This window comes from Ochotona curzoniae, unplaced genomic scaffold, assembly GCF_017591425.1.
Source record: "Ochotona curzoniae isolate NIBS_2020 unplaced genomic scaffold, NIBS_Ocur_1.0 scaffold_1037, whole genome shotgun sequence".
In the NCBI taxonomy this organism is placed as follows: Eukaryota; Metazoa; Chordata; class Mammalia; order Lagomorpha; family Ochotonidae; genus Ochotona; species Ochotona curzoniae.
Genome location: NW_024467083.1, coordinates 24,756,609 through 24,828,697, shown reverse-complemented (window position 1 = coordinate 24,828,697; position 72,089 = coordinate 24,756,609). Strand labels below are relative to the sequence as shown.

The window sequence follows — 72,089 nt, the reverse complement described above, 5'->3', positions numbered from 1 at the left end:
TATAAGTTGCACAAAATTTTTTTAAAGTACTCAGTTGGTGACAGTAGGCTGGTGGAGAGTGGAGGCAGGGCTCACTGTCCCGCGGGCAGGAGACGCTACCCAAGTAGGTCCTTGAAGGGTGAGGAAAAACATAAAGGCTAGAAGAGAGGCTGAAGTGTTTTCATTTATTCCCTCAAATTTTACTTATGTATTTACTTTTAATTGAAAGCACAAGAGAGATGGAGACAGAGAGAAGAAGACCAAGAGAAATCTTTGGTCCAATCTAGTCATTAATTCACTTCCCAACAGACCACAGCAGTTAGGGCTGGGCCCTGTCAAAGCCAGGAGCTAAGAACCCAGTATGTATGAGTATCATATGTGTGTGACAGGGCTTCAGCTATCCATCCAACACCTCGCTAATTGTGCTATCAATAGGAAGCTGCAAGTGGAAGTGGAACCGGGGCTCAAACACGGGCTCTCTGATGTGGGATGTATGTATCTCCAACATCACACCAACAGTTCTCCTCAGGTTGTTGTATTTCAGATGCTCAGTAGGATGTTTATTAAGAGCAGGCCAAGGTCAAGGGCCTCAGAGCACCTGAATGGAGCAAGATATTCAGGAGAGAAAATATGCAGGTGGCAAAGTGGCATGGGTAAATTGAGAATCAAATGGAAAGGAGTGTTGAAGATAAAAGTAAGTCTGGACTTTGATCCTGAGGAGAGCAGGAAGCTGTTTGAGTTTCTGAGCAGCAGAGTGACACATTGACAGTTACATTTATAGCAAAGTGATCTGACAAGTTTTTTTTTTTTTTGACTAGGCTAAAGGGAGAAAATAATGGAAAAGAAAAATAAATAAAGACCACTGAATTAGTGTTGCTGAGAACACAAAGCTTGAGCAACAGCAACATGAAGAAGGGCGTGGGACGTGTTTCAGGACATAAAGTTGGGCTTTCTATAGCCTTAGACATATGTTCTGAAATGTTGGTTTTTATGTTGGGTTTATTTCTACTTCATATTCTCCAGACATCACCCTGTTGGATATCAGAACCTCAGCTCCATACTCTGCCATCTGACCACTCTCACTTAAGGGTGTTGATTCCTAATCTCAGCTGGGACAGAGCTGGCCTGGCAATCTGAGAGAGCTTCTCTAATGAATTCAAAGAAGTGTGAACTCTGGGAGAGGAGGAGCAGAAACTCCATTGTATTCATTGGTCTACCAAGGAACCCAGAAGAGCACCTGGCAGACAGCATGGGCAGTGAATGTTCTGCTTACCACTCATAATTTTTTTTTCAGACCTCAAACATTTGCACCACAATTCAAATTCTGCTGTTGACCTTGCTACTTAATTCACTGAGTAAATAGAATTAATCTAAAGGGAACACTCATATACTCCCACAACCAAGTCAGCTGACCCACGAGTAACCCCACTCGTACTGGCTGCTTCCCTCTGATCACAAAGGCCGGTTTTTTCCAGCTCCCACGTCACAAGAACCCTTCCAATTGTTCAGGGCCATGTCCCCTCCTGCCTTGACACCTAGCTCTCTGGCATCCTCCAATTTCTCCCTCTTAGCTGGGTAATTCTTGTCAGCTGTAGCTCTTGGAGGAATCCCTGGTGAAGGAAGCCAATGAGATGTTCTGTCATGTGTCTGAGGTGAGGTACTGGACCTGGCACAAAGCCATTCCTGGTTCTGCCACTGTGGAAGGCTATAGGAACCCAAGGCATCCTCTGCAAAAGTTTACCCAGCTGTCTGAGGGCAGAGTTTTGTGCCTGAAAATTAGGATGCACTCAGTAAACATTCACCAATCCATTGCTAATCATCCCCAAATTCCACAAAATCTCCAATGGCCATCATATTTCTCTGACAGTGCATTATTTCTACTTTCAATGTCTTTGTCACCTCTTAGTCTCTCAGGCTCTCTCTCACTTTAATAAAAACATTTCCTCCCCCAGCTGCAGGCAACAGCCTAGGTTGCACTGTACCTAGGCAAATGCTATAATTCTCGGAGAAAAGCAGCTGATAGCCGACAGGCATCCTGGGCCTGGTTAAAGTCAAATTTGTGTTAACTAGACCAGTGTGATAGCATAGTCGCCTATCATATATATTTTTTAGAGATGTGTGGGGTTCAGATGATGGCATGCCAACAGACAGGGTCTGGGGACCTGCATGCAAGTGTTCATGGGCCCTGAGTAGGCAGGCAGGGCCCCAGGATGGCATGGTACACCACCAGAGGACTGGCACCAGTGGGAGCAAGGGAGAGCTGTGGACTGCTGAGGGAAGTGAGTCTGGAGAAGTGTGGGAGGAAGGACTGCTGAGGGAGAATGTGACAGGTGAGGAATGACTTCTGGGGGACTTCCACCAGCCTGTTTACTGCACTTGCAGGTGAATGAGGGGGCTGAGACTGGATGGGTAAGAGGAGGAAAAGTGGAGGACCTTTGGGGGCAAGTACACCTGTGCATGTGGGAGACCAGAGCTGGGATTGTTGGTGTTGACCACCATCCACTAGTGCGCACAAAAGGCTGGTAGGCTTATCTGACAGTGCTCGATCAAGCAGTACCTGCCATTGAGAGTTGGGGCAGGGAGTGGACCATGTAAGGACGGGCCATGACACTACTCAGTTCCCAAAAACACTGGGTCTGGGAGCAGATTCTGTGGGGGATTATGGGCTCACCCCCATGAGACTGCCATAGTAGCAGGATTGTTTGAGGGCTGGAGTGGTGATGGGCTGAGCTAGGAATGACCATGGAACTCAATAGCACTCATGGAATTGGGAACAGGCCAGGACGGTCCAGGTTGTAGCACCCATAGGTACAACCCAAGAACAGGGTATGGGGTGGGCTGGGCCACAACATCCACCAATACACACAAAGGCCTATACTAGGGGGCAGACAGCCAGTAAGGGCCTAGTGTTGCTGGAATGCATGAGATATGATTTTGGGATGGCCTGGTGTGGGAATTTGGGGAACTTCCTAGGGGGCCATAGCTTTCATTGTTGAGCACGTGAGTCAGTGCTAGATGTGAGCAGGTGGCTAGGTTGTTGGCTCTGTACAGGATTGACTGGGCTGCAGAATCCCTTGGCATGAGTATGCTCTGGGTGTAAGATATGCCAGACTGCAACAGGCTCCAGCACCCACTGCTGCTCCCAAGAACCAAGATAGGTGTTCAACAGGCTGGGCTGGGTCTCTGAACTCATGGAACAACATAAGAGCTGGTTCTGGGAGTGGACTAGGTAGGGTTGGGCTGTAGCATCAACAGACAGAACTAGAATGGGTGTGGGACACTGCCAAGGCCGCTCTTCCTGACAGAACAAAAGGTTGACCAAGTCAGAATGGGCTAAGAACCCACCAGTGTCCATGAGCTCTCCCACTGGGAGGTGACCTGATAGAGGAGCTTGAGGAACAGTTCTGTGAGGACACAGTACCTGCAGGTGAGTGCAAGAAGCAAAGCTGGGAGCAGTCCAACAAGGCCAGGTTACAGTACCGGCTGGCACACATGTGGGTCAAGTGTCAGGAAAGGCCAGGCCAGGGTGGGTCAATTCACAACACCCAAAGGCAGATGGAAGAACCAGGATGGGGAACAGGACAGGCTGATTTGGGGCACATACCAGCCAGTTCACTTTAGGGTCAGGACTGGTGGCAGGCTGGGCTGGGCTAGGCTGTAGCACCTAGAGCACGAGCTGGAAACAAGATCAGACCAGGCCAAGTCAGGTGGATACTGAGGAGAGACTAGCCAAGCCAGTGTGGACCACAGCTCCCACCAGCACACGTACAATACGGAATTGAGGGTGCACCTAGCAGGGCTGCTGTGGGGACTCCATTGCTGGGCCTCTGCTCCTGCTGGTGAGCATGAGAGCTGGGACTGAGAGTAAACCAGGCTGGGCAGGGCTACCACACCTGTTGGTCTTCTTGTGAGCTGGCTTAGCGAGAGAGCCTGGCTGGGCTAAGTCACCATATCCATTGGTGCATGCATGAATCAGAGTAAATTAAGGCTGCTTGGGCTTTATCAGAGCATCAGATAGCAAGTAGTAGGACTGAGAGCAAATCCTGTCAGGCTAGAGCATAGAAGTACCTGGAAAGTACAAGATATGGGACTGTAAGTGGACCTAATAGGAAACTGTGGCACTTCTCTGATGGGCTGCAACTCCCACGCGTGAGCATGAGAAATGAAAAAGAAAATCAAGAACCTTTTTGAAGAAAATGATGCTGCTGTATGATCTGTGAGTCACTGAATAATTTAATCACAAGAAACTGTTGTGAAGAGATAGAACTAACAAAAACAAGAACAAAAAACATTAAAATTCATGAGATATAGCTTCTGCTGATTTTTGTTGGTGAAATATGTCTCTTCTAGACAACAAATAGATGTATTTTGTTTTATAAGCCAGTCTACTAATCTATGTCATTTGATTGAGCTTCAGCCAATTACTCTCAGCTTAGAAACCTGCCCCAAGGAGATTTGATAAGTAAATGTACAATGACCAAATTCAAAAGAAGACACAAAGGCACAATGAATATTACTAAAGACTCTCTTGCAAAGAAGCAAAACCCTATACCAACCTCAGAGTTAACTGAGGAAGACATTGAGAAAATGGGGAACACAGAATTTAGAAAATCATTATAAAGCTTCTGAACAACAATGAGAAGCACATACAAGAGTTCAAAGAATTTAAGGAGTATGTTACATAAAAATAGCAGCAATAAAGCAAATTAAGGCTGATATATCAGAAATTAAGAACACAGTAGAGCAAATTAAAAGTACAGTCTCCAAAATAGAATGAAGCAAGCAGAAAAAAGAATCTTAGAACTATAAGATATTTCTTGTGACCAGGGAGAAGCAAACTAAAAGCTGGAAGCAGAGCTGGATCAGGCCAAAAAAGCATTCAAGAATTGAAAGACACTATTAAAAGGCCAAATATAAGAACTATGGAAGTCCCAGAAGGTGCAGAAAGAAAAACTGGTTTTACAAATATATTTAATGAAATAATAAAGGGAAATTTCCCTAATCTAGAGAAAGAATTGGGAAACAACATCCAGGAGGGGCACAGAACTCCCAACGGGCCTGATCAAAAGTGATCTTCACGATACATGATCATCAATTTCTCTTCAATCGAACATAAGGAAAAGATCCTTAAATGTGCATGTGAAAAAAAATCAACTGACATATAAAGGAATGCCAATTAAACTCACAGGAGACCTCCCGCAGGAGAAACTCTACAGGTCAAAAGAGAATGGAGTGACATACTCTAGATTCTAAAAGAAAAAAAAATTGTCAGCCTAAGATAACATATCCAGCAAAGCTTTCTTTTGTCTTTGAAAATGAAATAAAATTCTTCCACAGTCAAGAAAAGTGAAAAGAATTTGCCTCTTCCAAACCTGCCCTACAAATGATACTTCAAGATGTTCTCTTGACAAATAGGAATAGCACCCAACAAAACCAAAGGCAAATGTGAAGAACATCCAATAAAATGACAACAGAAGACTAAATCAATGAACAACCCATTACTAAAATGACAAGACCAAATTACCACCCATACATATTAACCCTGAAAATGATTTTTCTTATAAAGAAATGTAACAAGTACCTGTTAACTCACTTCCCAATACAGAAAACAGAACATTGACTGTACGCCTTCTGCTGTCTGACTCTCTGGATATCATGATGCCATGCCTGATATCATTCTCTTTGCTGCTGCTTTGGCCTATGTTATTCCAACTCCTTGGAACATTCTTTCACAAGACACATGTATGCCTCCTGAATTCTATTGTTACTCACTGGTGAAGTCTCCTAAGCCTCTTCATTAGAAATAGCATTCCTCCCACTTCCATGAGTCACTTTCCAACTCTCTCATTCCTTCTATTGCCCTCTTTAACTTACCATATGTGTGTGTGTTGATTGTCTGTCCTTTCTCAATAGAATAAATGTCCCACAAAGATGGTACCTGGTCTCATCCACTACTCCAACTCTACAACCAAGAACAGTGCCTGGTACGCAGCAGGCACTTGTTGAAGGCTACATCTCCTGGGAAACAGATTCTGCAATGGGATTTGGTGTGGATGCCTTCTGTTGGAGAGTGCTCCTGAGACCACAGCCACAAACCAAAAAGAAGGAAACAGGATCAGGCAGAAGAAAAAAAAAACTAGGCTGGGATATAGTCTTGAAGGCTTCAGTCAATCTTACAGGAAGCTCAGTAGTTATGATAGCCCTTCAAGTTGGACAAAATCACCATTAGGGACTAGACCCTTAAAGACTTGTGTTCATTAATTACTAATGCAGGTTGTCCTAGGAACACAGCATGGTCATGGCATACAAGAGAAGGAAGAGAGCAGAATGAGATCAATGACTCCTCATGCTCAATGTCTTCTCACCCACTTCCCTCATGCTGGCTGCACTAAAGGGAAAATGGTAAAGACAGTGAGCCCTGACTCAGGAAAGAGAGCCAAGTGAGGTACGGACATCCACAGTACAAAGCAGTGTGCTAGAACTCACAGTGAGTGCACAAATGAGTGCATGCCGAGGGAAAAGAGGAGCAAGAACTCCTCCAAATAGGGGAAAGAAAGAAAAGGAGTGAGGAAGGCAACATGAAGGAGACTTTGGAAACCTTGAAAGAGGGCTAAGATTTTGCTACGGCAAAGGAGTCAAAGCAGCAGGCAGGTCGCTAGGTATCGGATCAAGGCTCAAATATAGGATAGTCCTGGATGTGGGATAAATAATCCTCTCGTTTCTCTGTGCTCTGATACTTAAAATACTGAAGTTCAGGGGCTGGCATGATGAATTCAGCTCTGCCTGCAATACCAGCAAATCATATGGGCACTGATTCATGTCTCAGATGTCCTACTTCTGATCTAATTCCTGTTAATGTGCCTGGGAAAGCAGCAGAGGGTAGGCTAAGTGCTTTGGTCCCTGTATCCATGTGTAACATACAGATGAAGCTCCTGACTTTGGCTTACTTCAGCCCTGGCTGTTGCAGCCATCTAGTGAATGAACCAGCATCTGAAAGATATCTCTCTCTCCCTTTCTCTCTCCCTCACTCTCTTTCCTTCTCCCTTTATCTTTGCTTTTTTAACTCTAACCTTCAAAACAGGTAACTAAATCTTACAAAATAAAAAATATCTATATCAGGATCCTGATTTTACATGAATCCTCCAGTTGCCACACAACCTGCGTGTGCAAGTCAAATCTTGAAAGGAGCATGCAGCTTCTTTGCCTGTCAACCCTGTCTGCCTCAGGGAATAATTTGTAGGAATTTTGTGTGACCTGCTCTATATTTAAAACTGCAATGAGCCAGCAAATCCAATTATCCAAAACAAAACAGCCCATTGTACTGGGTAAATGATGTGTATATATAGAAAAGACCACACCTTTCTAAAGAGAAATCAATGCGGGGGCAGCTGAGTTCTGGTTCAAAATGTGTAGTATCAAGTAAGGAGGTAAAGAGCGTATCACTAGCATAACCTTCCAGATGATGGAACTGAGGCATAGAAAGGCGAAAGGACCTCTTCAAGGTCATACAACAGATCAGTGCCAGAGGAGAAACTCAAAAAGCCTGTGGGAACACATGCTCTCTATAAGTGACCTCTAAAATCTTCGACCAGGGCTATTCATATGATGCCTGCTTTCTTCCTTCTTCAGTTAACAGAACAGGAGCCACTGGGAAACCCCATTACTGAGTCAAGTAGCACCTCTCATTTAATCACAACCACTGTGAAGAGGAACACTGGCTGAGTTAACTTGAAGTCCATTTTCTTGGAGCCCATGAATAGTAAACTGAGAAATGAGCCCCGGACTTTATTGTTGGGGTAAAAGCATGATTCATGGGGCCTTGGCAGAGGTCAACTGCTTTGGGCCTGGTGGGAAAAAGAAATTCTAAGTCGATAATTTCAGAGAGTGACAAATCGTCATTTGAAACCATGGTTTCAGCTTGAGGTTCCAAGTTGGCTTCGTGTTTTACTGCCAGCTAACTAATTGCTGTTTGCCTAACGCAATCAAGCTGAATAGTGGTTTCCTGATAATGCTTCTAAAACAGTCTCTTCCCTCACCACTCTGTTAGAAATGGAGTGTGTGGTAAGGAATTAGATCTCTTTGATTATTCAGTAGTAACCTCAGATTCTAATTAGGAATGTGTGAAGTATCTTGTTACCAGAAGGGACCAAGATGAGGGCTGGATACCAGTCAAGATCATTGCAGTGTTTGGCCAGCCTGGAATCAGAACCATGACAGGGGGAAGTCGGACCAGAAAGATACAAGTGCATGTTTGAACTTACACAATATCTGGTCTCAACTCTTGGGCAACTTAAGTAGGTTGATGTTCATTCTTTATTCTAAATAAACTTATCTTTTCATTCCATTTTAGTTGCATTTTTTTTCAATTTCTTTCAATTCTATTTTTCAGTTAAATTTTCTACGGACTTTGGCAGTGTCCTTGTATGTCATCTAGCTTCATTCTAAAAGCGGCTGAGTTCATCCCCATTCTACAGATGAGGAAATAGAGATTGCAGTGAGTAGCTGAGCAGGCAGGGGGTGGACAGATTCAGACCTCTTAAACTGTAGAAATCTAGTGGCAAGGGAAAACTGTTGGAGGGCTGTTAGCAGGGATCTGAAGGGATGCGTGTTGTGCTTTCATTCATCGTGGCTGCTGCTGAGAGAAGCACAGGCTTTGGGGCAAGCCTGACATTAGGAGAGTCTTTGCTGCGCTATTACCAGGTGCTAATCCATGATCCTCACTCCTCCTGCAGCCGGAGAGCTTGTGGAGGATGCTTGGGTGCTGCCTGGCACAGCAAGATGCCCATTCTTCGCCCACAGTCCCTCCGCTCTTTTCTGCTCAAGCAGCCTCCTCTGAAGCATGTGGAGACTGCAGGCAGACTGAACTGCACTCTCTGCAGGACATCCTGAGCCCAGAACACTGAGCCCTGAAGGCTGAGATGCTGAATGGTCTGCTTTGATTTGGCTTTTAACAGGGGGTAGCTGTGAAGCAAAAAAAAAAAGGTGTGAGAAGAGAGCCACAGTGGAAAACAAAGACTCAGCTGTGTGGATCTGTGGAATAGAGAGGAAAGGAAAGCAGAGGGAGTGCCAGAGTGCCCAAGTTTATCATTGACTCTGAGGATGCCGCGAGCCTAGGGACTATAGCACCAACCAAAGGGGGCTTTAAGCTTTTGAATTTCTTAATTAACTATTAGGATGGTAGATTCTGCTTCACCACAGAGGATTTCCAAGCAACCGTCCCAACTCCTCTTCCTCCTTCTCTGTTCTCTTCATTTTCTTCCTCCCTAAGCAGACAGCTTTTGATCTACAGTAACTAATTCCAGGATAGTTATTTTACTTTTGCACATTAAATCACTTCCCAGCTATCTCGAGAACAGCAGTTTGCTCAATTTTGCTCCTGGAAGTACTTGTGTGAACTGCTGCGGAGGGCTGCCTCATTGATGCCTATGGCTCTCATCTGTAAGATGGGGTGCTCATTCTGAAGAGAAAGGATGTTGGAAAGATTGAATTAGACAATACATGTGACTCAAACATACACTACAGCCCCTTCCATAAGTGTGTGATTCAGAATTCATGGGCATCGTTCAGCAGCCACTGGGTCACACCTGCTGTTAGTTATTTGGGTTGGGTAGGTGTGGCCTCAGTCATGAGTGTCTCAGACTGGCCATTTATAGGGGAGTATGTTGTTTGTTATGAGATTGCAGAAGAGAGCACTGTAACAGGGCTGTGAGCCCTGGGGTTACACTGCACCAACCCCTGTGACTCCATCTAACTGCCAACATCTTACCTGGATATTTGTCCTGCTATAGAAAGCTTTTTTTTTTCCCCTCTGTTTTTAATTCAAGGGCCCTCAGAACATCTGTGCTTTCCATCAAGAAATCTTTTGCTGAGAAAGAAACCTTGATTGAAACTAGGCATTAGGTGCTGGACTAAGGGAGACTCTATCAGTTGTCACTTGTTGAATATTCTATAGTTATCAAGCTCTGAGTTAGGCCTTTTACATACGCTGTTTCATTTATACAGAGTAATAAAACAGCTTCAGACAAAAGGTGCTACATACCACTGAAGGAGATAAAAAATGAATATTATTCCAAGTATATGTCAATAACAACAACAACAACAACAGGCATTAAGAGCAATTTAGAGAAAGAAGAGGTAACTGGTAAGAGTGTGTTCATGAAAGCCTTCACAGGGAAAGTTGGATTTTGAGGTCATAGTTCCTTGACCTCAAAGGATGGCTAACATTTGGACAAAGAGAGAAGCATCACGTGAATAGATCTAAGAATGGAGATGAAGTCCAGCTCTTCCTGCAGCCGTGCCCATTCCTGAGGACAGGGTAGCATGATCCCCTCCGATTATTGAGAGGCCACCTCAGTGTCAGATGCACCTGGACTCAAGTATATATGTGTCACACATTAGCTGAATTAACAAAGCTCTCAATTTTCTTAGGTCTGAAATAGAAACCAGATACTTCATTCCCCAAGTTTCCAAATGAGATCAAATTTATAGGCATGTGAAGTACCTAGCCCTTTGCGCTGGCAACAGTAAGATATGAAAATCCTTCTGTTGATTATTTAAACTTGTTCACAGATAACACAAGCTTCAAAAATTAAAAGGTACAAGAGCAGAATAATGAGAAATCTCTCATAGCACCTGCTACTGGCTCTGTGCTTTAAGCACATGGAAACAAATTCATCTGTATACATGTATGCTCTGCAACCTGTTTCATTTTGGATAGTCTCTGACCTGTAGTTACACATGTTAAGCCAAATTAGCTCCACATCCAGCCTTTCTCCCCTAGATCTCTCATCCTGATCAGGGCAGGGGCAGTTGTATGATCTGGAACAAAATATTTGGGAGAACATATCTCTTCTAGAACACTAGAACAGGTTGAATAGTGTATTATTTTATCTGATGTACCTCAGGTGGCCATCATGGCATTCCATAGTCTGGGTGCCTTACACAGCATTTGTTTCTCATTGTTCTGGAGGCAGGAGGTCCAAGATGAGGGTATTAATCAATAATGTCAGGTTCTAGTGAGAACCCATTGCTGGGATTCAGACTGCTGGCCTGTGGTTTTATTTGAAAGCTAGTTATAGGAAGAGAGAGAGAGAGCAATCTCATCCATCTGCTGACTTACTCTCCCAAATGATCACAATGGACAGACTGGGCCATGTCAAAATGAACAAAGAGCTTCACCTAGGTCTCTGGCACATACCTGCTGTTTTCCCAGGTACATTAACATGGAGCTGAATCAGAAAAGGAGCAACCTACACTTGAAGCAGAACACTGTATGGGATGGAAGTGTCACAGACAGTGGCGTAACCTTCTGCACCACACCACCAGCCCTGAGCTGCTGACTTGCTTTTTCTCCCACAGCAGAGAGAAGGTGAAAGAACTCTCAGAGCTCGCTTTTAGAAGAACAGTCATCTCATCCATGGGGCTACATGATCATAGTTACACACCAAAGGCCCCACCCCATCCTACCATGACACTGAGGGTCAGGATTTCAACATGAGCATTTGGGGCAGGCACAAACATTCAATTCACAGCATCCTCAAGAAGATATGCTGGCATCCTAATGCTGCTCACAATTCCACAGAATGTGGTCTTACTCAGACTAAGAGGTTTATAGAGGAAATCAAATTATACTGACTTTATTTGGTTGCATCCTAACCCAACATGGCCAGCATCCTTGTGAAGAGGTGGGCTAAACTCAGAGACAGACACACATAGAAGGAAGCTGACTGACCAGACAAGGAGAAGACAGCATCTGTTAGCTTTGGAGAGAAGCTTGAAACATGTTCTTCCCGCAAAGTCAGTGGAGAGAATTAAACTCTGCCAGCATCTTGACTTTGGACTTACAGTCTCCAGAATGTGTGCCAATCAACTTCTGCTGTTGAAGCCACCATTTGTGTTACTTTGTTCTGTCTTGCCAGCGACTAATGATATAGGGACTAACTCCAACTGCTTGGGGCTGTCTGGATGAAACGATTTCTAGAACCACATCCACACTCACAGGAAAAGGACCCTTGATGAATCAGCAACATCTTGCATGAATATGGGGTGGGGGAGCAGAACTGAACTTGCAGTCAGCTGCTCAGGGTTTGACGAAGGCTCCAGTGCATTCTGACTTGGTGATGACAGGAAGGTTCTGGCCAGTGTGTGAACTGCTGAGGAGGGCTGCCAGGAATCCACGCTTGTGGCTAAAGAATGAGGGTGGAGGAAGAATGGAGGGGAGACGTGACCAGAGAGGAAGCAGCCAGGCCATCCCCAATAAACACTCATGAGTAACAGGTCAAACTGTCAGGCAAAACGATGGCTAGTTCGAGTCTGCTAGATGTCAACATCCTTCCTAGCTGCTTGTTTAAAAGTTTGCTCCTTCCAGCTCTGCTGAGATTCGTAAGATCTCTTTTCCTCTAGCAGTACCGCACAAGATCCCAGTCCTTACTAATCGCATGGCATCTCTTAGAACAGGTTGTGTGGTAGAAAGTTTGCTTGTGTGTAGAATGTGTCTGAAATATTGATTAAGAGATGCAGATGTGAGTGTGGCATTTGCTTCTGGCAGGTGAGAGTCCCCCTTACATTTGTTTTGTTTTTACCTGTAGGCAGATTCAACAATAAAATGGGGTGATTTTTGTTTATTTGCTGTGCTTTGTCTTTTTTTCTTTTTTTGACTCTGAGGCAATGGTATATGTGCATGTGCCATGTGACTTACTCCATAGGGTGTTCCATGGAATACATGGATTACCATTTGGAAACAATCTAGCACTCTTGCTAGAGTAAGGTTGCCTTTGTAGGCTTCAGCAGCCCATGGGAAAATGCCACCTAAGGAACTTCAGGGTTGGTGAGCACCAAAGAGAAATAAGAAGCAGAATCAGGGAAAGGATTGTACATCTGTGTGACAAGCCACTCCAATGCACCATAACTTAAAACAACTCTATGCTATTTGATTTGCTCATGATTATATGGGTCAGTGACTTGGCCTGGGCTCAACAATCCAGCGTTTCTCCTTTTCTGGAGTCATTCCCACAGCTGCCATCAGCTGACCTGTCAGCAGGCAGCTGGCTGATGCAGGGAGTCCCACTGCTATTGCTCATCTCTGTCCCACCAGCTTTTCCCCGACAGAGGGAAAAAGTTCTCTACAATCAGAGAGGGCAAAGTCAAATGCACAAGGCTTTCCGAAGCTGCATGCATCTAGTTTGCTAATGTCCCAGGAGCCAAGGATGTCAGTGGAAGATTCCTTCACTGTTTGCTCTTTTGAGGCCCCAAAAGTAAAGTAGGCAGGCAGGCTAGATGATCCTAGGCTCATGTCCTAGGAGGTGGATTCAAGAACTAGTGAAATCTTTTAATTTTTTATTAATATGAGCCCATATGTGCCTGCAGACAAGTTGAGGCTTGGGAGAAAATCAAGTTAGTTGATCTTGAACAAATTCCTTAATCTCTAAGACTGCGTACCACTTATAAAACTCATTTCAGGGGATTATATGAGTTCAAGGCCTTTGGGAAGACGCAGAAAGCTTCCCCATCCACACACATGTGCATGGCAGCATATGCTGCAATTCTGATCTCAATCCTGGTGCACAGTAGAAGGAACAGATACACAAGGAGCAAAGAACCTCCAGGGGCTTGAGCTCCTTAATTTTTTTTTAAATTTATGAGATGTTTTGATTCTAGATACATGGCTAGTCTGTCTCTAGCTTCCCCCCAAGATCAAAAGGGAGAAAACAGTTTTACGTGTTTATTCCATGCATCTGCTTTATCATTTGTCCCAATCCTACACTCCAATCTCCTACACTCCTTCTTCTCCAGCGGAACTTGTTCTTCCCTGCCTCTAATAGCATCAATCCAGCCCTCAAGCCTTCTCCTCCAGAAAGCGTTTGATGGATCACACCCAAGCAGATCTTTGCTCACCCATCCATCAAATGTTACCGAGCCCTTTTTATATCTGGCTTGGTGCTAGGGGTTGGTGATGAAAAAGATGAATGAGGCATAGTTTTTATTCTCCGGGAGCTCACAGACTAGCAATGAGCTAGATGCATAAACAGGAAATAGTACTATTATCGTGTGCTGTGAAAGAAAAAATGTGCATTTATTCCACAGATATTTTTATGGTTGTTTCCTCTGTGCATGCCTTATGCTGGTGTAAAATACACAGGTACCTTTTCTATTTTTAAGCTGTGTCTAGTGAAGGAGACAAACAAGTCAACAGCCACAAGTTAGGAACACAAAAGTTGGCACCTGGTGCACCTGAGAGCCCAGAGCACAGCATCTACCAGACGGAGTGGTTGGAAGTTTCTCATAGATTTTCTATAAAGCAAGAAAGGGCCTGGCATGGTTGCCTAGTGGCTGAAGTCCTCACTTTGAATGCACTGGGATCCCATGAGGGCACTGGTTCTAATCCCGACAGCCCCACTTCCCATCCAGCTTCCTGCTTGTGGCCTGGGAAAGCAGTCAAGAACGGCCCAAGGCCTTGGGATCCTGCACCCGTGTGGGAGACCTGGAGGAAGTTCCTGGTTCCTGGCTTCAGATTGGCTCAGCTCTGGCCGTTGTGGTTACTTAGGGAGTGAACCAGCAGACAGAATATCTTCCTCTCTGTCTCTCCTTCTTTCTGAAAATCTGACTTTCCAATAAAAATAAAATAAATCTTTAAAAAAAAAAGCAAGAAAAAGACAGGGATGGACCCCAGACAAAGAAAGCAACAATGACAAGAAGCAGAGTGGCTTGGGAGAGCATGGGGGACTTTGGAGAACCTCCACACCACTCAACTGAGTGCTCATGAAGCAGATGGATGGGGGAAATCGGAGAAGGTAGACAGAAGCCAGAACAAAGATCTTGGAGATCCACCAATCATTTTAAGCAGGGACATGGCCTTATCAGAACTGTGTGTTCAAAAGACCACTGTAGGGGCCCGGCACAGTGGCACAAGTGGTTAAGGTCCTCACCTTGCACGCCCAGGATCCCATATGGGTGCCGGCTCTATCCCGGCAGCCCCACTTCCCATCCAGCTCCCTGCCTGTGGCCCTGGAAGGCAGTTGAGGATGGCCCAAGGCTTTGGGACCCTGCACCAGAGTGGGAGACCCGGAAGAGGCTCCTGGCTTTGGATCGGCATAGCATTGGCCGTTGCATTCACTTGGGGAGTGAATCATCAGACAGAGGATCTTCCTCTCTGTCTCTCCTCTCTGTATATCCGACTTTCCAATAAAAAAATAAAAAATAAATAAATCTTTAAAAAAAAAAAAGAGACCACTGTAGCAGAAGCAAGTGTACTCAGAGAGGCAGACCAGGGGCAAAATAATGAAATAGAAGATTCAAATAGCTCAGTGCCAGGGGGAGACAATGAGGGACTGAAGTTGGTCAGTAAGAGGATGGATTTGGCCTGAATTGTGTCTCTCTCCAGAATTAATGTTTGAAATCCTAGCTCAGGACTTGGATCTAGCTCTGGCAGACTTTGAAAGTTTTCCCTCTCCCCATCCCTTCACTCTCTTTTGGCTCCACGCTTACTCCACACGCCCCTATGGAGTAATTGCAATCATCCCCGGGCCGGGAGTGCCTTTGCTTTCAACAGAGGCAGAGAGTGGCAGTAAGCAAGCCTGACACCCAGCCAGAAATGCCTCACACCCATGTGTTGTTCATCAGGGGCACAGAAGCAGCACTATGATAATAAGCTTTGTACTTTATGCATCCAGCTGGGGGCAGGTAGCAAGGCACAGTGGATTAAGCTCTTGTGTGGGATGCCTGCACCCTGTATCAGGAGTGGTGGTTTTTGCTTTCAATCCCACTTCCAGCTAATACACACTCTGGGGGACAACAGGTGATGGCTCAAATATCTGGGTCCTTGCCATCCATGTGGGGAACCATGCTGGAATTCTAGGATCCCAATTTTGGGCTGATCCAGCCCCAGCTACTGCGAGCATTTGGGAAGGGAAGTGATCCAGGAGATGGCAGCTCTCTCGCTCTTACTCTGCCTTTTAAATAAATAAATCTTTTAAAACATCCATTCTCTTGCAACAGCAATGGATTTTATGTAAAGCTAATACTGTGTATTCTGGGGAATCTTTGAAGAAAACTAGTGAGGTGAGAAGGACAGGTCTTCTCACTAGGAGACATCTGCCCACCCAGCCAGGCAGTCACAAAGAACTCCCACCCCTCAGAGAATTCAGTTTCAGTCTCAGTGCTCTTGTCATAGTTAATGATGACCTTTTGAGGTCCACCGGCGTGAGTCACCACCAGGAGGGACCCCGGCAGGGCTGAGCTAGCTCTACCTGGGTGTTGGTTGCCAGCAGGGGTGGGGACTTCCAGCCCCCAGATTCCATAGCCGAGGCACAGCCATTCCAGTTTTTTCTGAGACTTAATCTCCCTGCTTCAGGCTCCTTCTCCTGTCAGGAGAAAGAGACTTGTGTTGAACACAAACCTCAGGGGGGGAGGCCTGGGAAGTCTCCTTCTCAGCCTCCCCACCAGGCCAGGTGTTGGGGGGTGGAGGGGCAGCCCTGAGCCTGGGCTTCCCAGTGGGCAGCGGGAGGCCACAGTGCCTGCGGGCACAGCAGAGCTGCTTCCTCATACCTGAGCCTTCCCCAGCTTGAGCGCCCCTCCCGGCCTGTGTGCACTATTTAAGGCCAGCACACACACATACAACACACACACACACACAGGTGTCGCCCATGAGTCATAGCATCCAAAAGGTTGGCAGCAGCTCCACGTACCCCAGCACCAGCAGCGATGGCTTCCCTGGGACAGATCATCTTCTGGAGGTAATGTGTCTGCCTCTTTCCTAACAGGTGGAAGGCATGGAGCCTGAGGTTTTCTGGGGGTGCTGGGCTGGCTGACAGGGCCCCCACTTCTGGTTCACATCTACTAGTTCACTTCCAACCTAACCAGGCTAGACTGAGCACCACACTCCAACCACTCAGAGCACCTGATCAGGGCCAGGAAGGTTTTGGGTTGGTGACCTGCCCTGGAGGAGAATATGTGCCAGGCTAGGGTGTCTACCGAGAGGGCAAGGTTCTGAGCAGTGAGCAAGCACTGAGCAGGAAGCATGAGGACACCTAATGGGCTGGCAGGAAATGGATGGCTGTGACGGGGGATGCAGGAGCCTCCGTGTACAGCCCCCAGCATGGAGGAGGTGAGTGTATTTGGGCTCTTCTCTGTGGGTGCAATTTCTCTGCACCACCCAGCATTTCATGTTGACAGCTCTGCTGGAGGGTGGTTCCTTTGCTTTCCTGGGTGCTCCCTTGGAGAGGAGACCGTTACTGCTGCCACAGCAGCTGCTGCTGCCGCCACTTAGTCCTTCAGAAATGGGAAAACAGGCAGCGTGCCCTGGTCCCGTTCAGCATCATTCTCCAGTTCTCCCTGCCTCTATGTTCCCCCAACTCCCCACTCCATCCTGCATCACCGTTGATCTTTGTGGAGGGAGTGAGATGGAAAATGAAGGGTTTTCTGGAAGTGGTGATTTAATGTCAGCTGCAGCAGCAGGCTGGTACTTGCAGGCTCCAGGGGTTGCTGGAGAGAATCCTGTCCAACTTGCAAGGTCATCTTTTTCTGATTAAAGGGGAAAAAAACCGGGAAGGAGGGAGGAGAGGAAACCTCAGGCTAACAGAGAAAAGTTGTGATGAGCCTGAGAGAGCTCTGCTTCCCAGAGGCAGCCTAGAAAATTCTCTTCATGGAAGCAGAATGTCAAAAGGACAGTAACAAAAGCAGTAACAAAGTGACTCAGCATGTTCACCTGAACAGTGAGGGGAATGGTGGGGCCTTCCTTGGGGAGGCAGCAGTTGAGGGGGAGGACTTGCGTTCAGGCTCTTCTGCCCGGACACTGTCCTCACATCAGACAATGTAGCATTTTGTGAGCGCCTCTCCCCACCCTGCCCTGCTCTCCTTGTGAGTTCATTAGCTCCTCAGAGGATTTAATCTCTAGCTCAAGGTCACTCTACCTCTCACTGAAGCTCCAAGCTCTCCCCACTGAGCCTATGCTTACAGTTAGTGTTGCCCTTCCCTTTGTCTCCCCAATCCTTTAACTTTGGTCCCATTGGTGTGAAACATGCAGCAAGTGGCTGTGTTGTCCCAAGAATGGGCAGGCGGGCAAGCGGGCAAGTGTGTGGGCTTTCCAATGACACATTACAACCAGCCCAACTGGTTTCACTGGAGGATTAGCAGAAGGCGGATGTTCACACTGCAGATCCCCGACTCTTGAGAGACCCACTGGAGTCAACAGAAGCTCCTCTTGTTGGCCCCAACGTGTCTCATTAGCTATGCATGCCCTGAGGTTGCACAAGCAGTGACAAGCACAAGGCTGGCAGGGCCTTGATGTAATGGGGTCCCCAGGAAGAGGGCCAACAAACAGCATTCAGGGGATGGACGGGAATTGGAAAGCTGGACCCATGGGATAGTGGTCATTCAGAGAACCAAACAGATTACAGCGCTGGGTACTAGGGCAGAGGTGACTAGGATACTGCCCAGATTGTAGCCAGGCCAGGGTAGAGAATTGTCACAGAATCCCAACTGGCCATTCATAAATAGGGAGGCAATAGGCACAGGGGAGCACCTCTCACAGAGAGGCTCCTGAGCATGACTGAAGAATGAGCTGGCATGACCCATGTGAAGACAAGTGGAAAAGGCACTCCAGGTGGTGGGAGTAGAACAAAATAAAACTTAGCAGCCAGCATGATGTGTTGGAAAAACAGCAAGGTACCAAATGTTATCCTCACTGCTGAAGCGTAAGTCTGGGAAGTGAGACTGGTAGATCCTACTAGGACAGGCAGGGCCTTAGTTACAGAATCAGGACTCAGCATCTGCTATGGCTGATTAGCGACCCTTGAAGACTCTCAAGCAGACCTTCCATCCACTGCTTTGCTTCCCAAATGCCTGCAATAGCTAAGGCTGGGCCAGCCTGAAGCTAGGGACCTAGAGCTCCATCCAGGACTCCCACTTAGTTTGTGGGTGCCCAAGTGCTGGAGCCATCATTGGCTGTCCCTCAGGCACATTAGTAGGAAGCTGAATGGAAAGCACAAGTACCCAGAACCCAAACTAGGCCTCCAGTACAGGATGAAGGCGTCTCTAGCAGTAGGTTAATCCTCTGTACCACAATACCACTCCTGAGTTCTCAATATTCTTATTTTGGAAGATGAACTTGAGTCTACCTCCTAAGCTATGATTCTTTTCTGTACCTTAAATGCAAGTGATGAGCATTACAGGGTGATAGAAAGAGCCTCAGGGTGGATGAGGTAAGCCTGGGAGGGGAGGCCCTTGCTTGTGCAAACTCAGCATCTAGGTCTCCCTAGGGAAAAATGGCTGACACGAGGAGCAGTAACCCTCACAGGACAGTTGGAGCTACAACCAAGGACTTGCTCATGGGTGAATAACCAAACTACCTCACACTCCTAATTATCTCCGTTTTACAGTTGCAAATGTTGGGGCAGGACAACTTTCTCAACGTCTCCTGGTCAGCCAATGGCAAAAATAAAGAAGTGCCTGCCCAGTCCTCTTTACTTGCTTGTATTAGAAAGAAAGCTTCTGCCTCATACCCTGCAACTTAAACTGGAGCCCAGCTCATCACCAGTATAAGCTCACTTCCTCAGTGACAGCGACTGCCACAGTCACAGAGTTCTTAGCTGACCAAGGGAGGTGCTGCCTGTCCCTGGAATAGGCTGATGCTTACTGTGAGCTGTTGGGCTGTGTTGTCTCCTGCACTGCTCTAGAGGAACAAGAATAGAAATAACAAATGATGAAAACTCAGCAAGAATCACGGACTCTCAGAGCTGGAAAATACAAAAAGTCTCTACATCATTTCATTTTCTTTTAAACATTTATTTACCTAGAAAGTCAGATTTACAAAGAGAGAGAGAGAGTTCTTTCATCTACTGATTCACTCCCCAAATAGTTTCTTCCTGGTCTCCCACAAGGGTGCAGGAGTCCAAGGACCTGAGCCATCTTCTGCTGATTTTCCACACCATGAGCAAGGAACTGATCAGAAGTGGAGCAGCCAGAATTCGAATTGGCAACTATAAGGGATGCTAATGTCACAGGAGACAGATTAGCCTGGTCTAACACTGCACAAGCCCCTCCCCATCACCTCATTTGAACCATGAGATAATCAAGAACCCATGCGCAACTTTCCCAAGGCTCACATTGTTAAAGAATGGAAGAGGGTGCCCAGTATTGTGGCAGGTGGGAAAGCCACTGCCTGCAAAGCCAGCATCCCATGCCGGAGCACCTGTTCGATTCCTGCTGTCCTGTTCCTGACCCAGCTCCCTGCTAATGCACATGGGAAGGCAGCATATGATGGCCCAAGTACTTGGGTTCCTGCCAGCTGTGTCAGAGATCTGGATGGTGTTTTTGATTTCTGGCTTCTACCTGGCCAAGCTGTGGCCATTATAACCATCTGAGAAGTGAACCAACAGATGGAAGCACAGGCACGCTCTGTCACCCTGCTATAAAAATAAATTTTTTTTCTAATTGTTAGGAAAGAGCTTTTTCAATGATCCAAAATTCCTAGTCACCCTAGTTAAAAATAGTTCTGCATCCCAAAAGACCATTTTTAACTCAAATACCAAAGATGGCAAAACCTTGAGATTGAAATTTCATTCATGTTTACCCTTGACATATGAAGAAGTAGAATGCTGTGAATCCTGGAGTCAGTCTGCTCTCTGCTTCTCAGCAGGGTGATCTCAAGAGAGTTACTTAACCTCTCTGTGCCTTCATCTGCAACCCATCAGCTGGATGTTGACATCAGCACCTAGCTCTTAGGGTAGTTGTGAAGACTGAGTTAGTACACACAGAGTCCAGAGCAGTGTCTTACACACAGCAAACACTTCGTGTGTGAATTACACTCAGTTTATTCCCTCCCAATGTTTCCAGGTAACAAAGTGGCTTGGAAGAAGGAGTGGGTGGGGGAAGAAATATCAAGTCCAGTCAGTGCCTCTGGGTTTAAAGGAGCCTGTGTGCACAAATATTCTAGAATTTCAGTCCTTACTCTGTGAAGGATGGAAGGCTGCCCTGCCGCCTGAGGTGGAGACACCTCTAAATCCACAGTGTGCTGTTCACACCAGCAGCACCACACGCAAATGCAGAGGGTGGCCCAGTATTCCAGGCAAACCAAGCCCAGGGGGGTGGCCCAGTATTCCAGGCAAACCAAGCCCAGGGGGGTGGCCCAGTGCTCCAGGCTGACCAAGCCCAGCACGCCAGGTGATTTGGTACACTGCAAAGACAGCCCTCGCTGGGGCTCCTCTGTTCCTGAGACAGTGTGAAGACTGACCCCAGGGAGATAAAATTCTGCCACTGGGACCATTTGTCCCTCCACATTCCTCCTTAAAAGACCAGCAGATGGGTCTGCATGAAAATGAAGGGGAGAAGCAAAAGCTGTCATGAGTAAGAAGTCCAGGTTATATTTCTCTTTTTACTACTTCTCCCCAATCCCAAACTATGTGTCAAGAATATCTCAGATTTACTATCCCATCACTTTTAAATTCTCTCTCTCATTCCCTACACAGCAGTAAGCAGAGAAGAGGAAATTTTCCTTCTTTATTTCTCTGCAGATTTAGAACGGGAAACCACATGGAATCAACACTGTGCAAGATTTCAAAGAGAGCAGCCAGAAAGTGAGGGAACTGGGTTTCTTCCTTTCCCCACCCTCCCTGCTCTTCATACACTTTCTTCACACCATGCTCCCAGCATAACCAGTTTGCACCTGTTTCTTTTTTCCTCTTCTTGAGACCTCTCATTCCTTTTCCCCACCCCAGTCTCAGAGCAGTATCTTGCCTTGTTCCTGCAGAAGTCAGCAGACAGGTACTTCTCCATTTTTCACCTCCAGAACTGTTACAGGATGCCTCTTGGCTAGGCATGGTGCAAGTCCTTGTCTGCAAGGTAGGCAAAGGTGAGCCAAGAAGCAAGGCTTATTCAAAGCAAAAGCACACACTCAAAGGATGAGCACGTGCAAGCTCCAGGGAGAATAAGCTAGGGTGTCCTTAACAAAGTATGAAAGCCTGTTCTTTTACACTATTGGGAGGCACAGGGATGGTGTCTGGGATGGGATTTAATTGAATATGTAAAAGAGATGGAATTTGGGGTGGGGCTTGAGTACTACTCATTTTCACACCCATTTATGGAAATCTCAGAAGTGTCAAGGCATCAGATGTATAATGGGAGTGTCAGTATCAATCTTGGTAATTATATTATAACTATCTCAACGTTATAGGGACATGGTAGGGGGCAGCCTGCAAGCATACTAGATATTTCCAGTTCACATCGGTTCTAAGTTTGTTGCATAGTGAAATTTGCAGTTTCTACTACACAGTAAGAGAGACTTGGAATGATGCAGGGAAAAGAGGGCTGGAGGGTTTGGGTGGTGCAGACCAGGTTGTCATGCAAGGCCAATCACAGCTGTTGATCTAGCTGATCAGAACTTCCACAAGAAACAGCCAAGGCAGTCACCCTGCAGGCTGTCATGTGGCCTGAACTCCTGGTCAGCTGCTCTGTGATGCTGCTGTGTTGGGAGCCTCTCTTGCTGATCAGACTCTGCTTAAGGGCCTGGCAGAGAAAGTCCCTTGGACAATGATAACAATCCCCTTCACCAAGGCATGCTCCCCTGAGGCTGTAAAGTAAGCAAGGCTATGTGGATGTTTCCCTACGGACACAGCTTTAGATTCCCCAAGTCAGCCCACAGAAGTCTATGCACTCTGCATTGCGTCTGTAACAGGTGCTTTCATTTTGGCTATGTTTGCTACAATTTCCTTTTCCAAGTATCATATGGGAAATGCCCAATGCCAATCAAAACATTTGGATTCGACCAGTTTGGAGGCCCTTGCTGAGAAAGCTATCCATCATTTATAGATACTGTTGCTACAGGATCTGGTTCAAGGCTTCAAATCAACCTAAGAGCCAGCTTCAGGAAGGAGCCATTGGATGCTGGTAATGCCTGGAGGTGAGGACTCCATGTCAGTGGCTTCATCTGTGCCAACAGAGACAGGGCTACCCAATAGGGATGCTTTACCCCTGCCCCTTAGGCCTTTGCTCCCTCCAGCAAAGTGAGGATGCCAAAAAGCCATCATTTACCAAAGTTCAGGGGGTTGGTGGAGGTCTCTTCTCCACGGCTCCCCTCTTACCTGTAAGTGTGGGAAGAAGGGCACTGAGCTTTTTCCAGAGGAAATTTTGGTATGAACCCAAACCCTCAGGAATAACTTACACATTTATATATACTTTTATTGTTAAATAGTAAAAACTAAGAACACTTAAGAATATTTTAAAAACAGGAAACAAAAAATCACCCATGGATCTATCATTGCAAATGACTATTTCCTTTTTCTTCCTGTTTCATACCCAGTAGAAGACATGCTGACCTAGTTATTAATGCAGTATGTGTTCTTTTTATTTGAGTTTTCCATGGAAACTGTATGTGGTTCTGACAAAAGCTAAGTTGTAAAGCAATTTCATAGCTTAAAAAGCCCTGCTTTTTTGATCCTGCAAGAATCTCAATCCTGAACTCTTATCAGACCGGGAAGTGCCATCTTGGGCTTTCCCTTACTGGAAAATCAGCCCCAAGACCTGATAGGACTTTCCCCAGCAGCTTTTGGAGGCTTCTCATTCTGCTCAACTCATTATCTGGAAGAATCCAAATGCCTGGGGAACCCAAGCAATGTGCACACCTCATGTGCTTGACAGCATCCCTATTTAAACCTACCAAAGACAGTGCATCTCAGAGTGATCTCTGAGGACAGCAATGCTGCATCTGCGTTTTCCCCAGGAGAGTTTAGTCAAGTACGCTTGGGAGAGCTGCACCATATGAAATGGCTAACATTGAACTGGTTTTGACCTATAAAAGTAGTATTTTCAAATGGCTTGGTCTAATACGCACACACACACACACACACACACACACACACACACACACACATATTCCTGTGGAACATTTACTGTGCAAATTAACATATTAAAGACTTTGAAGAGTCTTATATGCTTAAAGAAATCTGACTGTGACAGGCAAATGTAATTCTCTTTAAGGAAAGACTTATTGAGCTACATTAGGACACCTTTGAGAAACGTGCTGGGGTAATTACATAAAATAGAAGCTGTGAGTAGGAAAAGGTGTGTGACTATGGGAACTGGGGATAATGTGAGAGCCTGATTCACCCCCAGATGACAGGTTCGGGGTGGGGGTGCTGGCAGTTCACCTCCCAGGAGCGTTCACTCTTTTCTCATATCCACACTCATTTTACCTTCCAGGTCTTCTTGTCCCATAGCAATTCTTCCTGAATTAGCCTTTCCCCACGCTGGCTTCCTGTAACTCAGTTAGGCCCTTTCTTCTCTCATACAAGTGTAGAGACAATTCACAAGGTGACAATAGCTCACCTCATGTTCTCCAGATGACAGATACAAAATAAACATGGATATCATGTCGAATGCCTTCTCATTAGTATAATTATTAATTAGTACATCTTTTCCAGGTGGTATTATCATCCCAGTTTCTAGGTGTTTATCTAATTTGCTTTCAACCATGAGGCAAGTTAAGTTGATCTGGGTGCAGGGAAGAGACTTGCCCTGGCTGCCTGTGTCTCCATAATAAAGAACATAGATGCTGAACACACACACAGCCAAAATGAGAGTTGGCTTTTTTCTGCAGCTACCAGAGCCAAAGGCCCTAAATAGAGAATGGAAATGTTGGATGGGGGTAGATCCAAGTACAAGCAGGAAGTGGCCTGGCCAGGACATACCCAGGACTTTCATTTTTTACTAAGATGACCCACTCTCTGGAATTCTTCACATGAAAGAAGCTTTAAGAGGGCTGCTTATCATTCACACCATACTTCAAGGTCATCAGGGTGACCAACTTGTGGTGCATTTTGACATCACTGCAGATCTGGTCATCTAGCAGTTGTAAGGGACCTGTGGGAATTATTGCAACATACCCCTGAGAACATGGAAGGTGAGAATTTGAAAGTAGTGTGTTGTTTCCCTCTGAGAGTAGAGTTCATTATAGGGGATAATTGTAGTTATATGAAATGTGAGTGACTTAAAAAGATTTATTTTCAGAAGGCAGAGTTACAGAGATGGAACACACACAGACACACACAGTGAAGTGAAGGGAGATCTTTCATTTGCTGGCTCCCTCTCCAAATGGCTACAATGGCCAGGAGCCAGAAACTCCATCCAGATCTCCACGTGGAGGCTTGCCACCTGTGAGTGGCAGGTGCCCAAGTTCTTGAGCCATTTTTCAACTGCCTTCCCAGGTACATTAGCAAGATGGGATGTGGATCAGCCAGAAGTCAAACAGGTGTTCATATACGATGCCAATGGTAGTGACTTATCGCATGGCATCACGATGCTGGTCCTGTAAGTGACACTGAGTGAGGTCAGTTCCCTGGTCCCCTGCAAGTGTAAGACAAAGGCTAGAGTGACTCTGCCTACAAAAGAAAGTGTCTGAATTCTCAGGGTCATTGCTATGAGCATGCAATTCTTAGAAAAAAAATGACAAAAAACATTTTGGATTCTCACAAAGCAAGCAGAAATAAGGCCCTTGCTTTGGGCTTCCTGAAAGAGCAAACCCTGGTAAGCCCTGCACAGGTGACTTCATCTTTTGGACCCTCATGTCATATTTTTCCTCTCTCTGTAAAGTCAAAATCAACTGCTCTTAATTGACTGATTGCTCTGATAGCAATGGAAGTGGGGGTTGAGAAGGTGATGATGAGACCTGGCCTGAAATCCTTCCCAAATTATTGCATGTGAATCTGATGCTATTCAAATTTCTTTGAACCTCATGGATTTCTTTTTTCATTAGTAAGTAAAGACAGTAAATGAAACTACCCTGAGACTCACACGTGATTGGATGCAAATGATTTGATCACAACCATGACAATGGCAGCATACAACATTACCAGGCACAACTGGTCTATCACGGAAGGCCTAACTGGCCCACTAGAGTAACACAGGTTTTCAAAGCTTGCAAAATCCATATACCCTGGACTTTAGGCAAAAGTCTTGAAAATGTTGGTTAAACATATCCCATGGTTCACTTCCCATGTTCACTTTGAGGACAGCTTCCAGAGAATTCTTGTGCATCAGGAAGCTGGCCAGACCTGGGTTTCTGGGCCTGTAACATATGTCACTGCTAGAAGTGACCCTCCCACAGGCCCACTTCACAGTCCCACCACACTATCATCAGCCTCCATGGAGCACCCTCAGTATGCCAGCACCCCTCCGGGAGCTCTGCATGCAGTTGATTTACGTAGGGAATATTTATTGAGTATCTTCTAGGAATTTCATTTATACTGTTCATTTAACCAACATTCACTGAGCATATACTGTGTTCCTGGCATCATAGATGCTAAGGTGAGAATCCACCATCATTTAAGTACAGGTTAGGAGAGACATCAAAACCCAATTGCAATGCGGTATGCCAACAACCACCAAGGACAGTATCAGAACACTTTGGAGTCAGGTTCTTATTACCATTGTTATTTATTTTGGAGGCAGCTAGAGAGACAAAGAAGCAGTTAGAGAGCTCCCTTCTTCTGGTTTATCTCCAAATGCCAATAACATTTGGGATGGGTCAAGCTAAAGTCTGGAGCCAAGAACTCCATCTAGGTCTCTCATGTGGGTGTCAGGGACCCAAGCACTTGATCTATCATTTTTGTCTCCCAGCATGCATATTTAGCTGGAAATGGAGTCGGGATAGAATCTGAATTCAGACATTTCAGTGTGGTACATGGGCATGTTAACTGCCAGGCTTAACCTCTGCCCCTGGTATCACTTCTACTTTAGTCGTGGTATTGGCCCTGGTGGTTAGATGGTAGAGGAACTTTCTGGAAGAGGTAGCTTCTAATCTGAGTGGGATTAGCTGAGTGGCAAGATATGAGAAGAGCATCCTGACATGGAAAAGGCCTATGAAGTGGGGTGGGAATGGGAAGAGGAAGGCAATGTAGCAACCGGAAGTGGCAGCTAGAGAGATGAGCACCAGCCAAACTTAGTATTTCCAGCAGCACAGTTAAGCAGCACTTGGCCTCCCCATTGAGCAGCTGAGCAAATGAGGCCTTCAATGGACATGAGAACGACAACAAGAAAGGGTGTTTGGGCAGATGATTAGGAGATACACAAATCCACCAACTCAAACTGAAACAGCTGTGAGACTGACTCTCAAATGACCAAGGAGAGAGGCTGAGGTCAGCAGACCACTGGTTCAAGGCAGGATTCCACCTGGGCCATGGGGCCACTTTCTGCACTTTTTGGCATCAGCAACTATATCACTAGCTATCATCACAGCTGTTTAAGCCAACATGTGCAAAAGGAACTGAAAAAAACATGCTTTACTGCCTTCAAAATCTATGTTCTTTTCTAGTTGCGGAAAAATTTTTGTTTTCAATAATAAAACTTTTTGAAGTAGCTAGGAAAGTTGGGGTGCTAGGACTGATGGTGAAGGGGTTCTTAGAGAATGTCTTACCTTGGTCTGAGGACTTAGTAGCTATGCTTTATCGTGAGCTCAGGCAACTGGCATCCCAGGAGTCCCCGTACCAAAACCCAAAATATCATGTTCCCCTGCCTTTCTTTAAAAGCTTGAGAAGTCAAACTCTACATTCTTTGCAGAGAAGAATACCAATGAGGAAAAATGTGCTGTGGTATGACACAACAGTCAGAATCTTGACTCTTTTGAAAAGCTAAAAGAACCATTTTCTTCAAGAGCTCCTCCTTCCATAATTTCTGTGCTAAAGCTATTAGATGAAACTAATGCCTTAAAAGCTTTTTTATATTTCTCAAACCATAAGATAAATCTGACTGCTATTTTATATTTCTAGGTTGATATTTTCTAATAAGTCACTAACACAATGAAATACTCAACCTTCATGTGTTTAGCAAATAAATAATATTACTAATACTGACCCCAACAAATTCTACTTATCTTAATGCATGTGTTGCCTGCATGTAAATACTAACTTTCTGAGGCAGGGCAGACGGGGTCTAAAAGAGAATCTATTTACTATGAGTAGAAGATCCTGTGAATTATACAGTTTTCTACCCTTAAGGCAAATACAACTGTAAAGAGATGAGTTGCAAGTCGGGGCATCTCATTAGCATTTCCCAAAGGAGTCAGGCTGTAAAGGAAATACAGTTTACCCCAAAATTCTTTGAGCTCCCAATGCTGTTCCTCAGGCCCCTGGAACAGAGGCTGCCTCTGTAATCATTCTCCAGGGCAGCTTGAGAACAGTGCAGGAAGGCGAAGAACATGCTCTCCCACCTCAAGGAAGACAATCACGTTGTGTGCAATGTCCAGAATGCATTCACCTGGGTGCTGCATCTGACTGTGAGAGCTGTGCAGAGTAGAGCAGAGCTGAAACTGTTTTAAGGTACCACCTTTCAGGGGAATGCATCAGAAAGGAGCTTTGCTGTTTTTTTCTAAGGGCTGTGCCAGTTAACATTCCCACCAATAGCATCCAAACTTTATTGTTTCTTTGCATCTTCACCAACACTTGTTATCCTTGTGTTTTTTGGTAAAGCCATCCTGGAGAGTAAGAGGTAAATTCTTATTGTGGGTTTCGTCTATACTTTCTTGATGATTAGTAAATTAAGAACCTTTTCACAGATGTATTGGGCATTTATAGATCTCCTTTGCAAAATGTAAAGTCAGGTCTTTGTCCATTAAAAAAAATATTTTCTTTTTTCCTATGGAGCTATAAGAATCCTTTATATGTTTTGGCTATTAACCCATCATCAAATATATGACTTTCAAATGTTTTCTCCCAGTTTTGTGTTGCCTGTCAATATTGCTGACTATTTCCTTTGCAGAAGCTTTCTGGCTTGAGGTAGTCCCACTTGTCTAAGGTTGCTTTTATTTACGCTATCGGTGGCACACCAAAAATTGTTGCCAAGACTAATGTTACACAACTTTCCCCCATGTTTCCTTTTGGGAGTGGTATTTCTGATCTTACAATAAGTCTTAAATTCACTTTGAATTAATTTTGAGTATAACACAGGGGTCCAGTTCCATTTTTGCTTCCAAGTGTTTGTTTTCTCAGCACTGCTGATTGCACACTCTTTTTATTGGATATTCATGGTGTCTCTGTTTTTGAGCCTTTGTTTAGTTAGATTAGTCAACTGGAATGAGCAGGCTCAATTCTGTGCTCTCTGTTTTATTTCATTGTTCCATGTGTCTGTTCTTCAGGCAGCACCATAATTTTTTTTTATTGAAATAAATTTGTAATATAGTTTGAAGTCAGAAAATATGATGTATCTAGTGTTCTTCTTGTTCAACTGCCTTGATTATTAAGAATCTCTTCTGAGATTCTAGATGAATTCTAGATGGATTCTTTCTACATTTCTGTAAAAATACCACTGAAATTTTAAAAGATGTTGCATTGAACCTGTAGATCACTTTGAGTAGTATGAAATTTTTTTTTTTTTTTATTGGAAAGGCGGATATACAGAGAGGAGAGACAGAGAGGAAGATCTTCCATCCGATGATTCACTCCCCAAGTGAGCACAACGGCCGATCCTATGCCGATCCAAAGCCAGGAGCCTCTTCCGGGTCTCCCACGCGGGTGCAGGGTCCCAAAGCTTTGGGCCGTCCTCTGTTGCTTTCCCGGGCCACAGGCAGGGAGCTGGAAGGGAAGCAGGGATGCCGGGATAGAACCGGCACCCATATGGGATCCCGGGAGTGCAAGGCGAGGACCTTAACCACTGCGCCACCGCTCTGGGCCCGAGTAGTATGAAAATTTTAATGTTAAATATTCTAATCTATTATCCTAGGACACCTTGCCATTTATTGAATCTATCTCAATTTCTTAAATAGAACTATACCAAAAAATGCATATTTTTGTTACACAGTTCTTTCACCTCCTTGGCTAAACTCATTCCTAAGTAGTTTATTCAGTCTGATGCTCTTGTCAATGAGATTATTTTCTTAATTTATTTTTCATGAAATTTGCTTTCAGTGTATAGAAGCATAACTGACTTTTGTGTTTTGATTTTGTATACTGCGACTCACTGAATTAGTTTATTGGCTGTGCTAGTTTTTTTTTTATGGACTCCCAAGACTTTATACAAAGTCAGCCATGTCATTTTCAAAGAATTTAAATTCTTTCTTTCTAAAAAGCCTATTGTTTTTCTTTATTCTGTAACTGCCCTGTCTTGAACTTCCAGTACTTTAAAAAAAAATAGTCATAACAAGAGTGAGCACCTTTGTCTAATTTCTGATCCTAGAATGCAAAGTTACCCTTTGTTGAGTATCATTCACGGGCTCATTATAAGTGATGTGATTTTGTTCACACAAATTCCTTCAATTTTCTATACCTAAATTTTTTAGAATTTTTAAAATTAGAAAGTATCTGTAAATGTTGTCAAATGCTTCTTCTGTATCTATTGAGATGATCATGTAATCTTTTCAATGATTCTTAAATTTGTATTAGAAAGGCAAATTTACAAAGAAAGCTGAGGGCCCGGCACAATGGCACAGTGGTTAAGGTCCTTGCCTTGCACGCCCGGGATCCCATATGGGTGCCGGTTCTATCCCGGAAGCCCCACTTCCCTTCCAGCTCCCTGCCTGTGGCCCGGGAAAGCAGTCGAGGACGGCCCAAGGGTTTGGGACCCTGCACCCACGTGGGAGACCCAGAAGAGGCTCCTGGCTTCGGATTGGCGTAGCATCGGCCGTTGCGCTCATTTGGGGAGTGAATCATTGGATGGAAGATCTTCCTTTCTGTCTCTCCTCTCTGTATATCCGCCTTTCCAATAAAAATAAAATAAATCTTAAAAAAAAAAAAAAAAAAACAAAGAAAGCTGAGCTGATCCAAAGTCGGAAGCCAGGAACTTCTCCTGAATCTCCCACATGGATGCAGAGTCCTAAGGACTAGGGCCATCCTCCACTGATTTCCCAGGCCACAAGCAGGGAGCTGGCTGGGAAGTGGAGGTGAAATAGCCAGGTCACAAGCCAGCACCCATGTGGGATGTCAGCACTTGCTGGTGGAGGATTAGCCAATGTGTCATCACGCCAACCCCAATATTATAATTTTTATCATTTGTTCTAATGTGATATATCAACTGCATTTTTTAAAAAAAAAGATTAATTTTATTGGAAAGGCAGATTTGCAGAGAGAAGGAGAGACAGAGAAAGATCTTCCACTGCTGGTTCACTCTCCAAATGGCCATAAAAGCTGGAGCAGAGCCAATTCAAAGACAGGAGCCAGGAGCTTCTTCCAGGTCTCCAAGTAAGTGCAGGGTCCCTAGATGATGGGCCATTCCCCACTATTTTCCTAGAAAACATGCAGAGTTCATGTCCCAGCTGTTCCACTTCCCATCCAGCTCTCTGCCTTGTGGCCTGGGAAAGCAATAGAGGATAGCCCAAAGCCTTACAACCTTTTACTTGCCTGAGAGATCAGAAGAAGCTCCTGGCTTGGATTGGCTGAGATCTGGCCATTGCAGCCATTTGAGAAGTGAACCAGGAATGGAAGACCTTTCTGTCTCTCCTTCTCTCTGTAATTCTGCCTTTCCAATAAAAATAAATAAATCTTTTTTAAAAAAAAGAGTTTGAAGTGCTCTTTCATATTCAGTTTTCCAGAAAATTCTGCGTAAAGGTAGCACTAATTCTTCTTTAAGTACTTGGTAAAATTTACCCATGAAGCCAGCTGGTCCTGGGCTTTTGTCTGTTGGCAGATTTTTTTTGTTGTTACTTCTTCAATCTCCTTGAGAATTGTTGTTCATATTTTCTATGTCATCATTATTCAGTCTTGGCAGAGCATATGTTTCTAGTTATTTATCTATTTCATCTGGGTTATACAATTTGTTGCTGTATAATTATCCAGAATCTCTTATAATCATTTGTATTCCATTCTGTCATTTATAATGTCTCAACTTTTGGTTATAATTTACTTATTTTGATTCTCTGTTTTTCTGTTTTCTCTACTTCACAGTAACAGTATCTTTAAAAATTACTTTAAGTTCAGCTGATCATTTTCATTTTCTTCCTAGTGCCTAGTTCCTTTACTTTTGCTGTAATCTTTATTAGTTCCCTCCTTATTCAAATTTTGGATTTAGTTTTTTTTTTTCTATTTGCTTGAGACACACAGTAAGGTTGTTTATTTGATTTCTTCGGTTCTTACTCATATAGACATTTATTGCCATACCCTTTCCTTTTAAGACTGATTTTGTGGCATCCTGTAAGTTTTGGCACGCTGTGTTTCTATTTCCATTTGTCTCAAGAGATCTTTTGATTTTCTTTTTTTCCTCAACTCACTGGTTGTTCGAGGAGTATGTTGTTTAATTTCCTCATATTTGTCAACTTTCCAATTTTCTTTGTTTCTTAAAGTTTCATACTGTTACGGTAAGAAATTATCCTTTTATTCATTAAGATTCCTTCTGTTGCCCAATATTTGGTCTATCCTGGAGAATGTTTTATGTACCCTAGGAAAGAACATGCTTTCTGATGTTACTGGCTGGACTGTTTGTAAGTCTCTGAGGCACTAAATGAGTCTCTTATCTATTGGATATTGTTGGACCTTATTTTTTAATTCACCAAACCACTCTGCCTTAAAAAAAAAAAGATTTATTTGAAAGCCAGAATTACAGAAATAGGGGGATAGAAAGAGACAGACAAACAGATAGAGATATTCCATCTACTAGTTCACTACCAAAATGGTCAGGAATTGGATTGGAACAGAACCTCCCAGGTCTGCCATATGGATGACAAGGGACCAAAGACCCAAATACTTGGGCCATTTTCTGCTGCTTTTCCCAGACAATTTACAGGGATCCGGGTTTGAAGAGGAATAGCTGGCATCTGCACCAAGGCCCAGGTGGATTGCAGACATTGCAGGCAACAGCTTTCTCCACTATACCACAACAACGGTCCCACTATGTGTCTTTTGATTAGAGAATAAAATCCATTTACATCTAATGAAATCATTAATAGACACCTATTGTTTTATTTTTTTAATTTATTCTTACATTTATTTTTTTAAATCTGTTTTCTGACTGGTCAAAAAATTTGATACATTTGTTCTACTTTATTTTTCTTTGTGATTTCATTGTTTTCTTTCAGTAATAGTAGCAGAAGCATATAAACTCCTTTTTGTCTTTTTTTGTATCTATTACAGATTTTTTGGGGGGGTGTTACTGTAAAGCGTATAGAAAATATCTTATAGTTATAACATTCTACTATAACCTAATCTTAGTAACATACTTTTTATTTTTCTCTCACATTTTATGATATTGATGTCACACTTTATATCTTTTTATATTGTGTATCCACTAAGATATTATTGTAGCTATAATTAACTTCAATACTGTCGCCTTTTAACTTTTATACTAGAACTAAAAGTGATTTATGCAGCCCCATTATAGTATTGGAATATTCCCAATTTGACTATATATGTATTGGTGATTTTTATACTTCCATGTGCTTTCATATTCTTAGCATCACTTTTTAAAGTCTTGAGATCTTTTCCATCATATTTACTATGCTATGAATTCATAGGCAATTCATGTGGGTTCCAGCAGCCCAGGCTCCTTTCCATGGCTTCTGATGAAGTGGGCTTCTCTGGGTGGAGCAGCCTGGGCTTCAGCTGAATCTAGATGTCTTCCTCTTTGGTTCATTCTTGTTACAGGAAACTGGGCTGCTACAGTGCTTAATACACTGGACTGGATGTACACATGAACTCTCTGGGCAAGAATGTTGATTTATCTTGTTTGCTTACAACAGTGCCAACAGTGTAACACTGATAACACTGTAGACTTCCAGTTTTGCCATGGCAACATTTACAGGCATTCCTTGTTGAACTACACCCACTCCCTTGATGTCTACAATGCTACCTTCTTTGTAGATGCACATATATATGGCCTAAGGAGCAGCACTGTGTTTTCTAAAAGGCCTGGGGAACATGTATAGGATTTTTCTCTTCTCCCCCTTTGCACTCATCATCTTTTGGAGTTACTGGAACATGGCAGTTTTGATCAAAACACAGCATCTGTTCATTTTAACTTGAATTCTCTTTAGCATTTCCTGTAAGGCAGGTTTTGTGGTGACAAATTCCTTCAGTTTTTGTTTTACTTGGATTGTCTCCCTATCTTCATTTCTGAAGGAAGGCTAGTTTCCCTGAGTACAGTAGTCTTTGTTGTGTTTTTTTGTTGTTGCTGCATGCTTGTTTGAAATGCTAAGAAACAGAAGCATAAATGCATTGTTGGGGAGAAAGAGAGAGAGAGAGTAAGAGAGAGAGAGAGAGAACCTATCCACCGGTTCACCCTCAAGATGCCAGGAACATCTGGGACTGAGTCAGGCTCAACCTGGGTCTCCTACATAGGTGAGACAGATACAACTACTTGATGCATCACCTGCTGCTGCCCATTAGCAGAAACCTGGAATCAGAAGAGGAGCTGTGACCCAAACCTGCTTATGCTCACACAGGACGTGGGCATCCCGAGTAGTACCCCTACTGCTAACTCAATACTCTATTGGATGTTTTAATTCATCATATCAACTCCAGATTCTTTTTTATGGATTTCATCCCTTTATTAAATTCATTTTGTTCATACATATTTTTTTTTTACCAAAGTTGTCTGTGTTCCTTTATATATCATTAGATTTCTTTGGAGTGATTATTTTAAAAAATTTAAATTCTTGGGCCCGGCGCGATAACCTAGTGGTTAAAGTCCTCGCCTTGCATGCCTGGGATCCCACATGGGTGCCAGTTCTAATCCCGGCAGCCCCGCTTCCCATCCAGCTCCCTGCTTGTGGCCTGGGAAAGCAGTTGAGGACAGCCCAAAGCCTTGAGAGCCTGCACCTGTGTGGGAAACCTGGAAGAAGCTCAGGCTCCTGGCTTCAGATTGGCTCAGCTCCAGCCATTGCGGCCACTTGGGGAGTGAACCATCAGACAGAAGATCTTCCTCTCTGTCTCTCCTCCTCTCTGTATATCTGACTTTCCAATAAAAAAATAAATAAATCTTTAAAAAAAATTTTAAATTCTTGAGGTAATTCATAGATTTGCATTTCTTTGGGATTCGTTGCTGGAGTTTAATTAATTTCCTTGGTGGTACTGTGTTTGCCTGAATTTTCATCATCTGTATAGCCTTTCCTAGCTATCTATGCATTTGAAGGAAGAAATATCCCTTCCAGTCCTTAAACAAAGAAGGTAATGATTTTTTTTCTTTTGGGCCTTTAAGTTGATGGGATTGCCTTCAGGACTGCAGTTAAGTAGGACTGGAGACAGTTCACACAGCTATTTGGAGAACTGCCAGTAGGTTGGATAAACTGAATGTTTTTTAGACCAACAGGGCTGATGCTGGGTGAAAGATGCTGGCTGATGCTGGGTCTGTTACTGAGTGCACGAATGGCTATGGCCCCAGCTGGGTTACTAATGACTCCTACCAAGTCATTAGGCAGGTAGGATTGGCCTCCTCTGTAGCTCAAAGGGCCTGGAGTAGTGTCACAGGACTTCCTGGCATCCACGTTAAGACTGAAATCTGCAGACTCTACTGGGAGCATGAGGGAGGCAGGGTGTCCTCCCAAGCTGAGTGGGCGGGACTGCCTTCAGTTGGGCAGTACTGGCCCCAACTTGTTAGTTCAGCCTCCAAGAGCATAATCAAGTGTTTCTCCCATAAGGCTATTCCTTGACCAGGGATGGGCTGACTAGAACTGGAGTAATGTCAAAGGCTGCTTTAGCATCCACGGCTGGGACCAAGTTCAGTGAGTTGTTCCCTAAGATACTACTACTGTGCACACTCCCTGGCCCTATTGGCAGATGGTGCTGGTGGTAAGATTTCACAGGGGATGGTGCCGTTGTCTGTTTCTGATGTCCAGAACCACAGTCAGTGAACCCGCCTGCTCCAAATAGCATGTTCTGGGCTGTGCTTCATCAGGGTCCTGCAGCTGCCTCTGTGGACCCCAGATTTCCTATGAATGCATTTTTGTTCATGGATGGTTGACAAAATATTGTTGATGTAGAAAAATAGGAGTAGAGGGACCTCTTAGCCCACCATCTTGCTGATGTCTTTCTTCTTAACCCCATTCCTTTTAGTTTATCCTCTGACTTCATTCTCAATATAGCAAATAATAGAGGAATCTCCCCAAATTCCAATGAGTGAAATATTATGCTAAACACTTAAGTCAGAAACAAAAGCTCATTTAGTAGATTTATTTCTATGGAGTTTCACTTCATCACTCAGAGTTGCTGTAGGGTGAAGTAAGGCTACCCCTGCAGTCTCTTAGAGCTACTAAAATAGCTGTTCCTCTTCCTCCTAACACTGCCCATTTTTAAAGGCTCCCTGTTTGTACAGTAACAAGGAAAAACAGATATTGAAAGGTTCTTCTTTCTATATGCAACTTCTTAAGAAAACCCTGGCATTTTCTGTTAAGTCCCTTTATTCTCCAACTCATACTTCCAAGTTCTGTGAAGTACACTATGCAGGGAAAACAAAAAGGGTGTGAACAGAAGGACAAAAATGGTAAAGCTGGAGCCTGCATGGGGCCAAAGTGGTTTAAGCTATTGTCTGTCGTGCTGATATCCCAGAAGTACACCAGTTCAAGTCCCGAGTCTCAGATATTTTACTTCCAATTCAGTTCCCTGCTAATGTGCCTGGGAAATCAGTGGAAGATGGCCCAAGTGTTTGGGTCCCTGTACCGACGTGGGAGACCTGGAAGAAGCTCCTAGCCCTACTGCATGGATCCCTGCACCCACAACGGAGACCTGGAAGAATCTCCTGGCTCCTGGCTTTAAACATTCCCAACTCTACAACTTTTTCTGTCCTTGGCTTGAGTAAAATATGCCCAAAATCTAAGAAACACTGTAAATACATATGGAATAGTTTCTTGGCTTGATTTCTTAAAGCTAAGTCAAGATTCAATTTAGCTGAGGAGGCTTTAAGGGCCACCAGTGTGTTTCCTTTTCTCGTCTTTGGGTGGGGGGTAGAAAGTAAGCTAGTCCTTTTCCAGATCGTGGAAAAATTAGGGAGACTGAGAAATTTCCCCATTCCTTAAAGGATCTGCCACTAGTGTTCCCAGATGGGTCCTTCTTCCTTAAACTCTGTAGTCCACCATTCGTATTCACTGTTACCCTGGTTTTTGTCATGGGTCTCAGCTTCTGGATCTTAGGAACAGGGAGTAACATTTTTAATGTATTTGCAACATGCCAGATACTACCCTTTAGATGTTACATATAAGAAAAGAAGGTAACTTCCCCTTCGGATCTTAAATATTTCCCAGAAATAAGGCCCTCAGCTTCAAAAAAGCAGTAGTGGTGCCAAGCAATGCCCTCTGCAGCCTTCAATTCAAACTAGAAAGAATATTAAACTGTGAAACAAGTAATGTACACCTAAGCCAAAATAATTCCATTTCGTTTCCCTTACTGAAGATTATCTAGATAACCTTATTGACTCTTTACTGTGGCCCCTTTCTGGCCTCTTTCTGTGAGTGTGTTGGCCAAGGTGACTTTTCTGCTGTGTTAATACCAGAAGGTCAAGTTGTCCCCATGGATGGACGTGTGCTAAGCCTCAGACTGCCCTAGACTAACTCAAGAAATGCTTTCCATAGTCCATCTCTCTGGAAATTCTGGATAGCTTGGACTCTTGCACAGCAAAGAGTTGCTTCTCCAACTTACTCATTATGCTTAAAACAGATCAAGTCTTTGGGAGACCACTGAGGTTGATTTTATCTTTGAGTAAGATTATTCTTAAGTTTTATAGCACCATTTGGCAGTCTATCAGAAATGAGGATGTAATTAATGGTGAGCACCATATTCTCCCTCTATCATATAACTGTCTATTATATGAATTATTAAAAATACACCATAGCTAAAACTTCCTTTTCTCTTAGCACTCTGAGTAAGTAATTTCATCATTTTTCTGGTTTTCTATATTATTTTGAAAAGTAAGTTATTTGTTCCTTTTGGTAGTCTTTCTGTTCTCTTTATGAGTTTAATATGCTTTGGTTTGTTCTTCTTTAGTTTCGCTATCAAGTATCCTGCAGTCCTCTTTCTATATATCCCACCTGAGATTCACTAACTCTCTCCTCCCCCAGTCTAAAGATTGGGGTCTTTCATACATAATGAAATATACACAATCTTTTTCTCTTTGAAAAAATTACTTTACCCTCACTTGCTACTGTTCCATCTTGGAATCTTGACTAGATAGAAATTAAAATTCCTCATTTGGGTCCTCATGTGTCGTATTCCACCCACCCCCATTCTCTTTGTGATATTTTTCAGCTTTTTCTTCTGTTTAACTAATTTTCATGCCTAGTTTTATCCAATCTACTGTAATTTAACCTGTCCAGTGCATTTTACATTTTAGCTATTTATTTTTTAAGTCTAGATTTTTTGTTTTGATTTTTTTTAAATCCATTTGGTATTTTTAGCTTCTGTTTCCTTATTCCCTTATTCATTGATTTTAACATATTAAAAAGCCTGTTATATATTCTGTATCTAATGATTTCATATCTGAAGCCTAGTCATTTTCAAATCTATCCCTTGCTTTTATCAAACATCCCATGGGTTTCCCAGGCTCTTGCCCAGGTGCGTTGTGATTTTTTTAATTTGAGCTCATCCTTTTTGAGAATTTTATTCACTGAAAGTTGCTGAGGTCTGGGTTAAAAATGAGCTTCTTCAGAGAAGACTTGCTTTTGCTTCAACTGAACACTGGAGTTTTGCCAACCTGGTGCTCTTTAAAATGAAGTCTTGGTGTAGCTTTCTTAGAGACTGGAGGCTTTGTGAACTCAGGCCCAAAGCCTGCAGGATGACTGGCAGCTGTGTTTCAGAAAGCATAGTGTGGCTTCACTGTCAGTTCCAAGTATTGGGGGGGGGGGGGGTGGGTGTGTGTGTGTGTGTGTGTGTGTGTGTGTTTCCTTAAAAAAAAATCAGCATTTCAAGTAGTTTCATTTTTATTATTAAGGCTGTATTTTCAAAGGACATTTAATGGGTAATATGACTGGAAATTAAACTCTGATCCCTACAATATTCCTTTGGCTTTTAGTGGGATATTGGTTGTGTCATAGCTCATTTGTGAAAAGAAATGAATGAGAGGATTCAAATTTGACCCCTAATCAAGCACAACTGTTGCCAATTAATTTCTTCTACAGGTTGCCTCTTGACCACAGCCAACAAGATCTGACTTGTTCCCAGTCTCCAAGATATCTTGTGTTCATTCTTGGCATCAGCAAGATTTCATACACTAAAATTTCTTTAAAAGGATATTTTCTTTTAGAGTGGAAGATTAATGATGATTTCTCCCATAAACAGCTTCTCAAAAGTTAAGGATGTGCTAATCTCCTTTCATATCACGATATAGATGTTTATTTACTAATTCAATGTACTTTACATGTAGGAGTAGTCTGTAGGATGGATCATTTAAATTTCTACCATGTTCCAAGAACTTGAAAAAATAGCATGATAATGGCATAGAGGTAAGAAATAGCCTGGCAGAATTAAGGATTCAAATACATGAAGGTAGCAAATCCTAAGTGGGAAGATAAATGGAATCTTTATACATGTAAGTGGGCTCTTCTTCAGCTTATATTTGTACACCAGCATTTTAACCACTGGGGATTGGTGTGCAGTTGGCAGTGGATGGCAGTGGGTCAGAGTGGCAACAGGATACCGCAGACTAGCCCACATAGGCATCTGGTAGGCTCACTATGAGGAATATAAGGAGCTGTAGGACAAAGCTGTGACCAGTGTCCTAAAGCTAGGATGGACTCGAGGGAGAGACTAAAGAGCAGGTTCTGCATCACAGAGCCACTCCAGGGTTTGCAGCTGCAGAATTTGGCTCAAGCAAGCTGAACTCTCAGGGGAAAGGTCTGGTAGCCTGATTGTGATGCTTCAATTCTCAGCAGCCTGGAAGAACCAAGCCCAAGTCCAAACAAGGAGGGTGTGGCAAGCATTTGGCAGCAGAATCCCTGGTTGGACCTTGGAGTACTGAGTGATGTATCCATTATTGATTTGCAGTATGCACTAGTCTGCTTCTCTCTGGGAAGATTTTCCAGTCTTACTTAAACAGAAAAATGGCCTTTAACCTTGGAGCATCCAAATATGACATTGTTCCCCATCTTAGATTATAAGGGAACCAGGTTGCCTGGGAGAGGTGTGCGTGCTTGGGCAGATCAAAACTGTGAGGGCCACATTCTTACTTTCAACTTGATTCATACATGAACAATGAGCTGACTGATGCCAGGGCTGGGCATTCTGAGTGGTGGTCCCCAACCCCAACACTTCCCTGAACCTCCTAAGTGACAGCCCCTAGCTTTCCAAAGGCAAGAAAGGAACAAGAAGTCAGTCTGTGCAGCATTAGGGAGCTGCAGAACTCATCTCAAGGCTGTAGCTTCCTGGCTCTGTGGGGCCAGCTCTGTGCCTGAGGCCTGGTCACTGTGGACTCATGACAACTGTGACTGATGAGGAGGTTGCTAACAGGAAGTGTGCTCTCCCTGGAGGCCTGCCCTATCCTCCTCCCTCCCACCTTCCCTGGTCTGACTCCTGCCATTCTGAGCTCCAGTGCACACACTCACTCCCCTCCTATTCAGGGTCCAGCACCTGAAGCTGACCTTCCATTCCAAACCCTTAAATCTATCAAGAAAAAAGCAATGTTGTGCTAGCCCCTGTGGAAGATGAATGAGGTCAGGAAGAGCTGGACTGAGCTTTGTCACCTGAGAGGAAGTGGAAGGATGCTCTAGGCAGAGTTGAAGGCACAGTGCCCAGATGAGCCTGATGAGAATTCAGGGCTCCAAAAAGGATAAGGGCTAGCGAAATCACCAGGGGGGAAGTAAAGATGATTTTGAACCCTGGCCTCTGTTGGAACTGCAATCTGCAATCATCTGATAAGGAGAGAGGGGACACAGCACCAACCCTTTGCTTTCTCCACTGTGGGGATGGTCAGGCTGTCATGGAGCCAGGCTCTTGTCCTTCTCTGTGGCTGGGCTGAAGGAGGAAAGGTGAGGAGAGCCAGAAGATGCAGAATCAGGAGAAGGCTGTGAATGAAGGGAAGCACAGCAGATCACAAAAAGGAAGAGTTCAATGACGGTCAAACCTCACTACAGGGGCTGTGAGTGATCTTGCCCACCTACACTCTGGTTTGGAAGACACACAATCAGGCTGTTTCAGCGTGGACCAGACAGAGCGCAGGTGGGATCCCAGGCTTTCTCTAACATTACAGACACTTGACATGGGAGGCTCATAAACGCTGTGAGGAGTGTTTGTTATTCAACACAATGGGAACAGTTACAATGCTGAGAGAATCTCCTGGCAATGTTTTGTTTTGTTTTGTTGTTTCCCCCTCTGTACTGAGAATAAAGAGGAACAGGAACTACAGGTCTGGCTGGGAAACCCACTCACATTCAATCTTGTGTTGGTGCTTGCCCTCTTCGCTCCTCCATGGAAAAGGGTATGCACACTTGCTGAAATGCCTAGTGAACCTTCATGGTAGTCAGGACAACAGGTATAAATAGGGCAACACTAATAAAACCACATTTCAGCTGCTACCAACTCAAACCTTGCTTAGGGAAATGTATGTATTAACATTCTTGGTTTTAACACCTGATAGTCCCCACCCAGAGTTTCAGGCTGAAGATACTTCCTAGGGGAGTTGAATATTTTTTCAATCTATATAAAACCTTATGTGGTGTCCTTTCATGGGTTATAATTCTGTAAAATGCAAGTCTGGAAAATAATCTGAGCTCCAGGTTTTATTAAATTTTGGATTTATATAGGCTACAGTATAATAACTAAGACCAATGTGATAGTATATCTGAACCTAGTCCACTTTTGTTATCATTTTCCAGGGGTGAGTCCTTGGGGAGTTTTATAACATAAAGTTTCATCTCTCTCATCTGTGAAACAAAAATAATAATCTGTACTTCAAAGAGTTGTTGTATGAGTTGAATGAGACCCAGGAAGCCATGCACTAGGCAAACCATTGTTACATCATTATCCGAGGCTTTGGGGGGGAAGGGGTAGACCTGGATGTTACAATGATGGCAAAAGAAGAGCAAGCCCCCAAGTATAGTCAATGACACAGTTACACAATACCTGTCTAAAAGGGGCTTCCAAAGTTATTCCACTTTTTCTCTGGTGCTGGAAACTCTTACCTACTCACTTCTTTTCCTAAGTGATCCCCCCTCTTTATGCACATCCTGTGTCAAAGGACTCAGCAGCCTGAGGTCAGTGAATTGATGGATCCATTGGAAAGCCTGTCTGCAATCTCACTCAAATTCCCTAGTGGATTTACCTGCTGGTTTTGTTTCAGAGTGATGGAACATAGGCCCACCTGTCAGATATTGAAATGGCATTGCTCTATTATAGCCTTCTTAAATTAAGTCACTCTACCTCCCTTCAATCATTTCTTCAAAAAACAGGCCTTCTAGTCATGTCTCTTCTCTGGTCTCCCTTCTTCTAGGTAGTGTTTGTCAAGCCAGGTGACACATCTCTGAAAACCTTTTTGGCTTTCCCCACCAGGGTAAAAGTGATGTTTCACCCAGAAAGTAGAGACCAGGGATGCTGCTGAATGACTTCCAGTGCACAAGAGCATCTCCAGCAGCGAAGAACTGTCCAGTCCAATATTGAACAGAGGCTGAGAGGCCCTGCCTTACGGATGTATGTTAGTCAAGGTTCTCAGTTGTGCACAGAGGAGTTTCTGCTTCCACTGCTTTCATATTGTCACAGCAATATGGTTCTGTTAAACCTGACTGAGATTCTGCCAGTTTTGTGGTTAGTGGTCAGTTAAGGCCTCTTTCAGATGTGCTGCTGCTCACTCAGCACTGGTGTATCAGATCCACACTGCTCACTGAAAGAAGACTGGGGACACTCCTCCATGTGAGTGTTGAGGCTGCCTCACAATCTTTCCCCACACAGTGGAAATGCTCTAGGCCACCACTACCCACACTACAAATTATTGTTGGCAAGCTAGATGAAACCTTTTTGCTGATTTTGCAGCGTTGGGACCCAAGTCATGATATGATCATGGTTCCTATGCTTTTGGGAACTATGCAATACCTCTTAGAGGCAGACAGAAGGAGCAGAGGATACACCAGACTCTCCACAGTAGCCAAGACTCTTGTATACTCTGCCCCTACATCCTTTCCCAAGCACAAAGCCTGGACATCCATTTCCATGAATGCAGTGGGGTCTGAGCCAGAGCCAGGGCTGCCCAGGTCTTCTTTCTCCACATTCATTCCTTAAGCCTACAAAGGAGTATCTCCTCTACCTTCCACCTACCAAACTGCTGCTCTTGCTTTCATCTCTCTAGATTGAAGCTGATCTACACTTCATCAGTATAAAGACATACAGGAGAGGGAGGTAGAGATGGGGAGCTATACTCTGCACCACTGAGTGTTCAGGAAAACAAGCAATAAGTTTGTAATTTGAGTAGAATCTAAGCTGCTCAGAAACCTGAAGCCATGCTCATCAATTTCTAGGAAATGGGGTAATTTTACGTTGAAACAGAAGGCTTTGTTCCACAGGCTGTTTAAAACGCAATCACCCCTGAGCATCCTCAGTGAACTGGTTCGAGGGCCCCTGTGGATACTGAAACCCAGAGACTGAGTCCCTAAAATGGCACAGTATTCGCATGTAACCTGCACACAGCTTCCCACTTAACTCTAAACCATCTCCAGATAACTTATGCTGCCCAATACAGTGTGAAAGCTGCATGTAGATTGTTTTTATGCTCTGCTGTTTGAGGAATAAGAACAAAAAAAAATCACATTTGCTCAGTAAAGATGTAATTTTTTCTGTACATGTTTGGTCCATGGTTGGTTGAATCCACAGATGAATAAGGCACAGATAAAGAGGGCTGACTATAGTTGCTGTTGCCTTTTCACAGGAGACTTTAAAAAGGACAAAGACTGTTCAGATATGCTTCCATCAGCATCTTCAATGTCAACATTCATTAATCTCATTGCCTGGTCAGTTGACAAAATAATATGGTGGCACAACCTGATTAATTCAGATATTCTACTTGGCACACTTATGTTAAAAGCAGACTGTGTTCTGATTAATGCCATGCTTGCTAACCTAATCCAGTGTTCAGCATTCTACACATTCACCCACCATACAAGTGGAGTTCACTGATGACTTATAAGGAATGTGGTATCTCTCAGTTCTATCAGTGTTTGAGGAAACAGAAACCTGACCATAGACATCACTGATCCTTGAATGAAAACAAAGAGCACTTTGTGTTTTCTTGAGTGTGGACTCCAGATATCACATAGTAGATTCACAACACTCCTGTTCTCAGAAAAGGAGCTGGAGTCATCACACAGGGGCAAGATGAGAGCAGCCTTCCCAACTTGTGGCCTTGGTCTTCAGGCTCATCAGTACAGCAGCGAGCTAATGTGGCTCCCAGCTTGCCCACCTCCTGGCTCTCCAAGCATCATCTGTAGCTTCAACTTTTATGATTTAATCCTTGCTCCAGCTTCCATCTGTAACAGGTGCTGCGTATCTTACAGGGCCATTGAGAAACCTGGACAAGATCCTGTAGGCAGAGTCCTGTCTTATAGAACAGGCCGGTAGACAGAAGGTAGCTACTGACTGACCATCATAGATCTCTGACGCAGCGGAAGTGGGTCGTTAAGAGCTTGGCATCTCTGTTGCAATGAATAATTTGTATTTGCATTGCACCAGCTTTTTTACACATTTGTGGATGAAAAACAGTGTAGGGTTGACTATGACATGCAAGTTGTATGGGGTCACATGTGTGTTCTCCAAGATGAGGTGAGCTGAAAGAGTAGCACACAAGGCCAGCTGCAGTGGGAAGGGCTGAGCACAGATTTTGGTTCTATATTTTAGTTCTTTGTTGTTTCTCTTTCATTTTTAGTGAATACAGGGCTTAAGGTTTTCTCCTTAAGAAGAGCACTCCAGCCTTATATGTCCCTAAGTGGGGTGACTTCCCTTGTGTCCAGCTCCCAGCAACCCCAGGAGCTCCCAGCACTCACAAGCTAGAGTGTGCATCTCAATCATTTCATGTATTTGTAATATCACCTGCCGCAGCCATTGGCCCTCCAGAGCTCTGCCTTAGCCCCTGATGGACCAAGGATTGCTTCTATTAATAGACCAAGTGCAAGGTCACACAGGTTTGGAGTGGTCTGCCCTCAACTCCTTTTTCCTCCTGGAAGCCCCATGACCTTCAGTGTGTGACATTTTACAGAATGGGAGACTATGCAGGAAAGTACATTTTATCTGACTCTCAATTTCTTTCTTTCAAGTGCTGCAGAAGGCAGCAGAAGCTGCAGCAAAGACATGGAAAGGAAGTGAATATAACCATACGAGGAAGGATGTGGGCACACTCGACCCACGGCCAGGCTGCCAGGCCAGGCTGCCAAGCCAGGCCCTCACTCTGCAAAGCCAGCTCTGAGGCCCTGAGCACTCCAGGGTGGGCTTAGGATCCATTCCTTGCCAGGACAGCAGAAATAACAACCTTTCTTTGTTTTTCTGTCTTGAGCAAAGTCAGAAGCAGCAAGGATTTGCTAAATACATGCATTTCAGAATAAAATAATTCCTTTTGCTTTCTTTAAAATTTATTCATAAAAATATACTCTGATCCTCCTGATCCTCCTGGGTATCCCCAGGTTTAAGTACTCCCTACCTCCCTACAATTCCTGTGAGAATTTTTGTTCTTCTCTTTACTGAAGCCCTAATCACATTGTGCCCTTTATAATTACAAAGCAGTGTGTGTGTGTCTCTCTGTGTGTGCATGCGCACCACAATTCTAAACTATATAAGTTCCTTAAGGGCAAGGACTTTGTTAATTTCACCACCATGTTTCCATCAAATAGTAAGAGTATATACGAAATGCACCACTCTTCCAGAATTGTTGATTTTTATTTGGGTCCTTTTTGTAAGGAATGTCAGACAAAAACATACTGTGAATTCTAATGCGGTGGTTAGAATGCATGGTTTAGCATGAAAACTTCTCCTGTAGCATAGCTAATGGAAATTATTTGGGGAAAGTCAAGACTGGAAGGCAGGGGAAGAATACCTTATGTGAAATATTTTATTCATCTTTTAAAAAATTAATAAGCAAGCAGACAGGAATTATTTAATTTGGCTGCTCTGATGGTTCCTGCCTCTCTTCCCAAGGCTGCAGAGTTGAGCTGTTTTCCCAGGGGAACGCCAGTACTGAGGAAGCCTCAAGGTGAATCCTGCCTACAGAACTTGCTGGCAGATGGCAGGGCTCTGTGTTGACAGCCGGGGAACTGTGGGCCCAGAGGGAGGTAGGGGGCTTGGCTGCTGTGACCCAGGCACTCAGCTCTCAGGGCCCCCTTCTCTTGGTGAGTGTCCAACGTCCCCCATCACTCCCTAAAAGTTTGATCACGAATATGAGAAATTTTTAAGAATAAATTTAAGGTAGATTTCTACAGTGAAACTTAAAGTTAGTAGTGACACATGAAGAATCCTTTTTGGATAACGCAACACTCAGGGCTGAATTTGGGGCCCAGGGCAACTCTTCAGCTTTAGCTCGCTAAGGCTGCTATGACAAAGTACCTCCTAGAAATGTGTTGTCTCTCAGTGGTAGAGGCTGGAAGTCTTCCATCAGTAGCCTGCAGGGTCTATTTCTTCCCGGAGCCAGATGAGCCAGTCAGTCCCATTCCTTCCTGCAGCTTCTGGCGTTTGCAGGTGTATGGATCACTGCTGTTGCCTTCACATCGTGTCGTCCCCTGTGTGCACCGTCTGAGATTCCTCCTTTTAGAAAAGGACATCTGTACTGGTGGGTTATGGGCCTGCCGTAGTCCAGGATGACCTCATCCTAGCAAATCCCATCTGCAGTAAGTCTATCTCCAAATAAAGTCACAGTCTGAGGCACTGGAACTTAGGCATTCATATAAGAATTGGGGCTGGCGCGGGGAACTTTACATCCATCGCATTTTTTTTAAAGATTTATTTAATTTTATTGGAAAGGCAGATTTACAGAGAGGAGGAGAGACAGAGAGGAAGTTCTTCCATCTGATGGTTCACTCCCCAAGCAGCCTCAACGGCCGGAGCTGAGCCAATCCGAAGCCAGGAGCCAGGCGCTTCTTCCGGGTCTCCCACGTGGGTGCAGGCTCCCAAGGCTCCAGGCTGTCCTCAACTGCTTTCCCAGGCCACAAGCAGGAAGCGGGGTTGCTGGGATGAGAACCGGTGCCCATATGGGATCCTGGCACTTTAAAGGCAAGGACTTTAAACACTATGCTATCATGCCAGGCCCCATCCATCGCATTTTTATAGCAGGCAAAATGGAAATTACTTTTGTTCCCATTTTATTGATAAAGAAACTGAGTCTTAAGGAAATGAGGTAACTTATCTAAACTGAGTACAAATCTGTTGCCTGGCTCAGGAGTCCAGATGAGCCAAGTGGTGCCTCCTGCTGCAAGTGAGGGGAGCCGCTGACATGCACTAGGACCAGGAGGAACCAAATCAGCTTATCGGATTCCCTATTATTAAAGCTTCATTTGTTTCTGTGGCTGCATCTCATGAAGCCTTGACCTCCAGGGGAACTGCTTACTCAAGCTGTTTCTTTTAAGTCTGTTGTTTCTCTCTAGTGGGCCCATGCCTGGGCCTGGGGAGCTGGCTACAATGAGCCTGCTATTCAGGGCAGAAAGTAAAATGCTCTGTGCTTCCTTTTGCTCTCTGAGACATCATTCTTTGCTCTCTGTGACATCATTCTTTGCCTCCTCTTCCTTTTGTCCTGTCCATTGAGTCACCACAGTAGGGTGTGGGGAGTGTGTGAATTGCCAGTTGTGTAAGAGTACGGTCCACTGGTGCACACTGGGGCAAGCAACAGTTCACATCCCTCCCAGGAATGACTGACGCTGGTGTCACCCTGCAGGGTCTGGGCTTCCCCAGGCAGAGCAGAGGGACACCCCAAGAGTGAGTCCCCAACCCCTGAGAAAGCACTGTAGAAAGTAACTAGTGCAGATTTTAAGACAGATCCTAATTTCTTTTTAAAAGATTTATTTATCTGTCTGTTTGAAAGGCAGAGTCACAGAGAGAGAGGTCTTCCATCCACTGGTTCATTCTCCAGTTGGCCACAATAGCTACAACTGGACCAGTTCCAAGGCAGGAGACAGAATTTCTTTTGGGTCTTCCAGGTGGATGGAGGGACCCAAGCACTCGGTCCATTTTTGCTGCTGACCCGGAAATACTATCAGGGAGCTGTATATGAAGTGAAGCACCTGGGACTTGAAACAGCAGCCATATGGGATGCTGAAGCTGCAGGTGGCAAATTTACCTGCTACATCATGGTGTCAGCCCCAACAGATTCTAATCTCATCTCTGCTGCTTGTCAACAACATGATTTCAAGAAAGAAGCTTGAACTTTGTTGCTTCTTCCTCAGTGAGATGGAGATGAGAAGTTTCTTTACCTGATCAGGGTACTGAATGGATAAATAATCCAGTAATGGTGCTGAAAACAACACACCTGTTATCCAGTTCTTTCATTCAGTACACATAACACTTCTGTATTGGCTTACTTATTGTATTTTCCAGTGTCACTTGTTAATCTGTTAGTTTAAAACCAGTAGGCTACATATGAAAAATGTTAGTAGTGGTTGTGTCTGGATGAAGCAATTACAAGTGATTTTGTTGTCTTGTTTCTGCTTATTTGTGTTTTCTAAATTTTCTGTAATTAAACATGCTTACTGTTTTAATGAGAGAAAGCAAATTCCCACCGAGGATCTCTGGTGTGTGTGAGCTAGAAGATGGGGGATGGATTGCTGAGATTCCTTTCTAGGGGACACATGTTCAGGAAGGAGCTCTTGTGGAAGAAAAACCTCGATGCCCTATGTGACATAGCGTCCGCATGACAGATGTGTACTCAGGTCACAGTGTGTCCAGTGGAATGAAAAAGTAATTTCCTGTTTTCCTCTCTTTTCCCATAGCATTATTAGTATCATCATTATTCTGGCTGGAGCAATTGCACTCATCATTGGCTTTGGTATTTCAGGTATGTGATTTTTCACATTAAACGATCCATTCATCTCTCACCATTGAACCTGTTAAAAACTCAAGGTGGAATATTGGAAAGTGCACAGGACTTGATCCCAAAAACTTCAAAGTTGAGCACTGATTTCTTCTACTTAGTGTACTCCCTTTACCTTAGTCATTTAATTCCCTGGGCCTTAGTCCCTTTCTTTTATTTTATTGAAGATTTATTCGTTTTATTTGAAAGGTAGAGAGAGAGAGAGAAAGATAGAGATAGAGAGAGAGATAGAAAACATCTTCTATTTGCTGGGTCATTCCTCAAATAGCTGCAACAGCTGGGGGTGGGCCAGGCTGAAGGCAGGATTCTGGAATTCCATCCAGTCTCTCACATTGGTGCAAGGCCCCAAGTACTTGGGCCATCCTCCACTGCGTTGCCAGGCACATTAGCAGAAACCCACATTAGAAGTGGAGTGGCCAGGACTCAAACTAGCATCAGTTCTGGATGCCAGCACTGCCACACTGCTGGAGCAGATTTCCTCATTTCAAATGTTGATCAGTAGTCAACTAATCAATCAAGACTTAAAAGTGACATCTGAGCTGACAGGGAAAGTGCTGCCTCTGAGCCATTCTCTCCGTGGTTGACATGGGTGGATACTTTGCAGTAGAACTTCAACTGGCATGTTGAAGAATAGCTAAGTCTTTGCACGCAAGTGTTTTACGTAAAGAGCCCACTGTACCATGTAGGGAACAGCTGCCATCCTGGCATGGATGGTTAGTTTCTCAGTGTAGCTCACTGATGTCAGTAGCATTCCCCTTCCTCTTGTAGGCAGGCCATTTCTCTGAAGTGTCCCATCTATTATAGATGCCACCTTAGCAAAGATTTAGTCAGGCCAGCAGCTGTCTTCCCAGAGGCAGATTGTTTGCTCTATTTCCCATCAGTCACCTGAAACATTTATTTCAGTTAGTGACCAAAGTTGTCACTTCACAACTTTAGTTTTGATAGTCTTGGGTTTCTTTTTTTTGTCCCTCTCTCCCTAGCATGGATGTCCTATCATTAAATAGTGATCAAAAGGCCAAAACCAACAAAACTTGGTACATACGTGTTGGCCTAGAGAAAAGACACTGTGCACTCTTCTCTGCTTTCTTTATCATCATGTGTATATTTTGGTTTTTGTCCATTTTCCTCGTGAGTTCCAGTTATATCTTAGAGCTATTGTAAGTTTGGTTCCAGACCACAATAAAGTCCATCGTGCAATAAAATGAATCACTTGGATTTTTACTGTCCATTGCACATAAAAAATGGTGTGTTTGGGGCAGTGATATAGCTGGTGAATTTTCTACCTATTGCTCCAGCATCTTATATAGGCACCAGTTTATGTACTGGCTGCTCCACTTAAGATGTGACACCCTGCTAATAGCCTGGGGCAGCAGTGAAGGATGGCCCAAGGCCTTGGGCCCCTGCACCCATGGGAGAGACTGGGAAGAAGCTCCTGGCTCCCAGCTTCAGACTATCCAGCTTAAGCCATGGTAACCATCTGGGGAGTGAACCATGGATGGAAGCTGTCTCTATCAATGTATTTCTGGCTTTCAAGTAAAAATAAATAAATATTTTTTTACCTGTTGCATTTATATTATCCCATAATATATTAAATGTGCAATAACATCATGGCTGAAAAGCGTAATGTACATACCTTAAATTTGAAGTATTTTTATTTTTAAAGACTGCTAATTATCATCTGAGCCTTCAGCAGCCATAATCATTTAGCTGATGGTACTGCCTTGCTGTTGGTGACTTGACTGGGGGATGGTTACTGCAGGTTTTGATGACAATGACAGGTTCTTAAAAAAAATTATTTATTCATTTGAAAGTCAGAGTTACAGAAAGTGGGAGAGACAGATAAAGAGACAGTTTTCTATCAGCTGGTTCATTTTGCAAATGGTTGCAATGGCCAGGGCTATGCCAAGGCAAAGCCAGGAGTCAGGAACTCCAGGTCTCTCACATGCATGACATTTGCACAAGTACTTGGGCCATCCTCCACTGCCTTCTTAGCTGCACTAGCAGGGAACTGGCTGTGAAGCAGAAACAGCTTGGACCCAAACTGGTGCTCATGGGATGCAATCTCCACAGGTTGCAGCTTAACAACTATGCCACAATGCTGGTCCCATGTGGCAGTTTCTTAAAGTGAGACAAGAATGAAGTTTATTGTATCCACTGTCTCCTCCTTTTGTGAAAGATTGCTCTGTATTTGTGATGTCATTTGATAGTATTTGAATTGTAGTCAGTTCTCTCAAATTCTGGCAGTGCCTTATTAACTGAATTTGTATAATATTCCAAGTCCTATGTTGTCACTTCACCCTAACTAGCATCAGGTTCCTACTCAATAAATCATTCTCTGTTCATTTGCTAGAAATAAACCCTCATCTGTGGAAAGGAGGGTTGGGGAGGGGTGGGGAGAATCCCAGTACCTATAAAACTGTGTCACACAATACAATGTAATTAATAAAAAAAAAAAGAGATAAAAAGGAGTAAAAAATAAAAAATAAAAAAATAAACCCTCATCTGATAAAATGTTATTGTGAGATTTAGTAGTGATTGTAGTAATTCAGTCACATTTACAGGTGCCACTCTTTTAATTTTAGTTCTGTTGCAAATACAAGTGCAATCTATTTTAACATCACCTACAATTAAAAATAAATTTTAAAAGAAAACCATAAGACAATGATGAAAAAATTTAAACATCAGGCAAATAAACAGAAAGATATCCTATGGTGATGGAATATAAGAATTAATATTGAAAAAAAATACAAGTTCAATCACTTCATGCACTGAATCCTTGAGCCCATCAAAGTCATCTGTGAAGTCTGGGATTAACTGCTTCCAATTGCCTGTTAACAGTTGTATTCTGACCCTTTCAAGATCCACCAGAGGAATAACTGTCTAGGGCAAGTCTGACCTTAGAAATGGGCTTCTTAAATAATATGACTTAAAAGTTGTCATTCTTGATCCATGGGCTACAACACAATGGAAGCTGTGTTAGCAGGCATGAACACATTAACCTCATTGTACATCATGAGAGCTCCTAAGTGACCTGTGCGTTGTGAATGAGCAGTGACATTTGGAATGGAATCTTTGCTGTCTTGAGAGTCAGGGCTCATCAATGGGCTTAAGGTATTCAGTGAACCATGCTGTCAACAGGCGTGCTGTCATCCAGCTTTTGCCATCCCATTTAGAAAGCATGGGCCAAGTAGGGCCCGAGGGTTTTAGGAAAGGTAAGTGCCCACTGGTATCCATTAGCTCCTGACAGAAGGGTCGGCCACTGAAGCTTTGAAGCCAGGTAATGATTTCATCCCTCTTGCTATGGACATTTTCCTTGGCATCAGCTTCTTCCAACTACATGGGAAATTTGCTTATCTGTCCCACAGAGCTGCAACTGGGAATAAATGAAACATGTGTAAAGCAAAATAAATCCAGGTATAACTGTATCTGTTCTCTTCTTGATTTGTGGAAAGTATTATTCTGGCTTTAACTTGGTTGTATGTATTAGCAAATCTAAATTTTTCATGCTTTTTTTTTAACTATCCTGATTTACTTCAGTAAACATAAGTGCTTAATTAAAAAATTATTTATTTTTATTGGCAAAGCAGATTTATAGAGAAGGAGAGACAGAAAAAAATCATCTATCCACTGGTCCACTCCCCAAATGGCTTCATGGCCACAGCTAAGCCAATTTGAAACCAGGAGCCCGGAGCCTTTTTCAGGTCTCCTATGTCTTTGGCTCACCTTCCACTGGTTTCCCAGGCCATAAGCAGGGATCAGAAGTGAAGCAGCCAGACACAAACCAGTGCCTATATGGAATGCCAGTCCAGAATAGTGGAGGATTAGCCAATTGAGCTATTCTGACTTTTATCTTCACTGATGTCCCCTCTTTCTGCTTTATTCAATTGTGTGTGTGTGTGTGTGTGTGTGTGTTTTAAACTCTTTCTCTGATATCTTAAATAAGTATTTCATACAGGAGTATATGCAAACCTCCAGGAAGGGGCTGACAATAGATGCTGTCATTTGGCCTTCCAAAGTGACTTCCCATACATGCTTCATTGGAAGGGAATGAGGAGCTCCATACTCCATGTCCTCCCCAGTATTGGAGGTTGTAAAATTTGGTGGTCTGAATTTCTGTTTCCTGGTGCCTGAGGAGACTGATGTACTTACTTATTTGAAAGGCAGAGTTACAAAGATGAGAGAAAGAGGAAGAAGAGAGACTGAGAGAGATGCTGCAGCTCCTAGTACAATGGTTGTGACAGCCGGGCCTGGGCCAAGCTGGAAGCAGGAGCCTAAAACCCTGTCTGGGTCTCCTACATGCGAGTTAGATTTGAACCGGTACTCATAAGGGATGCTGGCTTCACAGGTGGCAGTTTAACTCACTAAGCCACAAAATCTGCCCCAGTTGAATACATTACCTAGAAAAGAAAATTGATGTTGAGTGACAAAGCCAGTACGAAAGAGCATATTCTGTATGAGACCATGTGTGTAAAGTTTAAAAACAGGCAAACGGGGGAAAGGTGCTTGACTTAATGGTTAAAACACTACTTGAGATGCCCACATCCCATATTGGAATACCTGGATTTAAGTGCCAGTTCCACTCCCAACCCCAGCTTCCTGTTGTGTGCATCGGGAATGGAGAAGATGATGGGCCAAGTACTTGAGTCCCTGTCACCGGCTAGGTGTTGGCATTTGGGGACTGAACCAGCAGATGAAAAGTGTGTGTGTGTGTGTGTGTGTGTGTGTGTGTGTGTGTGTGTATTACCCCTGGGGAAGGGGGAGGGGTAGCAATGAGGAAGGGGCATGAGGGAACTCCAGGAGAATGCTGCTGTTGTACTTCTCTCTGTAGGTGGTGCTTTTGTGGGCTGAAGTTCTGTTAACTCTTTGCATAGCACAGTTAGGATGAGTGGATTTTCATGGATGTGTGTTGTACTTCAGTATAGGCATATATAAACACACATTCATAAACATTTGTGTGTGTAAAATACATACATATTCTTTATAAGGAAATAAAATATTGACTGAGAAGACAAGTATGTTGGAATAACATTTAAATATATGCTAAGGTACATTTTAATATCTTCCTAAATTTTATACTTTTCTCAGCCTAAAATTCATCCTATTCTTTATCTTACATATTCCCTTGAATTAAGTCCTCATATTTGATCTTCATGCTAAATCTCAATGGGTCAAGACTAAATCTTCTGGGTCATTAGCTAACATTTGACATCAGATTTCTTCGAAAAGTTTCTATTTTGATTTTTGCTGGCCTTGACTTCCCTAGTAAGAATTTTTATGATGTCACAGCTTCGCTGTGTCAGGCAACATTTGTATTACTCATACCTTTTCCTGGGGCATTGCCATAGCAACCTCAAGTACTGACAGTGATCCCAAGTGCTCAGTTCAGTTCCTTGCAGTTACTCATTAAGTGCTTTTCAAACAAAATAAACTGATGCATGGAGTTGTAAGTCAACAGATTGCAGTTAAATTTACTCAAACCAGTACCATCAATGATATTCAAATGCTACATCAACAGAGAGCTTTTCTGCCGCCTTCCAATTTCAGGGTGAAATCTGGTTATTTTGGATAAAATGGGCTGCTTATTAATTTAATACTGCTTAGCTGGAGTTTTTAAATTATCTCTATTAAAAGATCATAACCTTTACAAGAGAGCAAAGTGTTATCATACTTAAAATAAATTAAGTAAGGTGTTAGCTGGTTTAATATACAAAACCTGAAGCTAAACAAATATCATTTAAATACATGATGATAAGGATACCTCCTTAACCCTCGCTTCATGTTTCAAACTGTCCCAAATGACTGCATATATTGTCCCACTGAGCACTGACAAAAAATAAGAGATAGATATTATTACTATGTCTAGATGATACACTTGTATTAAGTCAAGCACAGCAAGTGGGTATAACCGTGCTCCAAGTCCTAGGAATTTGCTTCTAGAAGCTATAATTTGTATACCAAGATAATATTTGTACACATTTGTGGCTGAGAAGAGTATTCTCTGGTCAGCCAAGCAAGCGGAATACACACACACACACACACACACACACACACACACACACACACACACACATGCACACACACACACATATACATATTTTAAGGGTTTTAAATATTCTCAAATACAAAAAAATAGGCATTCTGCCATAATTCTCTTAATGTTTTATATATTATCTCGCATAATCATTCAATTCTAAATAAAGATTCCATATGAAATTAACTGTTCAGAAGGGCTAAGGGGCTCCCTTGGCCCCTGGTTAAAGGACAGCCTTTGTGAATGATCATTTAAGAAGGAAGATGTAGTGGAAAGGCTTCTAACTGAACTTAGCCCACTCCCTGGGCGATTCCCAACAGCTCTGTCCAGTGGAGGAGTTTAAGTACTAGCGACATCCAGTCTTAGCTCTGACATTCACTGTGGTCCTTCAGATGCAACCTAACTTTCCAGTCCTAGGCAGGATCATTGTGACAGTGAATGAAGGGAGATCAGAAAGTGTAACATGTGTAACCGTTTCTTTTCCAGGCTTTATCCAGTACTGAGCCAAAATTTCCACCAAGAATCCTTGCTTTTTGTTATTTGCACTCCAGTTTCCAAGAGATTTCCACTGCTATAATTAAAGTCCAGTTGAACAGTGCTCACCCTGTGAGCTTCTCAGATTTCAGTCTGCTCCCCAGTGACAGCTGCCTTGCTTCATACATATATAACTGTGGTCACCATTAGTCCTTCCAGAGCTGGATGACACATTTGTGGTGGGCGGCTCGCTCTTCCAGTTTTGAAGGGGTGGGATGAACTATTAGAGACCAGTGAAAAACTTAAAATCTGTGTCTGTTTAATAGCTCCAGGAGCAATTGGTAGCTGCCTCCATCAGACCATACAGGAACTCTAGTTCTTACTGGCCTAGAGAATCATCTCAGGATAGACTCCGTGATACTCCTTGAGCCAAAATGTGTTCACAAGTTGGAATACAAACGTTTTTGGCTTTTAAAGATTTATTTAAAAGGTAGAGTTGGGGGTGGGGGGAGAAAGAGAGATGTCATCTGCTGTTTGATTTACCAAATGGCCATGATGGTTGCTGGGGAAAGGATAGGCCAATGCTAGGAGTCAATAAATCCAGACAGGTCTCCCACACTGGTGGCAGAGGCCCATACACTTGGGCCACCTTCTACTGGTTCCCAGACAAGTTAGCAGGGACCTGGATCAGAAGTAGAGTGTATGGGACTCAACCTGGTATTTAATAGAAAATGCTAGTGTCATAGGCAGTTGTTTAACCCAGTGTGCCTATAATGCCAGCCCCAGTTTTACTCTTGTGAGAATAACAGTTACACAAATTGTTGCTTGTAAATTAAATTGCTTTTAATTCCCACTGATTCACTTAACACAACTTTCTGGTTGCAAAGCAATGGCAAGGTACTTACAGCTTAAGACCTTCCTGGTTTTTATTCCTCCTCTATATTGAATATGAGGAGGGAGGGGGATTTAATTGACATTATACTCATTCCATCTGCCACATCATTAATGCAAACCTTAAATGACTAGAACTTGAAGCAGGTCCCTGGGGCACTTCACAACTGCCTACTTTTAATCATTAAGTTCTCTAGGAGATATCTCAATGGATTCCCTACCTGTGGGCTCAAGGCCAAGACATTAAAATTAACTCAGTGACATGATCACTAAACTAAAATATGTCATTATCATTTCATTTTCCCTATATACTATGTTAATCATATATTTTTTTTCCTGAAAAGTAATTTCTCAACTTTAATGGCACTTTACAAACTATAATCAAATCTTGCTCTAATATAGTTACATCTGCTCCATAATTTTATTGAGAATTTCTGGGCATTTGTATTACTTTTTTTGCTGGCTCACATTTCTCCAAAGTCTAGATGTGGTATTTCTTCTAAATGTTTCTTAGTACTACTTAATGCCTCGATAGGTTACGTTAACAGGGCTTTGATTTTATTGATTTCCATCCATCCACACATTTATTCATGCACTCAGTAAAGAATATTTTTGTAGAAACATAACTCTACCATTGTTAATACTGACGGATATGATTAAGATAATCTCTCCCTTGAAAAGCTGGCAAATTAGTTCCAGACATAGACTAGAAACAAGGCAGACAGTGATAGCTGCTATAATGAATGGGAAAGAAAGTGTTAAGGAAGAACAGAGAATCTACAAATTCTATCTAGGTGGATTAAAAGAAAATTTCCTGGGAGGGCTGTCATCTGAACAGACTCATATATAAGTAGAATGCAAATAAAAGCGAGGAAGGCATTATGAAAAGTAGATGCAAAATAAGCAGGGTGCATACTTGCGTGACTCATGCTAGCCTGGCATGCCCTGGTTATCAGTCTGTCCAGCAAAAACAACTGAAATGCGAAGTGAATCCTAAAAGCACTGCTCAAGAAGATGCCTAGGCAGGGATGGTGATGTAGTGCATTTATATTTAGTAGGGGAAATTTCAAACTGTCCTCTCTTAAAAATTTTCTCTCAATTTCCCACATGAATGGCCACGCATGGGAGCAGCTCTTGAAGTCTATGCTGTCCCACTTTGTCAAGCCTCCAAAACATCTTCCCACTCTGGTCTAGGCACATGTTTTTGCTTCCTATGCCTCTTTTTCTGCTTTTAATTTTTCTTGTATCATCAACTGCTTTTTTTTCTAGTGGAAATGAATCCAGCTGGGCTTTTCTAGAACTGTTACTCATTTATTACCCTAATCTGCTTTATGAATATCTTGGAGTCAACTATGCCATTCCAAATCTAATGGAAGAAGAGAAGAGCCAAGGACATTCCTATGTTCATAATGTTTACTGCTTACATTAGGAATGAAAATATATGCTTTGTTTACATGGATAGATAGATGATAGGTTTTCAAGGGCATGAAATCAACAAATCATTTGAGGGAAATAGGATGGGTTATGAACGATGGCGTGGGAAATGCAGCTGCCAAGTAGCAGCTAGTATCTGTGCAGCATCTGGTATATGCCATGCAGTGTTTGGTTTTGAAGATCATGCTAGCCAACTTGACAGTCACTGCACAGTTCTGATAAGCCATGAAAGAATGGCCATTAGAAAACAGACATGTTCCGAATGAACAGCTAGTGGACCTTTCCCTTTTCCCTGGAAAGTGGTAAAAAGGCAGTTGGAAATAGCTGCTGTCATAATTAATATTTCTACTGATGATGCCTTCAGAAAGGAGAGTGTAGCCTGTATTTTAGGCAAATACCAACTGAATTCATGCCATTTTTCATTATGCCTAAGTTAGAATTATAACCTTGCCCAAATCTCTTATCCTCTCTGTTCTTTATTTTCTTCATCATTCAAATGGAGAAAAAAAAATAGCAGCACCTTATAATTTAACATCCTTCATAGGTACTAGCTTCATTTAGCTAACATGAGGTTTTACTCTAATGTCACTTACAGTTAGCTGAGAATAACAACACCTTATGTATATAATTACAGTTTGCAAATGAAGTTCATATCCATTTGACTTGGCCCTCAAAAGATCTCCTTAGCATAGGTAAGACAGTGTTGCCTCAGTTTTTCTGAAATGCAGGAAGTTACATGACTTGTCCAAGATCACGCAAACTTAAAGTAACAAAGGCAGGATTTGAATTCTCATTTGACAACCCCAAGTCCAACACGTTCTCTTGCTACCTCCAAAGTATGGATTTCTGGGTCTCATAAAGGCTCTGATGTAGGGCAGATCTGCCATAGGTAATAAAATCAATGTCTTCCTTTACTTTGATTCTTGTTGGCTTTTTCAAATATCTCACCTGTTCTTCGGTGTTTCTACCTTGGCCTAGAAGTCTCTGGCTTGTAATAGTGTGTGATCTAGGGGCCAGTGCTGTGACGAAAGTGAGTATAGCCATTACTGGCAGCATTGGCATTCCATATGGATGCTGGCTTAAATCTCGACTTCTCCACTTCTGTTCCAGCTCACTGCTAATGGCCTGGGAAAATTGCTGAGCATAACCCTGAACCCTTGTGGGAGACCTGGAAGAAGCTACTGGCTTCTGGCTTCAGACTGGCCCAACTCTGACTGTTGTGGTCATTTGGGGAGTAAATGAATGGACGGATCTCTCTCTTTCCCCTCTCTCGGTGTAATTCTAACTTTCAAATTAATAAATAAATCTTTAAGAATAACTAAAGCAAAAAGGTCATGTGTGGTGTGGTTGCAGAAGCCCCAAGTCTGCCCTTGGCCTTAACTCTTGCTCCTGAATTCTAGGGAGACACTCCATCACAGTCACAACTCTAACCTCGGCTGGGAACATCGGAGAGGATGGAATCCTGAGCTGCACCTTTGAACCTGACATCAGACTTTCTGATATTGTGATACAGTGGCTGAAGGAAGGTGTTACAGGCGTGGTCCATGAGTTCAAAGATGGTAAAGATGATCTTTCAGAACAGGATGAAGTATTCCGAGGCCGAACAGCAGTTTTCACAGATCAAGTGATAGTTGGCAATGCCTCTTTGAGGTTGAGAAATGTGCAACTGGCAGATGCTGGCACCTATAAGTGTTACATCATCACTTCTAAAGGAAAGGGGAATGCTAACCTTGAGTATAAAACTGGAGGTAAGTTAATTTTTGGAAGAAGGGACAGAAAGTACCAAAAGTTACTTGAGACAAAAGACCAGGTGTTGCTAATAAAAAGTATGTTGTGTTCATGAAAGACATCAGATTATTAGTGAGTAAACTGGTAGAAGACAAAAATCTGGAGTTTCCTTAGTATTATTATACTTATGATGGCTTCTCATATTTGACAAATACACCATGGTTATCTCAGATATTAACATTAGAGGAAACTGGATGTTGTATATAGATCTATAGAGACTCTGTGTTATATTTGCAAACTTCCATGAATCTAAAATTGTTGATTAAAATGGAGGTAGTAACAGACATCCATAGAACTGTCATGGAGATGGAATGAAGTGACACTGGGAATACAGTGATGGCACAGACTACACCCTCAATCAATGGTGATTTCTTGTCAGATGTAGTTTCCCTCGTCATTTTCCAAGAGTTGTTCCCTGTCTGCTCTAAGCAGACAGAGCTCATCTCCCTTGCTAGATAACAGGTTTATTAAGGCCGAGGTTAAGGCTTTTCTTTTTCCACTCACTCAGAACCAGCCAATCTCTGAACAAAAGATGATGTTAAATTAATCAGTAGATTGTATCTTGTCGTTCTGGCATAATAAAAAGTTCTTAAAACTGTCCCACAAGTGTCTCTCTGCTTTGATATGGGAGGAAGCTAATCTTAATTTCAAAATACAGTTACCTTCCCAATCCAAATTATCTTAGAAGAAGACAAATGCCTATTTAAATACCTGAATATCAGGGCTAGTCAATCTCCAGCCAACTCCAAACCCTTCTGATGAAAAGGTCTAAGGATGGAATTTCTGTGGGTGACAGAAGAATGCTATTGTTTCTTCCCTTTGCCTTTCCCCCTTCACCCTAAGTTTATCTACCAGGTAGAAAAATATATAAAATCTAGAAGACTGGTTTCTGAGAAAATGCCCAATTTCCCTGAGGGATAAGCTTTGTGTGTGTACGTGCGTGATTCCAAGGACTTTCTTGAAGAAAATGACCTATTATAGTAATACCACACATAGAACTTCAATACTTGTGATACTATCCAAAGGATTGTGATATATAGCAACACCATAAGCAAATCATTGTTTGTGTCTAAAGAGGTATTAAGTCACTCCAATAATGGTGGAAGCAACTGTGTTTTTAAGATTTAGTAGTTCAAATGTTCTATTGTTTTATCTGACTTTGACATCTGCCCTTCTGGCCTTTGACCTTGCAGCTTTCAGCATACCAGAGGTAAATGTGGACTATAATGCCAGTTCAGAGAGCTTGCGATGTGAGGCTCCTCGATGGTTCCCCCAGCCCACTGTGGTCTGGGCATCCCAAGTGGACCAGGGAGCCAACTTCTCGAAAGTTTCCAATACTAGCTTTGAGCTGAACTCAGAGAATGTGACCATGAAGGTAGTTTCTGTGCTCTACAATGTCACCATCAACAACACCTACTCCTGTATGATTGAAAATGACATTGCCAAAGCTACAGGGGATATCAAAGTTACAGGTGGGTTCCTCTGTGATTTGGGTGTGACTTTATTGGGGTATAGAATATAAAATAAAAATTCAGTTCTTGTAACAAATATACTACGTATCAGGGCACAAAAACTCCCAGTCGTCTTCATTGAGACCTGGATCACAATTCCAGGTGGGATTACCTGAGGGTAAATCTGACAGGAGAAGCATTCATGCCACAGGGTCAGCAATGGCAACAGGCTCCATTTTCTGCATCTGTTCACCAACTGGCTTTCTGGAGTGCAGACTTCAGGGCTCAGAGGCTCTGTCTAACTCAGCAGGACTAATTTTGTGTGTTAATGATGAAAGTAATGATTCCTTGACACATTTGGTATAGTCAGCTGGTATATTAAATTCTGAGCCCCCTGCCACCTCCCAGCTTTGCATCTGATGATAGGAGGTCAGGACTTACTCTGCCACCCTGGAACTGATTTGTGATCCTGCTGATAGCTGCCCAGGCTGAACTGAATTTTACAGACTCAGCTGGTCTCCCAGCTCTCCCACTGAGCACTGACTGAGAGAGTCCACGTCCTAGCTTCCCTGCAGTGTGTTAGTACATACAAAATCTAAGGTGGAGCTGTGGTCAAGAAAATGTGCAGACTGAAATGATGACTTTGAAGATCATTTCTCCTGGGACTAGACTGGATTCAGACTATAGAGAAAGCAGTATGCTAAGAAAGCCACTTTCTATGTCAAGGTCAGTGTTAGGCAGAAACTATCCTGCACACTCTAAGTGCCCTGTTATACAAATGCTGGATTTAACTGAATAAAACATATTCTTACCAGCTAGTGTTTTTAATTTAAAATATTACAAAAAGGAAATTTAGAGAATAAGAAAATACATGCATAATACGGCTAATAAAGAGCCCAATTTTAAAATGAGCAAGGGACATTTTTCCAAAGATAATATACCAGTATATGCCAATGACCAAAGAAGCACATGAAAGGATGCTTCAAAATGATCAGAAATGCAAATCAGAGCCACAATGGGACATCACTTCACACCCATTGGGACAGCTATTATCAAAAGCAAAACAAAAACAATAAAATGTAAGTGTTTAGGAGGACTTAGAGAAATGCAGGGAACACTCACACTTGTTGGTGGGATTCTGGAATGATGCAATGGTTATTGAAAACAGTATAGGAGGTTCTCAAAAATTAAAAAACGGAGCTACTTTATAAACTAGCAATCCTACTTCTGTATGTCTATTCAAAAGAATTAAAAGCAGAGTCTCACAAAGACAGTTTCACATCCATGTGGATAATAGTACTACTGACAAGAGAAGAGCTAGCAGCAACCCCCAAGGGTCCATTAATGGATCGGTGGATAGACAAAAGGTCATCTATAATACACAAAATTGTTCAGACTTTTAAAAGGAATAAAATCGTATCACATGCACAACATGAATAAGCACTTATTTAGGATATTTTGCTAAGTGAAACAAGGCAGTCAGGAAAAACAAACACTGGATATGTCTACTAAAATGAGGCACCTAAAGTAGTCAGATTCACAGAAAACAGAAACCATATATATACAGATCTACTGAAGAACAAAATAGTGACTATCTTGGTTAAGATGCGCTCAGGTGCCTGTAACAGAAAACCAATTCAAATGAATTGCAAGGGATATTTATGGAAAAGATATTGATATTTCATGGAATCAAAAATATGGATATCAGAAACAGGTAGAGCCAGAAATCTAAATTTCATTGGGATTGTCTCTCATTTCCATAGTACTCTCTCTTCACTCTTTAAATGTATATGGCAAGATGTGGTTGCTAAAGCTCCTGAATCTAAAAAAAATCTCTTTCTCTCCAGATGGATCCAGCTGCCCTCATCCATCAATCCCATTCTGCACTCCCAAAAACAATATGGGTCATGTGACCATACCTAGGCCCAATGAGGCAGTCTCTGATAGGTCAGACCAATACACAAGGGGAGGGAATGAATCGCCAATCTTTTAAACAATAGTTATTGGCATCAGTACCTCAGTTTTAAAAAGTTAGTGAAAAGCTCCAAACTATATATCTAATGCCTATTAGTGGAAAGGCAACAGCTAATAAATGTGTAAATATGTGTATATATACATGTAAATTGAAAACACCTTTATTTCAGTAAGCATTTTCCCCTTACATTCTAATTCTATTGGAATATATACTCCAAGTGTTAGTATTAGGACTAAATATAACTTTTGAAAACTCTAAATTAAGAAAATAATGCCATTCATAAAGTAGGTGCTCCATGTATTTTCTAAGATTTATTGGGGGGGGGGCGTGCAACTAAGCCTCCACCTACAACTCTGCAGCACCAGCATCCCATATGGGTGTTATATCCCAACTACTCCATTTTTTTAAAGATTTATATTTATTTTCATTGGAAAGTCAGCTATGCAAAGAGGAGAGACAGAGAGGAACACCATCCATTGATTCACTTCCCAAGTGGCCACTGAGCTGATCCAAAGCCAGGAGCCTGGAGTGTCTTTTGGGTCTCCTACATGGGTGCAGGGTCCCAAGACCCTGGACTATCCTCAACTGCCCTCCCAGGCCATAAGCAGGAAGCTGGAAGGGAAGCGGAGAAGTCGGGGCATGAACCAGCATGTAAGGCTATCGCACCAGGCCCCCAACTGCTCCACCTTTAATATAGCTCCCTGCTTATGGCCTGGGAAAGCAGCAGAGGATAACTGAAGTCCTTGGGCCCCTGCCCCCACATGAGAGACCTGGAAGAAGTTTCTGGTTCCTGGCTTCAGACCAGTCCAGCTACAGCTATTGCAGCCATTTGGGAAATAAATCAGTGGACAGAAGACAGATCTGTCTCCTTGCTCACTCTCCCCTCCCTCTCTCTCCCTTTCTTTCTGGCTTACTGTAGCTCTCCATTTCAAATAAAAATAAATCTTTTAACTTCATTTGAAAAAAAATTTTTTTTGGAAGACAGAGTTATAGAAACCAACTAGAAATGAAGAGATAATCTAGATGGAACTGATAATACTGATTGTGTAGAATCAGGGGATTGTGTGTATAAACTGGAGTTCAAGTTGGGTGATGAAGAAGACAAATTATTTTAATAGACTAGAAAACCAACCAGGAGCCAATAGCGGTATATGCAACATACATCCAATTAAGTTCCTTTTTCCCTTTTCTCTTTAACTAACTCTCCATGACTGTGCATTCTTTGCTCCTCCAAGTCTCCAAGTAATCCGCTTTTCAGGGGTAGAACCAGCCTGGCAGGAGGAAACCCTCCTCTGCGTGGTTCTGGAAACCACCGGGGACCGGGCTGCACCTACAGTCCACCTACAGAGCTTCATCCCGTTAGCTGATTTTTTTGTTGTTGTTGTTGTTAGTAATTCAAGTTTTTGCCTTATCCTTTTTGTTCTTTTCTTTCTTTTCTTTAATTGGTTCAGAGCTAATCTGGAAAAGATATTAGTTCTTGGATTTCTTTGAACTGCAGAAGTAGGCACTCAAAGCAGTGGGTGGATTGTTACATTTTAGTGGCAACTCTAAATCCAGAAGTGTGACTTGAGACAGAATGCTAACTGTGGAGGCAGAGTTGGAACTGATCAGATGGGGACAACCGGGATTGCTGTTGCTTTTATTGCTAATACAAACTGAGGGCTGACTGTGTGCCAGCCATTGTTCCAAGTGCTTTGCTTTTTTGTTTTAATTATTATTTTATTTTAAAGCTTTAATTCACTTTCATGTATTTTTCTTCTTTTGATTCTGGAAGGGAGAGAGAACATTAACCCATTAATCCTCACTTAAAAACCATGTGAAGTAGGCTATTACTAGTTTAATCCTATTTTATGAAGAACCTGGAGCCAATACATGCTGAATAAGCTGCCTAAAGTCACACAGTTGACAGAACAGAAATGAATTAAATGAGATTGGATTGTCTAAGGAACAGTGATGTTCTGACTTCATCTCTCTCTACTTCAGAATGAAGACAATTAATTCTTCTTTGTTACTTTACAGTGACAAAGAACTTGGGAAGGTCACTGCCTGGAGGGAAAGTGTGTCTGAGACCAATACCAAAGCCTGTTTGTTTAGCATATTCTTCATTTGGTGACCCATAACAATCTCTTTGATAGTGTAATTTTTTATTTGGCTAAGGGCTTACTGAAGTGGACCAGGGAATGAAACTTTCTCTAAAGAAAGGGAGAACTTTGTTTTCCAACGTGGAGAGAGGGCTACAGCAGTGCTTGTGCTGGGAAGTACCTGGCTCTGCAGACAAGTGAAGATGACACCCTGCTTCTCCTGCATGACCTTGAGTACTTTTCTCCCCCTTCACAGACTCTGAGATCAAAAGGCGGAGTCACCTGCAGCTGCTGAACTCAAAGGCTTCCCTGTGTGTCTCCTCATCCTTCGCCATCAGCATGATACTCCTGCCCCTCTCCTGTTACCTGATGCTGACATAACATGTCCCAGCCATACAAAAGTACGCAAAGTCCCTGGTGCCACAGGTGAGATGAGTCACAAATAGTGTGGGTGACTGATTCTGGGCGTGCGTGCCTAATGAGAGTTAAGTAGGAGCTGCTGAGAGAACCAGGGCCCTGACATGATTTCCAGCAGGACTGTGAAAAGTTAGCATTTATTAGCTTAATGTAGCGCAAAGACCTCACTGATAGAGGAAAAAGGAAAAAGAAAAAGAAAAAACCTCCACACAATTCAATATTTGTGTAAACTCAAATGCCTTTTCATTTACTGAGTCATCAGCAAAGGCAAAAATATCTTATTGAAGAGGAATTTAGCCTGAATTACCCCAAATTCCACTGTTACCCATGATGACATAATCACTCACAGAAGTCACCTCTCTCCCGTCCTTCCAGTAGGGTCCCTTGGGCAGCAGAGTGGGCAGATGGCACATCCTGAGATTTTTCTTACTCACTGCAGTCCTCTGGCTCCAATCACTGCTAGGACCTCTCCTTCTCCAGCATGTGGAATCTGTGTGTGAGAGAGCTCCTCAAGGCCCTAAAGCCAGCACTCCCTCCGTTATTCACTGGCTTCCCCACCAGGGCCCTGCCTCACAGCTTCAGAGCAATTTTTCTGCATGTCTCCAATGCTCTCCATGTCAGTGGATTATCAACCCTGGAACATTTCCCGTTGCATCAGTTCTCGGATTGATCCTAAGCCCATCTTCATCATCTCATACCTCATCTACTTCTAAAACCTTCGTACTTGCTGCTTCCTTTTCCTATTTCAGCTGATGTGAAGCAAGGTATCAGATTCGGGGTGGTCCCACGCTACTGTCATCACACAATTCCTTTGCACTGGAAGATAAAAGGACTCTGGGGCACTGCTGTATGGATAAGGTTCTCAGCTCTGCAGTCACAACCCTCTAACGACCTCACTCCCTGAGCATCCTTCTCCTCTCACACACTTGGTAGTGTTCCCACCCTTGCTCTCTCCCACTGCCCCTTTCTATACATTTCTACTCTATAGCAGCTCGCATTTGCCACTTCCTAGCTCCCAGCCCCTTTTCTGGGGTCCTTGGACTTTTCACCCCTGTGGCATACACATATCCTTGATCTTACACTCTCTGAGTGGTTCTCAAGTCCTTGCCTAGATTGCTCAGTCCCCAGGTCAGGTAAAGATCTGACCTGCTTCTTTTAATGCTTCCTTTTGCTTCCTAAGCGGTTATTACCATGCAGAGCATAGAGTAAATTCTTCATAAAAAACTTACCTGTTACCCTCATTTCTCATTCTTCACAGTTGTCATCAGTGGAAGGAGGTTTCCCTGAGGAAAGTGCCCCTTAGCAATCTTACAAGTAGAAGGAACCCTTTCTTTCTTCCCTGAATTCTCACAACACTGCCAAAGACTTTTTAATAACCTACAACTAGACAGTTGGACCTATAAAGTACAGCTTATTATCTGTACATTTTTCCTCTAAAAGCAATCATTTGCAGCTCCTTAATATATATTTTTTATATAAAAGCCGTGACATACACAGAACGGATGATGTTCACAGGCAGTGCACTTAGGATGATACAGTGTTATACAATCAGCCGCAGCCTCACCTCTTCCTCTCTAGAACCACACAGCAAAAACCTTCAATCCAACAGATACTTGGAAATGCTCCAGTCGTTATTTGAGACATATATTATGACTATTATGACTGACCGTGACATTTTAGGTCACACATACATCTTGCTTGAGAACTGGAGCAGAAGCCATCTTTCCACCCCTACCTGGGAGCCTGGCCACATCTCATATCTTAGTTCTGGTTGCTCAGAGGATCTATCTGACTTCCCTGACATGTCCACTGGAATGACCTCCTATAAGGGCAAATTTCAAACTATGTCCCTTGCCCCAGCAACCTGTGGGATCATGTAACCTCAATAGGACAACATCAAAATACAGAAAAATCAGCTCATTTCTAAACAACATATTTACTGGTACAGTGGCAGGGAGTCTCAGTTCTCAAAAGAAGTTTGCTGAATGGCTATAATGATGCCTTATTGCTGTTATTTTCAGAATCCCAGGAATCTACGGAGCTATTTTACCAGAAGAGATGACCTACTTTTATATTTCTTGGGGGGGGGGAGAGGAATGCATTCATATCTAGAAGCCTGGAGTGAACAAACAAAAACAGGAAACAAAAGGGCATCAAAAGCAACCCATAGAAGACTCCTATACAAGCAAGTCTGTCTTTAAGGACATAATGAAAAATTAGGGAACCAATTCAGCAGAACTGGAGAAGTGTGTAGAGACTGGACATGAGGACCAGAGGCACATCCCATTTCTCAAGGACCTCCTGTAGACTCCCGGGCAGTGAGAAGATGGGAAGTGTATCTGCTTTGGCTCTGAAATTTCAGTCTCGTGTGCTGTGATGTTGCTCTGAGGAAGCTGCTGCTGTACGACTCAAAGGTACATCAAATGTTTCACGTTTGTTTCAATGCCTTAGGAAGTATCTTGGCTCCCTCCCCATCTTATACATGCCAAAGAATGAAAAAATAATTTTAGTAAGCAAAAGTAGTTGGATAACACTCACTTTCTAAGTAATCTGAGCACCATTAAAATAGAAACAAATCAACGTCACTTTTTCTGGGAAGGACTTATGATGTCATCACAAGGAGTGGGCTTCAACTTTCCATTCTGTGTTGACAACTGGAGCTTCAGTTTCCATCACCACCTACAGCAATAAAGACTCACTGGGCCCAAGTCTGCACACCTGTCCACCCCCATTCCTCAAGAGACATTTGACAATGTCTAGAGACAATTTTGGTAGTCACAACTTGGGATGTAGGGACATGCTGCTATTAGCACTTGGTAAATGGGCCCAGAACTGTTGTTCAACATCCTGCAATATATAGGGAAGGAATTCCTGTTCAGTAAGAAACTATCCAGCTCCTGCCAATCATGCCAAGGTTAGAAACCCTGACTTAGAGTGGAAGATAAGGGAGCAAATACATGTTTGGCTTCTGTGTTTTTGACTTCTGCCCCAGCATGGAGAGCTAGAACTCCATATCAGGCAACCAGGATGGCATCTTCCCATAAACTGTGTTGACAAGGCCTGTGGGGAATTTCTGAGGGGAATATCTTCAGCTCCATGACCATTAAGGATCTCTCCCTTCCAACTATTCTGCAAACTAAATTCTGTTGAGAGAGATGCCAGCATTCCATTTCAAGGTCTCTCTCACTCTGAATTCAGTTCTCAGGACCCTGTTCTTGCCAAAACTGAAATTATGGCGATCTAGGGCCACTCCTTGAAACACACGGAGACTTCCAAAAGCAGGGATTTAAATAAGGCCTTGTGGAATAAAGCTCAGATGGAAAAGAATCTTGTGTTTCTAGGCCTTCTCCCATACTTTTTGTGTGATGACCACTGCCTTCCTGGAACTTGGGACTTACCACAACTGTATTACAGTTACAGAAAACTTGATTTTAGAGTCTGACCATTCAGAATGATTAAATATACATTTTCTACATTGTTACTTGTCTGCTTTGTCAAAGTGAGTGATATGGAAGATGGGTTCAAAAATACCATAGGGAAGTTTCTAAATATTAATGTCTATCACATAACAAACCTTCAGTACATTTCTTGCATGAATAGGTACATGATGGCAGAGAAATGTCGGAGCTGTGAATACAACCAGGTGCCTGGATATAGTTTCTTAAGAAAATTCCACTAGATTTATGTCACCCTGGTGAACACAAGTTAGGAAACAGTTGCAGCAGGGGCTTGAGCCAGATAAATAGAAAAATACAAAGAGAGAGACAAATGAATTACTATAAGTTCAAAAAGTCTGTCTTCTACTGCTGAGAAATTATTGAATCTTCAACTCTAGAACTGTAAAAACCTAAAATCTTACTTGCCAGTCTTCTCACCTTTCAGATAAATACCTGGAGATTCCAGATAAAGTGTCAGTAACTGGTTTTCCTGGGTTACAAGACTTTGCCAAAGCCACACTGGTAGCCAGTGAGGGATGTTATCCACAGAAAATCTAACTGCCAAAGGGCAAATTTCCTGGGAACTCTATGAACATCTCTGCCCTGGTATATTACCAGTTGTACCTGACATACTTTTCTAGAAAAGACTGTTCCTGAACCAAACTCTAGTTGCAGAAACACTTCTAACACAGGTTAATTCTCTGGCCTTACTGGTGAGCATATAACAAATGCATGTGACGACAGATGCCTCTGATCAGCTCCACTGTATGGACTAGAATATGACATATGCCTTAAATTTCCAGTGATGCTCAACTCTTAATACCAAAGGTCAAGCCATTTCAGAAGAAAGAACAAACTTGATGGGACAAACGACTATACAAAAATGAAATATAGTTAACCAGCTATGCCTAGGTAACAAGTAAACCTGTTTTATAAGTATATGATGACCTAAATCTATAGATTATTGAGGTGCCAGGGGGCATGGGGTTATTATTACCTAAATAAAAAGAATTCTGCCCTGTGGAATATGTAAGAGTGCTTTGGATCTATTGATGAAACTTGTAATTCCCATTCTCTCTCCAGATGGTGAAGTCTTCATACATATACCTGACTGCTCTAATTCAGACTCTATGTGTCTGAACTGCCTTCTAACCTCGGCCTATTTCCCCTTTCATAAGAAACATTCTCAGGAGTTTCAATGTGAACATCACCCACGAAAATACACAGAGACATACAAGCAGAAGCATCACTGTGCCCCTTCCTATCTTTCTTTACATTTTACCCACCCTGAAAGTCCAAAAAGTATTCTTTCCACCTTAAGTTCTCTGAATGATCCAAAGCCAATCCATGCAACTTACCACAAAAACCACACACTGTTATTTTTTTCACTGATGGCACTTTGGCTTCCGTAAAGATGATAACAACATAAGAAGGGAGGCTAAGACAGTCCTTAAAGATTTGCTCTGTGAAAGAGGTCAGTGCATTCCCCAGGAAGATTCTTTTACTCATTTACTGATGGTGTGTGCTGGGTCACAGCAGTTAAGTCATCTACTGGAAGGAGGACTCTGTCATTATCACTCCAGGAGTTCCTGGCTACAAGAGGCATGGCTGCTCCAAATGATAATATTGCCTGACTCATCTCAAAGCCATAACTGTGACCTTGAGCTTGATCTTAACTCCTTAGTTCAAGTATAATTGCCTGGCCTAAGAGATATCCTTAGTATTTTCAGTTATAAGGCCCTTTACTCCAAATGATAAGCCTTGCTTCAACTCAGAACTTTATAGACACTTTGGTCATGTATCTTTTCCTTTACAACAACCAATAATACTCAGTTAATTTAGCCTATAAACTGTTCAAAACCGAGACCAGATCCTTTCTATCTAGTCTTCCATGTTCATACCAGGCCAGTGAGGGTACAACACCTGCTGGTCTCATGTGAGCTTGATAAGGGGAAAGCCAGACTGGATTTACTGTTCCTATTGGTGCATGCATAAGCCCAGAGTAGGTGTGGGTTTGTTGGGCTTTGCCAGAGCATCAGCTGGCAGATGCTGGCATGGGGGTGGCAAATTCTGTCAAGTTAAACTGTAGTACCATCTGAACAGTGCAAGATTTGGGAGTGGGAATAGGCCCAATGGGGAAATCGTGGGCACCTCCCTCGTGGTTGGCCACTCTAACTGGTGAGCATGAGAACCAGGACTGGGGCAGGCATGGCTAGACAGAACATGGAACCCACCAGCACGTGTGTGGACTCGATAGGGGGGCTGGGTGGGTTGAACTAGGCTTCAATGTGCATTGACATGTAGCAGAGCTGAAGGGGATGTAGGACAGACTGGACCAGTCTGCTGTACAAACTGGCAAGCACGGGAACCAGGGAAGAGGGCAGGCCTGATGGGGGTTATTGTAGGTTGCTCTGATTAGGCTACAGCTCCCACTGGTTTGCATGAAGGCCAAGTGTGTGGGTGGCAGGATCGGACTGGGCTCTAATACACATTGATTTGTGTAGCAGATAGGGCTGGAAATAGAACTGACCTAGTATTATGTGCAACCACCATCATGTGCATAAGCTGACTGGATTGATGATTTGTGCCAGACCCTGTATTTTTGGCAAGCACATACAAGAATCAGGTCTGGGATCACCTCAGATGAAGTTTCTTTGGGGATTCCCCCAACTGAACTGCTGGACTCAGAACCCCAACCATGGAAAGAATTGCAGATTCCATGGTCTGACCCTGGAGTGTATATGTCAGAGCTGGGCCTCCTCAGTGGCTTAGGGCAGTGGACAGCATATCCAGGTGCACATGGAAGATATGGCAATACATTGGAGTTTGCAAAGGACACCTGGTAACATAATAGAGGAAGGAGGACAGAACAAATTGATCAACTACCCCAGCCAAGAGTTGGCAGTGAATACCTGGGTAAATGGAGACTCTAAGGTAGACTATATAAACCAGTGGAGTTTGGAGACATTTCATCATGCTTGCAGTGGCAAAATCAGCAATAATTCAGAACTGTTGAACTATCAAAGTCTCTTGAGTAGGACCCTCACTGCATGCTCCACAATAGGGACCCTGGGGCGGTGTCAGATGACTGTCATCTATTCCAGGATACAAAGGTATTTTGGAGGCTAGATGTGGCTTCTCACCTTATCTTCTTCCTTTCCCCAATACATGAAGGAAATAAGAGAGAGAGAGAATGTGGAAATAATGGTCTCACCCATCTTCCATAGCCCTTGACCTTTATCACTCTAATTAAGTATGTAA

The 72,089-nt window shown here is 43.2% G+C and overlaps 1 protein-coding gene across 1 annotated transcript; it reads left to right on the top strand.

The window, feature by feature from the left end:
• The first annotated feature begins 16,672 nt into the window (after positions 1-16,672).
• Positions 16,673-67,524, top strand: VTCN1 (V-set domain containing T cell activation inhibitor 1). The gene is made up of 6 exons (XM_040999072.1): positions 16,673-16,709; positions 48,749-48,813; positions 59,080-59,427; positions 60,661-60,939; positions 65,231-65,400; positions 67,421-67,524. The coding sequence occupies exons 1-5, from the start codon at positions 16,678-16,680 to the stop codon at positions 65,353-65,355; spliced, it is 849 nt and encodes a 282-aa protein (XP_040855006.1). The 5' UTR covers positions 16,673-16,677; the 3' UTR covers positions 65,356-65,400; positions 67,421-67,524.
• Positions 67,525-72,089: the final 4,565 nt, after the last annotated feature.

Excerpts from the sequence above, each read along its gene's own strand:
- VTCN1 (XM_040999072.1), top strand. The coding sequence starts at position 16,678 with ATGGCTTCCCTGGGACAGATCATCTTCTGGAG. Across the intron at positions 16,710-48,748 it reads GGACAGATCATCTTCTGGAG|CATTATTAGTATCATCATTA; the intron begins GTAATGTGTCTG and ends CTTTTCCCATAG. Across the intron at positions 60,940-65,230 it reads AGGGGATATCAAAGTTACAG|ACTCTGAGATCAAAAGGCGG; the intron begins GTGGGTTCCTCT and ends CCCCCTTCACAG.